The 72,089-nt window shown below is 43.4% G+C and overlaps 1 protein-coding gene across 1 annotated transcript; it reads left to right on the top strand.

Annotated features, from left to right (window-relative positions):
- The first annotated feature begins 13,230 nt into the window (after window positions 1-13,230).
- Window positions 13,231-51,639, top strand: LOC126152586 (dehydrogenase/reductase SDR family member 11-like). Its single transcript, XM_049916016.1, has 6 exons — window positions 13,231-13,416; window positions 21,231-21,393; window positions 26,408-26,537; window positions 32,851-32,980; window positions 38,743-38,889; window positions 51,598-51,639. The coding sequence occupies exons 1-6, from the start codon at window positions 13,231-13,233 to the stop codon at window positions 51,637-51,639; spliced, it is 798 nt and encodes a 265-aa protein (XP_049771973.1).
- Window positions 51,640-72,089: the final 20,450 nt, after the last annotated feature.

Raw genomic sequence — 72,089 nt, forward strand, 5'->3', positions numbered from 1 at the left:
TTGCCTTTGGCTGACAGGACGATATCGTCTGCAACGCCTCTCCCGTGCAAGCTGGTGCTGGCTCCGTAATGGTGTGGACTGTATTTACGTGGAATGCACTGTGTCTTCTGGTTCAACTGAACTGATAATTGACCGAAAATGGTTACGTTCAGTCACTAGGGAACCATTTGGAGCCATTCATGGACTTCATGATATGCATTAGAGTCCGCAGCTCGTGGTCGTGTGGTAGCGTTCTCGCTTCCCACGCTCGTGTTTCCGGGTTCGATTCCCGGCGAGGTCAGGGATTTTCTCTGCCTCGTGATGACTGGGAGTTGTGTGCTGTCCTTAGGTTAGTTAGGTTTAAGTAGTTCTAAGTTCTAGGGGACTGATGACCACAGATGTTAAGTCCCATAGTGCTCAGAGCCATTTGAACCATTTATGCATCAGAATGCTCCATGTCACCGGGCCACAATTGTTCGCAACTGGTTTGGAGAGTGTTCTGGACAATTCGAGCGAATAATTTAGTCTTCCAGATCGTCCGACATGAATCTTATCCAACATTTGTGGAGTATAATGGAGAGATCAGTTCGTACTCAGAAGCCTGCACCGGTAACACTTTCTCATTTACGGACGGCTACAGAGGCAGTATTTCTGCAGGGGTATTCCAGCCACCAGTTGAGTCCATGCTACGACAAGTTTCTGCACTACAATGGACAGAAGGAGGTGCAACACGACACTAGGAAGTGTCATATGACTTTTGTCACATCACTATATGTAGTCCGTTTAAATATGTTTTTGCTCAAAAATTCGAACTGTACCTTCTAAAGCGAACTATAACGTATTCTCAAAAATGATTAACTAAGGACGCTTCGTGATATTCACTACAGCGTAACTGAGTTTCAAATATGAAACAGCATTTAGTCAAATAGCATACTCATTTATCCGCATCGATGCAATGAACACTCTCTCACTCGGCATTTGCCAAACGTTCTTTTTCACTTTTACACTTCAGTTTATTGCACCACCATTTACTTCGACCAGATCAATGCTTTTTCCTGCGTATAACCACCTAAAATATCTTAACTTATTAATTAAAAAAGTTGAAGGAGATATCAAGCATGGAGATCCAAGTTCCGTGGATATGTAGCAGGTCAGAAAATCCCAAAACTCTTTCCTAATTCGTGTGATCAGTATTATCAGTTCTCATACTTTGAAACATGAATCTTCAAGAACGTATGAGTCGATTCTTTGCTCCTTGATTTACTTCTCTTCGTAAGGTGAGAGTAACAGCATGTCCACCGATTCGTTCACAGAAAGAATAAATTCTACATCGGTACTGTATTTTTACTGCGCGGCTCTCTCTCTAGGCAAGTATTATTGGACATAATCTCCCACACTGTACTAATTGTTTGGCGCTGAATCGCCTGAACATCATTAAGACAATTTCTGTGCACACGAAAGCCTCGCTCAGCTCCACTCGCCCTGTCACATTCCCCCTGTTTGCGATTCATTCTGGTAGTTTCGTTCTCCTTGCTACAACCATCACCAAAAGAACCTTGAATGTTCCCTAGGTAAGGTGGCCTGAGTGCATCAGTGACACAGACAGCCTTACTATAGCCACAACCATGATGGAGGAGCATCACTGTAGAGGGCAATCAAATGCGTGGCTCTTGAAATGTTACAGCAGTGTCTTGAGTAGTATGGATGAGTGACTAATCTATCCTTATAATGTGCTAGTACTTCAAAAGCTGAAATCAAGGGAAACTGCAGTCATTCACGTTCCCCCAGCGCATTTAGCTGTACTGTATGGCTTAACGATGATGCCATTCTCCTGGGTACAATAATCCGGAGGTAAAATGGTTCCCCAATTGGCTCTCTGTGCGGGGACACATGGAGGATGTCGTCGTCACTTAAAACAAAACTAGCATTCTGTGGTTCGTACTGTGGAATGTTAGAGCCCTTAATTCATTAGGTAGTGTACAGAATTTAAAAAAACGGGTAGTTTGATATGTAGCGGAAATTAGTAAAACTAGGTGCCAGGGAGAGCAAGACGTATGGTCAGGCTAGTACAGGATTATAATGAATTAGAAAGCAGGAAAGCCGGTAAGTTTTTATGAACAGCATAGAAACCATAATCATCGCCAAGATAGACTGAAGCCAACAGCCTCCCAGCAGTACAAGCTTATATGCCAACTAGTTTCACATGAGGATGAGAGTGAAAGAATGTATGATGAGGCAGAGAAAATTATTCGGACAGTTAGTGGAGAGTAAAATTTATTTTTGATGCAGAAGTGGAAATCGATAGTAGGAAAAATAGCTGGAGAATGTGGATTGGTGGGAAGGAATGACAGGGTCAGCCATCTAGTAGAATTTGGCACAGACCATCATTCAGTTGTATCTAACAGTTTATGAACCATGAAAGAAGATTGTACACTCCTGGAAATGGAAAAAAGAACACATTGACACCGGTGTGTCAGACCCACCATACTTGCACCGAACACTGCGAGAGGGCTGTACAAGCAATGATCTCACGCACGGCACAGCGGACACACCAGGAACCGCGGTGTTGGCCGTCGAATGGCGCTAGCTGCGCAGCATTTGTGCACCGCCGCCGTCAGTGTCAGCCAGTTTGCCGTGGCATACGGAGCTCCATCGCAGTCTTTAACACTGGTAGCATGCCGCGACAGCGTGGACGTGAACCGTATGTGCAGTTGACGGACTTTGAGCGAGGGCGTATAGTGGGCATGCGGGAGGCCGGGTGGACGTACCGCCGAATTGCTCAACACGTGGGGCGTGAGGTCTCCACAGTACATCGATGTTGTCGCCAGTGGTTGGCGGAAGGTGCACGTGCCCGTCGACCTGGGACCGGACCGCAGCGACGCACGGATGCACGCCAAGACCGTAGGATCCTACGCAGTGCCGTAGGGGACCGCACCGCCACTTCCCAGCAAATTAGGGACACTGTTGCTCCTGGGGTATCGGCGAGGACCATTCGCAACCGTCTCCATGAAGCTGGGCTACGGTCCCGCACACCGTTAGGCCGTCTTCCGCTCACGCCCCAACATCGTGCAGCCCGCCTCCAGTGGTGTCGCGACAGGCGTGAATGGAGGGACGAATGGAGACGTGTCGTCTTCAGCGATGAGAGTCGCTTCTGCCTTGGTGCCGATGATGGTTGTATGCGTGTTTGGCGCCGTGCAGGTGAGCGCCACAATCAGGACTGCATACGACCGAGGCACACAGGGCCAACACCCAGCATCATGGTGTGGGGAGCGATCTCCTACACTGGCCGTACACCACTGGTGATCGTCGAGGGGACACTGAATAGTTCACGGTACATCCAAACCGTCATCGAACCCATCGTTCTACCATTCCTAGACCGGCAAGGGAACTTGCTGTTCCAACAGGACAATGCACGTCCGCATGTATCCCGTGCCACCCAACGTGCTCTAGAAGGTGTAAGTCAACTACCCTGGCCAGCAAGATCTCCGGATCTGTCCCCCATTGAGCATGTTTGGGACTGGATGAAGCGTTGTCTCACGCGGTCTGCACGTCCAGCACGAACGCTGGTCCAACTGAGGCGCCAGGTGGAAATGGCATGGCAAGCCGTTCCACAGGACTACATCCAGCATCTCTACGATCGTCTCCATGGGAGAATAGCAGCCTGCATTGCTGCGAAAGGTGGATATACACTGTACTAGTGCCGACATTGTGCATGCTCTGTTGCCTGTGTCTATGTGCCTGTGGTTCTGTCAGTGTGATCATGTGATGTATCTGACCCCAGGAATGTGTCAATAAAGTTTCCCCTTCCTGGGACAATGAATTCACGGTGTTCTTATTTCAATTTCCAGGAGTGTATATATGGAAGAGACCTGAAAAAAACGAGGTACCACAAAGGATTGTCCCAATGAGTCTGACACTGGCAGATGTGTTCTGCATGTACAGACTAACAAATGATTACAATTTTAGAAAAATTGGGTGATTTATTCAGAAGAAAAAGATACACGAATCCAACAAGTCAATAACATGTTGGTCCGTCTCTGCCCCTTATGCAAGCAGTTATTCGGCTGAAAATTGATTGATGTTGTTGTTGTTGTGGTCTTCAGTCCTGAGACTGGTTTGATGCAGCTCTCCATGCTACTCTATCCTGTGCAAGCTTCTTCATCTCCCAGTACCTACTGCAACCTACATCCTTCTGAATCTGCTTAGTGTATTGATCTCTTGGTCTCCCTCTACTATTTTTACCCTCCACGCTGCCCTCCAATGCTAAATTTGTGATCCCTCGATGCCTCAGAACATGTCCTACCAACCGATCCCTTCTTCTAGTCAAGTTGTGCCACAAAGTTCTCTTCTCCCCAATCCTATTCAATACCTCCTCATTAGTTACGTGATCTACCCACCTTATCTTCAGCATTCTTCTGTAGCACCACATTTCGAAAGCTTCTATTCTCTTCTTGTCCAAACTAGTTATCGTCCATGTCTCACTTCCATACATGGCTACACTCCATACAAATACTTTCAGAAACGACTTCCTGACACCTAAATCTATATTCGATGTTAACAAATTTCTCTTCTTGAGAAACGCTTTCCTTGCCATTGCCAGTCTACATTTTATATCCTCTCTACTTCGACCATCATCGGTTATTTTACTCCCTAAATAGCAAAACTCCTTTACTACTTTAAGTGTCTCATTTCCTAATCTAATTCCCTCAGCATCACCCGACTTAATTTGACTACATTCCATTATCCTCGTTTTGCTTTTGTTGATGTTCATCTTATATCCTCCTTTCAAGACACTGTCCATTCCGTTCAACTGCTCTTCCAAGTCCTTTGCTGTCTCTGACAGAATTACAATGTCATCGGCGAACCTCAAAGTTTTTACTTCTTCTCCATGAATTTTAATTCCTACTCCGAATTTTTCTTTTGTTTCCTTTACTGCTTGCTCAATATACAGATTGAATAACATCGGGGAGAGGCTACAACCCTGTCTCACTCCTTTCCCAACCACTGCTGCCCTTTCATGCCCCTCGACTCTTATAACTGCCATCTGGTTTCTGTACAAATTGTAAATAGCCTTTCGCTCCCTGTACTTTACCCCTGCCACCTTCAGAATTTGAAAGAGAGTATTCCAGTCAACATTGTCAAAAGCTTTCTCTAAGTCTACAAATGCTAGAAACGTAGGTTTGCCTTTTCTTAATCTTTCTTCCAATATAAGTCGTAAGGTCAGTATTGCCTCACGTGTTCCAACATTTCTACGGAATCCAAATTGATCTTCCCCGAGGTCGGCTTCTACCAGTTTTTCCATTCGTCTGTAAAGAATTCGCGTTAGTATTTTGCAGCTGTGACTTATTAAACTGATAGTTCGGTAACTTTCACATCTGTCAACACCTGCTTTCTTTGGGATTGGAATTATTATATTCTTCTTAAAGTCTGAGGGTATTTCGCCTGTCTCATACATCGTGCTCACCAGATGGTAGAGTTTTGTCATGCCTGGCTCTCCTGAGGCCATCAGTAGTTCTAATGGAATGTTGTCTACTCCCGGGGCCTTGTTTTGACTCAGGTCTTTCAGTGCTCTGTCAAACTCTTCACGCAGTATCTTATCTCCCATTTCATCTTCATCTACATCCTCTTCCATTTCCATAATATTGTCCTCAAGTACATCGCCCTTGTATAGACCCTCTATATACTCCTTCCACCTTTCTGCCTTCCCTTATTTGCTTAGAACTGGGTTTCCATCTGAGCTCTTGATATTCATACAAGTGGTTCTCTTCTCTCCAAAGGTCTCTTTAATTTTCCTGTAGGCAGTATCTATCTTACCCCTAGTGAGACAAGCCTCTACATCCTTACATTTGTCCTCTAGCCATCCCTGCTTAGCCATTTTGCACTTCTTGTCGATTTCATTTTTGAGACGTTTGTATTCCTTTTTGCCTGCTTCATTTACTGCATTTTTATATTTTCTCCTTTCATCAATTAAATTCAATATTTCTTCTGTTACCCAAGGATTTCTATTAGCCCGCGTCTTTTTACCTACTTGATCGTCTGCTGCCTTCACCACTTCATCCCTCAGAGCTAGCCATTCTTCTTCTACTGTATTTCTTTCCCCCATTCCTGTCAATTGTTCCCTAATGCTCTCCCTGAAACTCTCTACAACCTCTGGTTCTTTCAGTTTATCCAGGTCCCATCTCCTTAAATTCCCACCTTTTTGCAGTTTCTTCAGTTTCAATCTGCAGTTCATAACCAATAGGTTGTGGTCAGAATCTACATCTGCCCCAGGAAATGTCTTACAATTTAAAACCTGGTTCCTAAATCTCTGTCTTACCATTATATAATCTATCTGAAACCTGTCAGTATCTCCAGGCTTCTTCCATGTATACAGCCTCCTTTCATGATTCTTGAACCAAGTGTTAGCTATGATTAAGTTATGCTCTGTGCAAAATTCTACAAGGCTGCTTCCTCTTTCATTCCTTCCTCCCAATCCATATTCACCTACTATGTTTCCTTCTCTCCCTTTTCCTACTGACGAATTCCAGTCACCCATCACTATTAAATTTTCGTCTCCCTTCACTACCTGAATAATTTCTTTTATCTCGTCATACATTTCATCTATTTCTTCATCATCTGCAGAGCTAGTTGGCATATAAACTTGTACTACTGTAGTAGGCATGGGCTTTGTGTCTATCTTGGCCACAATAATGCGTTCACTATGCTGTTTGTAGTAGCTAACCCGCACTCCTATTTTTTTATATTTATTTTATATTTTTATATTTATTGATTGATAAATTTGTTGAATGTCTTCCCAGGGTTTTTGTGCCGAATTCTGTGCAACTGACACGTTAGAGCGTCAAAATCACGAGCTGGTTGGAGGGCCCTGCCCATAACAGCCCCAACGTTTTCAATTGGGAAGAGATTCGGCCTCCTTTCTGGCTAAATCAGGGTTTGGCAAGCACGACGAAAAACAGTAGAAACTCTTGCCTTTGTCTTGGTGAAATATAGTCGCAGGATGGCTTGCCATGAAGGGCGTAGAATATCTACAACGCACCGTTGCAGCGCAACGGTGCGTTGGATGACAACCACAGGGGTCTTGGCTGTGAGAATGAACGGCACCCCAGACTAGTACTGGTTGTCAGGCCGTGCGGCAGGCGTCTGTTAGATTGGCATCCCAGGGCTGTCCAGGGTGCCTCCAGACAGGTCTTCGCTGGTCATCGCGTCTCAGTTCGAAGCAGACTTATCACTAAACACAGTTCTACTACCGTCAATGAGATTCCAGTGCCCGATTACCACAGAAGATGTGTCCAGAGGCACCACAGATCAGAAGAATAATGAGGTGATGAAGAACAGTCACCTTGCGATGAGCCCGCATCTCGTGGTCGTGTGGTAGCGTTCTCGCTTCCCACGCCCGGGTTCCCGGGTTCGATTCCCGGCGGGGACAGGGATTTTCTCTGCCTCGTGATGGCTGGGTGTTGTGTGCTGTCCTTAGGTTAGTTAGGTTTAAGTAGTTCTAAGTTCTAGGGGACTGATGACCATAGATGTTAAGTCCCATAGTGCTCGGAGCCATTTTGAACCTTGCGATGAGCGAGACATTTGAGAGAGCAGACGTTGCGAACAACGCGTGTCTATGGTGTCTCGATCGATTCTACAAGAAGCTTTTGCTGACGGTTTCCAAAAGCCTTACAACTGTTGTCAGGAGTGTATCGCAGTTAATGGTGACCACTTTGGCGAACGGGAAAGGCATTTGAATTGTAACTCTTGCTTCCTTTATTTTCCGAGACCATTCTCCGAACTTTGCAGACGCACCTACAATATTAGATAGTGGACAACGTTCCAACGAGTGTTTTTATCCGCACTATATACATGCATAAACCAACTAAAAATGCTAGAGGAGCTTAACAGTTGTGTATCCTCAGAATGGACCTGTTTTCCAACACTGTACTACGCAGGTAAACGTTTTCGTGTATCTCTAACTATTCCAAATTTTATAGTTTAACCGGAAAATTCGTACTTCCTGTTCTTATAGACTTGCTTATCTTCAACCATATAAAGCATCACCACGTCTTTATCAATAACTACTTGACAGAAAACTTATGAATATGGCACTGTTTTAACAAAGGGAAAATTGAATTTTCGTTATTCACTCACAGAACATTTCAATTCATTCCAATGACATTGCATAATGACTCCCATGACAAGCCGGCCGCTGTGACCGAGCGGTTCTACGTGCTTCAGTCCGCTACTGTCGCAGGTTCGAATCCTACCTGGGGCATGGATGTGTGTGATGTCCTTAGGTAAGATAGGTTTAAGTAGTTCTAAGTTCTAGGGGACTGATGACCTCAGATGTTAAGTCCCATAGTGCTCAGAGCCATTTGAACCATTTGAACTCCCATGAACACTATCGAAATAGTTTGCACACTCTGCAGGAGAGAACATATCTCTTCCGCTGTAATGACACAATTCACCTGGTCATATACAACAGACGGTTACGATGAAAATGCAGCTATTGACAGAGTTCCAGTGTGGGTTGTTATTACAGTATGGCAGAGAAACGTGGTAGATACTCTAATGCATCATTGCGGAACCGATTTACGCTGTAAAAAGATTACTTCCAGTTTTGGCCGTCATGTGCAAATTCGGCGCTGTGGTTGCCAGAAAGACGTATAGAAATTTTCCATATGTAATGGATTAGGGATGGGTCGTGGACAGAAAAGGTCAAACAAGTGACAAATGCATAATGTTGATGTTATTATTAACCATATTAACCACCACTTACACAGTTTCTTCAGTGTGAGTACCTGAGAAGTCGACGAGAGGCTGTGCATCGCCAGATGTGCACCTGGAGGCCAAAATTGCAACTAATTTTTGTTAGCTTACATAGGTTTCGCAATAACGCACAAGAATATCTGCTAAGTTTCGCTGCTATAATTATAGCCCGCACTGGACCTCTGTAAGTAGCTGCTCTTTAAGTATAGTCACTCGATACCAGTTAACCACTCTGTATTACCCGCTACTTGTGACTAGTCACAGTGTAACACCTACGGTGATAAATCGGAGAAATCAGGTTTTAACGTTGCCGAGGGATGGAAGTTGTGAATTGCGATTTTAAACCGTGACAAATCGCAGCTAAAAATCGCAGTTACGGAAAAGCAGCACTCAAAGAAATCATTTATAGCGGAAAAATCACAGTTTAGACCATACGCACAATAGACAAAAGATAAAAGTGCGCACGTACCGCAGCCAGGAAAACTGGCGCGGAGGTACGACGCGGGCTGACGTGAGTCACAGTCCCGCGGACCCGCTGGGAGCGGAGATGGCGTGATGAAGTAGCAACTCGAGGCCGCGAACGGATAAAGAGGGACGGTACGCGGCTGGTGCCGTCAATTGTCATCAGGGACCTACCGAGACGAGTGGCCCCCCAGGCGATCAAAACAGACCTGACTGCCCAGGGGTACATCGTCAAGGCGGTCCAACAGATGGGAAACATAGGCAGCAAATGGCCCCTGTATCAGGTCACACTGCCAGACGTCCCACAGAACAAAATGGACATTAAGACGATCCTGGCGGTCCCTGTGACCACTGAACCACTGCGCCGCAAAAACAAGACGGTGCAGTGCTTCAGATGTCAGGGACTCAACCACATTGCGGCACACTGCTCAATGGCAGTGAGGTGCAGAAAATGCGCCGAGGCCCATGATACACGATCGTGCAACATAAAACACACGGACCCGCAAATAAGGTGCGCGCTGTGTGGCAAAAATCACACAGCGGGTTACCAAGGTTGCGAGGTCCATAAAAGACACACACAGCAGGCAAAGGGCGCAAAGGCCGCCCCCCACACACGAAAAGAAAACACCACAAACCCATCCAGACACACAAGAAACCAAAACATAACACACACAGACAAGGCCTGGGTAAAACCAAGGCCAGACACACCAAGGGCAACATATGCGGAAGTGGTTTCTCCCCCGAGGAACCACGAAAGCATTGCCCAACCACCACAACATCAGACACCAACACAAGAACAACACCGGGAAATACACAGCAACAACGACCAGGTCCACCTTGACGGAGAGGGCCCTAGGAAACCCCAGACGCACTTCCCCCCCATGGATCAGTTGTTAGGTGTAATGGTGCAGACCATGAACCTCGTCATGGAAATGATGAAGGAATTCAGGGAAGCCCAAAAGCAAAACACACAGATCCTCGCTGCCCTTCAGGCAACAGTCCAGCAGTCGCTCCCCTCTGCGACTTCCTCAGTAGTATCAAAACCCCATCATGGATAGACGACCAAACATCCAAGGCCTGACAATGTGCGTCTTTAACGCAGACGGCATTGTTAATCAAGAGGTCGAGTTCAGAGAACTCATGAAGGAGTTCTCCATCGACATATGCATGATGGGGGAAACCCACCTAAAACCGGGAATAAAAGCGACAGTCCCCAACTATGTTAGCTATCGCAAAGACAGGCCAACCCAAGGCGGAGGGGTGGCCATATACATAAAAAGAGGGATCCCCCACCACCAGGTATTCGTACCAGCTACCAACAAAATTGAAGCAGTGGCGGTGGAAGTAACCACTGCCACTGGACCCCTAACAATTGTTGCAGTCTACCGACCCCCACATGACCAGATAGATGAGGGAGACATAGCTGCTCTAGGGCAAATTGAAGGCAAACTCGTAATAGGGGGAGACTTCAATGCCAAACACCCTGACTGGAATTCTAGAGTAACATCCAGAGCAGGCGCCAAACTGCAACAACTAGCGCGCACCCACCACTTCGAAACATGGGGTCCAGTCGAGCCCACACATTTTCCGAAAAACGGAAGCAGGCCCGATGTGTTAGACATAGCTCTCACTAGGAGGATCGCAGGGTTTGTGACCGCAAGGACAATCAACAGAATGTCCTCCGACCACAACCCAGTGATTCTGGAGGTCGATGTGGGAGAATGGGTAGCACTCCCACGGTACCAGACGTCGTACAAACGTACAGACTGGGAGCGATACCAAGAAACTGTCGCCTCTGATATCGCTCGCGCTCCGCCACCTACTGCCGAAACAGTAGAACAAGCGCTACAAGACCTAACAGGCAGTATCTTACAGGCAGCGGAAGAAGCCACCCCTCCACAAAGGGATGGCCCACCACCGCAAATACAGCTCCCGGAACACTTGCTAGCTCAAATTCGACATAAGAACAGAGTAGCAAAAGAGTGGAAGACCACCAGAAATCAGGCCACCAGGAGGCTGCTCAATCGTCTACAGAGAGAACTGAAGGTAGCGCTCAATGAGCACAGAAACCAGCAATGGCAAAACCGCCTCACAGCTCTCAAAGTAGACGACCACACACTATGGCAAGCGACAAAACAGTTTACAAAACGACGCGCTAGGATGCCGCCACTGCATGGCGAGCGGGGACTGGTCTACAGCCATGCTGGAAAGGCCACCGCCCTCGCCGACTCCTTCGAGAAGCAGTTCCAAGCGGCAGAACCCCAGGACGACGAGCATGAAAGAGTGGTCCGTCGTCAACTGGCTGTCTTCCTCAATGCCGAGGAGGACCCAGAGGACGAACCCATACTTTTTGCCTCCGAGGACGTGGCAAGAGTAATCAGGTCTCTCCCTACAAAAAAGGCGCCAGGGCACGACAGTGTCACAAATCAGTTAGTCAAAAAACTCCCACCCACAGCGATCACACACCTCGCGAACGTCCTCAACGAGATTACTCGATCCCGTGTTTTCCCAGCTTGCTGGAAACATGCGGAGGTGGTCGCGATACACAAACCAGGGAAAGACCCTCTATTCCCGCAGCACTACAGGCCGATTAGCCTCTTGCCAACTCTCAGCAAGATCTATGAGCGCCTCCTGCTAAGACCCATACAAGAACATATTACCAGAGAGCAAATTCTGCCGGATTTCCAATTTGGCTTCCGACAGAACCACTCTGCCCCACAACAGGTCATGAGAATGGTTGAAGCAGCAACAGAGGGCTTCAACCACAGAGGCTACTGCGGGATAGTGCTACTGGACGTAGCCAAAGCCTTTGATTCAGTATGGCATAGAGGGCTACTCTACAAGTTGTACACACAAGGGTTTCCCGGGAGCATAGTTCAGCTGATCAAGAGCTACCTCACGAATAGGACTTTCTCCGTCAAAGTAGAAACTGCCACCTCCACCAGAAGGCGTATTCGTGCTGGGGTGCCACAGGGATCGGTCCTGGGGCCCGTATTGTACAGTTTGTACACTGCGGACACACCAACGGCCCCCCTGGTGCACACCGCACAGTACGCTGACGATACAGCCTTCTACACGAGAAACGCGAACAAGGACCTGGTCATCCGAAGGTTACAAAGGGTTTTAGATAACACAGAAACTTGGGCCCGTCGCTGGCGCATCACCATTAACTCTGAGAAGACGCAGGCAATGCTGATTACCCGCAGGCTCGGAAGGCGCGATCCTCCTCAACGTCCCCCCCTACACCTTCACCTAAATGGAACCCAACTCCCCTGGCGCAGAACCGCCAAGTACCTTGGCGTAACCTTGGACTCTCGTCTTACGTGGAAACCCCACATAGACGAAGTCCATAGGAAGGTCTGCGCCAGAATGTCCATCCTATATCCTATCCTGAACTCAACAAGCTCCCTTCCCTGCCCACTAGCATTAAATGTGTATCAGGCCCTGATCCGGCCAGTAATGGAGTATGCGTGCCCTGTCTGGGGATACGCGGCGAAGCAGCACCTGGACAAACTCCAGAGGCTGCAGAACCGCGCCCTCAGAAGGGCACTGCGCTTACCTCTTGGATTCCCTACAGACGACTTGCACGCCGCAGCCGAAATCCCACTCCTGAGAGAGCGTTTCCAGGATCTGGCAAGGGCCTTCTATGAGGGTTCTTCCAGATCCAGAAACGCACTCATCCACTCCCTAGGTCGGTATGACATGTCCCGCGATAAGCACAAGCGCCCTATGACGATCTTCGACGACTAAGTCGAAGAGAAAATCCCTACACCAAATCCATCATCCTGTTCCTCCCCATATAACAACAAACTTCTCGCCCACCTCAGGCAAGTACCAGACACACTCACAACAATCATCACAAATCACAGACACCAAAAACTACAGAAAAATCACACACACACTTTCACAGGGGAGTAAAAGCCTAAAGGCTACAGACTCCCCCTCACACTTCCCCAAAGAGGGGAAAGCAAAAGATGAGAGAGAGAGAGTGGTGCCGTCAGTACTGTGGAGTAGAGTGCAGAAGAGCAGAGTGGCGCGATGAGACTCTGCCGCCCCAAGAGCAACAGAGGACAACAGAGCGCCGCGATGGGCATCGAGAGGTACGCGGGACGCGTCGCCATGGTGACGGGCGCCAGCTCCGGCATAGGAGCGGCCATCACGCAGGCGCTGCTCAGGAAGGGACTCAACGTCGTAGGGCTAGCCAGGAGGGTCGACAGGGTCAAGGTAGGCACCCAAGTGCATCTCGCGTTCTACAAGTACGCGACGGCGCTGAAATAGATACCGTTTGCGGCTTGTCCTTCGCTCCAATTATTTGGACGTCCAACTAAACGCAGCCGGCCACTGTGGCCGAGTGGTTCTAGGCAGTTCAGTCTGGAACCAAGCGACCGCTACGGTCGCAGGTTCGAATCCTGCCTCGGGCATGGATGTGTGTGATGTCCTTAGGTTAGTTAGGTTTAAGTAGTTCTAAGTTCTAGGGGACTCATGACCTCGATGTTAAGCTCAGAACCATTTGAACCATTTTTGAACTAAAATGCAGAGTGTAAAGCAGGGCCAATCACGGTGTGCCAAACTTCATGGGGTCCGGGTGTGCGGAACGCGTGCAGGCCACGGTCGGCTGCTCTCGGTGTTGCTCTTTCCTTCCCGGAAGTACTGGGTACAGTGCTGGCATTTCATTTAGTAGCGCGATGTTGTACTTTTCGGTCGGCACATCTCGCTTCAGCTCGGCAGAATCATCGTGTCAGCACTGTTTACCCTTTGCTGTTTGTTCATGGTATGAAGCACGTTCACAGGTCCAGTGAATGTCTGCACAAAAAGAGGCAGTCTAGTGATCTACCGTCACAAGCTTTTAAAAATGAATGGGAATGACAGAAATATGGATGAGAGTTTTCAACACCTATTATGTAGCTGCATTAACGACGGGTACTGTAGAATCGCCTGAAATGATATTACAATATCATACTAAACTAAACTCCTTCCGAACAGGTCCTGGAAGGCCCAACGCTACCGACCGGCCGCCGTGTCATCATCCTAAGCCCACAGGCGTCACTGTATGCCGATATGGAGGGGCATGTAGTCAGCACACCGCTCTCCCGGCCGTACGTCAGTTTAAGAGACCGGAGCTGCTACTTCTCAATCAGGTAGCTCCTCAGTTTGCCTCAAAAGGGCTGAGGGCATCCCGCTTGCCAAGAGCGCTCGGCAGACCGGATGGTCACCCATCCAAGTGCTAGCCCAGCCCGACAGCGCCTAACTTCGGTGATCTGACGGGAACCCGTGTTACAACTGCGGTAAGGCCGTTGGCATGTTACAATACCATGCAAAAAGAATTTAGAGACTTGGTTGACAATAAAAGAGTAAGAAATTACAATGAGTGACATATGGGATTCAATGTTCGGTACATCAAGAAGCACGTGCTGAATTTGCAGACATGCAGCACGTGAAGAAATTGGTGGGGCGAGCAGTAAAATTTCGTAAGTTGCACACATATTTCCACTGTCAGTTGCAGTCCGCAGCTCGTGGTCGTGCGGTAGCGTTCTCGCTTCCCACGCCCGGGTTCCCGGGTTCGATTCCCGGCGGGGTCAGGGATTTTCTCTGCCTCATGATGACTGGGTGTTGCGTGATGTCCTTAGGTTAGTTAGGGGACTGATGACCATAGATGTTAAGTCCCATAGTGCTCAGAGCCATTTTTTTTTGTCAGTTGCAACAGTTTTCGGTAGAAATGAGTGAAGAGTATGAAGACTTTACGCATTACTGCGTGGTACGTTGCTTTAGTCAAGGGGCATGCCTGGACCCATTTTTTGACTTACAACTCGCTATTGTCAAACTTACGAAGGAAAAACAGTGCAGGAACCAAAAGGCCCGCATCTCGTGGTCGTGCGGTAGCGTTCTCGCTTCCCACTCTCGGGTTCCCGGGTCCGATTCCCGGCGGGGTCAGGGATTTTCTCTGCCTCGTGATGGCTGGGTGTTGTGTGCTGTCCTTAGGTTAGTTAGGTTTAAGTAGTTCTAAGTTCTAGGGGACTTATGTCCACAGCAGTTGAGTCCCATAGTGCTCAGAGCCATTTGAACCATTTGAACCAAAAATTATAACATCCAGAATGGATTACAAACTTCGTATTTAAAGTGAACATGACTGCACACTGCCCGCAGTAAGAATTTGAAACGTGAGAAACATCTCCTTCCTGGTTTGATGATGGTGCATTTAAAAAGTAAATCGCGTTATAGGAGGAACACATTCTAACAAAAAAACACCGCCCACATCTCTGAGATCACTGGCATTAAAAGAAACGCAATGTTTGAGGAATTCATTGTGGCTCTTAAATGATTACAACGATAGTTTCCTAAAGGTTTCCAGGACAATACAAGTCTTTCATCTGTTTTCGAGCTGCTTTCCAGATTGTTTGCCATTTCAGTTAAGAGCGAACCTGTAGATGTGCAGATGTAACTGATTAGCTTGCAAGGTAATTTCCGTTTTAATGACAATTCCTTTTGCTTTAAAACTGTGCACGACGTCCACAGTGCTTTACTCAAGTACAGTTTCCAAGTCTCCATAATGAGGTTGTATCAGTGCGCTACCGTATTTCAGTTGACATATATGTGTGTGAAAGACCTTTGGTCGATTATGAAGCTAAATAAGTCAGAATTACGTGGTACCTTGAATAGGAAAAATCTTTTAAATTGTCTGCGTCTGTCTGTATGCTGACATTTTGTTACAGATAAAAACTGTATTATGTTTTCACCGCGACAAAAATAATTATTTAAAAGTGAAAATTTGTTCTGTTTCTGATATATATTGTTGAGAAATGTGCAATATAAAACCAAGTCGTACTGCAGTATGATTGCACTGCCATTTAAAAGCGGCGCGTTCGCAGCTTCCCTCTCTCCCCCATCCGAGCGCTCAGACAGAGTGCCATGGTGGTGGGGGAAGGTTTACAGCAATGCTGAGCGCTACGTTACTCGTATCAGGGCACGGCCCGTGAGCCGAAATCTTGGCCGACCCTGGAGTAAATGGTAATTGTTTACGACATAGCACAACAGTACAGAGCAACTTTAATAACTTTCTGATGTCTTGATTACACTTTTTATTGTTTCCGAAATCGCCTTACGCATTTCGACATTCCGTCATTTTCAAAGACTAGTAAATACAACGCAAAACTGATATCAAGAGATATGAAAAGATGTCACAATTCATCATGGATTAGAGACATGGTATAATGAGCAGATATGGCTCTCTAGCTTACCATTGTTATTGAAATCATATGAAACTATTCATTAGATGCATTGTATCTCGTCAACATATTCAACCACGAGACAACTACGAAGGGACGAATTGGAAGCCAAGTGGACCAAACCGATAGGCGGCGCTCGATGGGTGGTACATGCTGCATTTGTTTCTGTACAACCACATTTTCATCGTTCAAAAATGGTTCAAATGGCTCTGAGCACTATGGGACTTAACATCTGAGGTCATCAGTCTCCTAGAACTTAGAACTACTTAAACCCAACTAACCTAAGGACGACACACACATCCATGCCCGAGGCAGGATTCGAACCTGCGACCGTAGCGGTCGCCATTTTCATCGTCACACCGTATAAAACAATTTCACCAGTAAACATTTCATGGAAATCACTTTACAACGTTTTGCAAAAATGTGTTTCTCTACAAAACAGTGTCTAAAATAATACACTGGAAGCGCCCGCTGAGTGGCGCTAGGGTACGGACGCCAGCTCTCAATTAACAAACAGTTTTTGACTACTGAGAGCGTATAAATTACAATAAAAATTCATAAATACCATTTTATAAGACTTTACTAAGTCTGGAAGTACCAGCTGAGGCATGTGACGTTCACTTATGAAGAATAGGTGGCGCCCATGTACTGCTATTTCGACCAATGGAACCAAATGCGTATACATACAGGAATTTCAAACAAGTTGGGAAGGCACACTCTTGGAACTCTTACATCACTTCCATAAATATTATATGGTAACCATCGCTGACCGGTGTGGCCGAGCGGTTCTAGGCGGTTCAGTCTGGAACCGCGCGACCGCTACGTCCGCAGGTTCGAATCCTGCCTCGGGCATGGATGTGTGTGATGTCCTTAGGTTAGTTAGGATTAAGTAGTTCTAAGTTCTAGGGGACTGATGATCTCAGATGTTAAGTCTCATAGTGCTCAGAGCCATTTGAACCATTTGGTAACCATCCCAGATTGCCTTACCTAAATGAAACTCGGTAACCGCGAAACATCAGTGTAGCTAAAGCATAATTGTAAACACAATCATGTCGAAACCAGTGCAGTATTACTGCTGATGGTTCATTGGCAATTGTACTACCATACATAACTTGTTCCCCTTTAATTACGTTACATGTGACAATTTTTCCTAGAATCAAAGATAACTCCTACAGAAATACGTATCGCAAACATAAGCTGTAACTGTAGATACTGCAATAAAAAAAACTTAAAATTATAGGGTTTGGCAGGGTCTGGGAAGGGAATGCGTGTAGAATTGGCACACGTAAAATAACGACCATAAGGAAGTTTTCTGTGAATAGCAAACGTTGTAAAATGCCATGGCGCAATTAAAGAAGGGGTGATGGTTAAAGGATAAAGAAGAATAATCTTGACATATTGAAAAATCCTTTTGATGCCGGCTTTGATTTGTATTTTGAAGCTTTTAAAAATGACGGACTGTCGAAACACGTAAGACGATTTCGGAATTGATAATTGTGGTCAACAGATCAGTCTCATAGCATTTCGTGTAAACTGCTGGTGTAGAGGAAGCCGAGAAAAACATTTTGACATAGTTCATGTGTAGTCTATCAAGTCGGAAAAATACGAAAGTGTGCTGGAAAGTAATGTATCAGAATTTTTTGCTCAGTTCTGAATATCGGTTGAGGTGTTGTACGTCATTCATAATACTCGATCGACATTCCCGCTTCGCTACACAAGTTGCAATCCTCTATCGCTGGAGAGCTCCGAATTGTAGCGTATAACATTGCAAAGGTTTTCAAGCTCTTCACATTGTAATGTGTAACGTAACTAAGTCGGTGCGAGAAAAATAGTGATTTGCAATCTAGTTTCTGACCACAGTAAACTGAAATCACGAATTCGAAGAGTTCTCCTACACATGGAGAATCCTATCCTTCAGCATTACATTGCCAGACCACACACGAGCGCTGTGACATCTCTAGCACCCACGACTTGGCGCCATTCGATTTTGATCTATTTGAAAAACTTGAAGAATACCTTCGAGCACGCGCTTTGATAATGATGCTGCAGTGCAACCAGAGGTGAAGTAGTGACTCCTTCAAAATAATCAAACATTCCCCAGTGACGATTTCATCCAACTCGTCTTTCGTTGGATGAAACGCGTTCGTTGTCAGAGTGACTAAGCGGAGAAATGAATATATCACGAAGAATTAGCAGGTAGAATATGAATAAAGTTTCTTTCGTTTAAAAAACTTTAAAAGTTTTCGTATAAAACATTCGGAGGCATTAATTTTTGGCACGCCCTCGTACCTCACATTGGTCTACAAAAGCCAGCTAAGTTACAATACATGTTCGCTATGTGAGTTTTTCCGTATTCCTTCCCTCTCTCCGTGGAAACTATAGTCCTAGAGAAAAAATGAATAGGACGTGTTTTTTAGGAAATTTATTGTAGTACTTTTCCGCTAGAGGCTGCGATTTTCGAGTTATTCTAGATACACGGTTCCAACTACTCAGGATAAACGTATATAAGCGACCCCCCCCCCCGCCCACACAAACACACACACACACACACACACACACACACACTCACTCACTCCGCCCCTTCACGTATTTACGATTTTTAATATGTTGTTCATGGCACTCCCTCCGACCACTGTACAAAAACTTGCGACCGAATGAATTATTTCTCATATTCGTTTTTGGTGTTCATTGTCTGAGCTATTATTAAGCCATGGGCTTAATGGCCATTTCGTTAACTTTATGATTTTAAGTTTCCCGTGAGGATTATGGAAGAAATAAAACTTTCGTGAATGTTATCCACAGACTACTTACACTTACAATTTGATCTGAACTTAAGCTTCACAGGCACACTAGTTTCGTTGTAAAATTCACACAAAGATAAATTTTAGAATTCCTACGCGCACGACTAAGCCGGTGGCGTAATAGGCCAGTCAGTGAAAACCACAAATGGCCGAATATGGGAATTAATTCGTGTGGTCGCAAATTTTTATACCCTGATAGGAGGGAGTGTCATGAACAACATACTGAAAATCCTGACCGGTGGAAGCGACTGTGGTGGTGGGGTTTCGTTTGAAGGACACTTATGTATGTTTATCTTGAGTAACTCTAAACTCGCGGCCTTTAGCGAAAACGTGTCCTATTACAAAATTATATTACTTTAAATTCCTTACGAAAAGGTCCTATTAATTTTTCTCTACAGCTAAAATATGCGCGGAGAGACGAGAGATTGAAAATCCCTCGCGGTGCTCATGCGTTGTAGCTTAGAGGTTCTTGTAAGCCGGTTTGAAGTGGACGACAAATGTCCTGTATGACAATGCTCGTATCGGCGGCCTGTACACCACAGTGGCACGTTTACATTCTGTAGACCCAATTATGTACCGAACCCCGCTAAACAAAATGGGTGTATACCGAATATACGATCACAGAATTGCGAATTCATTGGGGACATGCTAGAAAACAGAACTCAGTACGACGATCTTAATTTAGCGGGGAACATTCAGAAGCAATTTTCACATCGTTGATCACTAACCAGTGTGCTTTTATATGGAGACTCATCGCACATGTGTGACTGCCTCGATGAATATTTGATTAGTAAAGTTCAGAACAGTGACCTGAACGGCTAATGCTTCACGGAAAGGGGGATGTAACAACGTGTGTGTCCCAGACAAGTATAATAGGATCTCAGATCTCAATATTCATGCGAGATATGAGCAACAATATTAATATTCTTCTCTGACGAAGCTACTATCCGCAGGAAAGTATCCTGAATTTTAATAAGGAAATGTGGTTCATCCTTGAAGAACCACAATTTTTATGGTGTTAGTTCCCAGAAATGTTTAGAAAAACTTTCTCCATCTTAGTAGGTTTACTTATTCTCTGATAAATTAAGTGTAAAAAACTTAAGCCTTGTAATACGTAACAGTTTTTGGGCTTAAACTATTTACATTAATAAAAGTACCGATAGAAATATTAATAGTTAAAATAAATATATATACCTTAGTACTGTATATTGACGTTCACGTGGCTGTCTAGTATTTGCAGCACAGCTATAACTACTGCCTTCCAGTATGTCATCTGCATTTCAGTAAGAGTTTATTAACGTTTCGTTACGTAATTTGCTTCTCTTACAACGCATCCGGCTGCACTATTACCTCTCCATAAAGCTCCGCCCCCTTCAGCTTCGCGACATTTGTCGCCAAGTCATTCAGAATTTCGTTTCATTCTACTTGGTACTTACAAATTTACGCTTTCCTACACTACTACCAGTATTTTTAGTTTCTCCCCTTTTTCTGTGACGTGTTTCTCATTTTGGCCAAGGCTCAAAGAGCTACAGTTATTTCCCGTCGCTGTGAAACATCTTTTCTAAATTTTCTTATCACTTCAGAGTTATATATATGGTGATTCAATTCTATATTCGAGCATGCCAAAAATTTAATATTCGATTCAATATCTGTATCTATTTCATCCCTAATAAGCTTTCACTTTTGTACGACTTTGAATTTTGCAGACTAGTAACTATTTACTTAATAATGTAGATCCATATGGCTTGTAGCTTTTTAATAACGTGGTTCATATAACCATCGAACTCCCGTCCTTGTCCCTCCGCTTGTATTCTTCCATAACATTCTTATTCCACTCTACTCTTCCATAACAGCTGTGTTTTTCTTCCCTTTCACGTATTTGACTAATGAGATTTCGCACACATTTTCTGACTCTCACATACAAGGGGCTGTGATGTGCAGTGGTGGACTGATTTTGGTTCTGGAATCGTGTTTTCTTTTTTTTTTAAGCGCTTAATTTACGCTTTCATTTCAGGCCCTCGCGTTGAAGGACGCCCCTGGCAAGCTTCACGCTATTCAGTGTGACGTCAGCAATGAGGAAAGCATCCTGGCGGCATTCAAATGGGTTAAAGAGAACTTGAAAGGTGTCGATATCTTGATTAACAACGCTGGTGTTGGCAATGACGCTGATCTGATTTGTAAGTATCCAAAATCATTCCTATAATGTAATGTTACTTAAAATCCGTCTTGATTGCAAATTTTTTTATTATTATTCATATGACCGGTTTCGGTTCATTCAGAACCATCTTCAGATCTGTAAATTATCTTCAGATCTGTAAATTATTTTTACAGATCTGAAGATGGTTCTGAATGAACCGAAACCGGTCATATGAATAATTTAAAAAAATTTGCAATTCCTATAATGCATTCCCGTAAATACGTAGTACTGCTCTAAGTATTTAAGTATCAGTCATCGAGGGCTATTACAATCGTAGATCTGTGACCTGTTATCACAGCTGCACCAAAATTTCACTGTTATATTTGATTTCAAAAGGCACTATCGCTAACTAAGTAAACAGAGTCTATTTATTTATTCATCCAGGGATCATCTCGCAACAATATAAGAGTTGCCATCACAATACAACGAAAACGTAAAGCTAAAAATGTAAATGTCGTGTGACTAGGGACTCCCGTCGGGTAGACCGTTCGTCGAGTACCAGTCTTTCGATTTGACGCCACTTCGGCAACTAGCTCGTCGGTGGGGATGAAATGATGATGATGATGAGAACAACACAATACCCAGCCCATGAGTGGAGATAATCTCCGACCCAGCCGGGAATCGAATCAGGGCCCGTAGGATTGATATTCTTTCGCGCTGACCACTTCGCTACCGAGGGCGGATAACGTAAACCTAAAAGTAAACATATAACATCTATGTTTTTACAAGAAAGGGAGAGGGGGTGGCCGTCGTCTTGTTGAAGAAACCATTTCGGCATTTGCCTGCAACGATTTAGGAACACCACAGAAAACATGGATCAAGCTAGCCGGACGGAGCAACCTCAGTCATCCCGAGTTAGAGGGCAGTTTCTTAACAACTACAGGGTGGTCCAGTGATAGTGACCGGGCCAAATATCTCACGAAATGAGCATCAAACGAAAAAACTACAAAAAACGAAACTCGTCTAGCTTGAAGGGGGAAACCAGATGGCGCTATAGTTGGCCCGCTAGATGGCGCTGCCATAGGTCGAACGGATATCAACTGCGTTTTTTTAAATAGGAACCCCCATTTTTTATTACATATTCGTGTAGTGCGTAGAGAAATATGAATGTTTTATTTGGACCACTTTTTCGCTTTGTGATAGATGGCCCTGTAATAGTCACAAACGTATGATTACGTGGTATCACGTAACATTCCGCCAGTGCGGACGGTATTTGCGTCGTGATACATTACCCGTGTTAAAATGGACCGTTTACCAATTGCGGAAAGGTTGATATCGTGTTGATGTACGGCTATTGTGATCAGAATGCCCAACGGGCGTGTGCTATGTATGCTGCTTGGTATCCTGGACGACATCAAGTTCGGACCGTTCGCCGGATAGTTACATTATTTAAGGAAACAGGAAGTGTTGAGCCACATGTGAAACGTCAGCCACGACCTGCAACAAGTGGTGATTCCCAGGTAGGTGTTTTAGCTGCTGTCACGGCTAATCCGCACATCAGTAGCAGACAAATTGGAGGAGAATCGGGAATCTCAGAAACGTCGGTGTTGAGAGGAATGTCGTTACACATACTGCCAAATGCATTGAGGTTGACGGACATCATTTTGTGCATTTATTGCATTAATTTGGTATTTATAGATAATCTCGCTGTTAACAGCATGCTTTCTCAGAAATGATAAGTTCACAAAGATACATGTATCACATTGGAACAACCGAAATAAAATGTTCAAACGTACCTACGTTCTGTATTTTAATTTAAAACACCTACCTGTTACCAACTGCTCGTCTAAAACTATGAGCCATATGTTTGTGACTATTACAGCGCCATCTATCACAAAACGAAAAAAGTGGTCCAACTAAAACATTCATATTTCTTTACGTACTACACCAATATGTAATAAAAAATGGGGGTTCCTATTTAAAAGAACGCAGTTGATATCCGTTTCACCTATGGCAGCGCCATCTAGCGGGCCAACTATAGCGCCGGTATTTGAAACTTATTTCGTGAGATATTTGTCCCGGTCACTATCAATGGACCACTCTGTATACTGCCTCTTCTGTTGATCACTATAATTTTCTTTTGATCGTGCACAGTTTGCACCAGATAACTTATAATATAAAGCATCGTTTATCACTTAAAACACTACAGACACTACCTGGTGACTCTTGGACCACGAACATGCTGCTATACCCCTTTCAGTCCACACAGTATGCTCAGAAAACTGGCAAAAATTCCAGAAAACACGGTATATTTCCCGAACTCATCCCAGAGATCCTAAATCTTTGTTTCAGTTACAAGTTAGAAATATACAAGTGCGGATATTCACTGTATAATATATATTTGAAATACGCGGGAATGTACACAGTTCGTTACGAGCGTGATTTCAGCATGTAAATTGTGAAAAGTTACATTTATAAGTACTGTCGACGTCAACTCGTACAGCTGAATCTCAGTTGTACTGTGATGTTTGGGAGAGTCGAATATGTTATTTCAGAAGGAGTCATCAAGTCATTTACCTCAGAACGTGAATCAGAGTGACTATATGATAATTTGAAATTGAGTCCCTCTGAAGTTTTGCTAACTACCAGGAGATGTCAGCACCAATTCCGATCTCCGCCGGCCGGCCGGCTGCACACATCTGTGACATACGCAGTGGTGGAACGTGCAGACACTCTCATTCGAGGTGACGACGGTTCACAAACACGTCACTGTTCAGCTTGTAGTCTCTGTTGGTACTGCTGACACACTCGTCCACCAGTTGGGGTACTCGAAGGTATTGTGTTGGCAGAAGAGCCAACACCGTGTTGCTAGAGGAGGCCGAAATGCACGCGCTTAGCTCACGCGGGCTGGCGTGAGGTCTGGAAAATGACAAGGAATTATAGTAGCCAAAAATAGTACATAGCTTCTGGAATACTTAACTTTAATCCATAATTGGAGAACATCGCTCTTGTTTATACATTATCTAATCTCAATATAAACTGGTCATGGCGCCTTGCTAGGTCGTAGCAAATGACGTAGCTGAAGGCTATGCTAACTATCGTCTCGGCAAATGAGAGCGTATTTGTCAGTGTAGCTTCGCTAGCAAAGTCGACTGTACAACTGGGGCGCGTGCTAGAAAGTGTCTCTAGACCTGCCGTGTGGCGGCGCTCGGTCTGCAATCACTGACAGTGGCCACACGCGGGTCCGACGTATACCAACGGACCGCGGCCGATTTAAAGGCTACCACCTAGCAAGTGTGGTGTCTGGCGGTGACACCACAAAAGGTGTCTTCCCGCTGGTTTCCTCATTGCCTAACAGAAGACCATAAAGAGCAACGAACGACCTTCTATGCGGAATTGTTTGTGCGTTACGAGGTTGATCGTAGCACTTTTTGTCAAACATCGTCACAGCCGACGACACATTGGTTCATCACTTCGAACCGGAAACAAAACGGCAATCCACGGAGTGGTGCCATACCATCTCTCCCCCGAAGAAAAAGTTCAAAGCCCACCATCAACCGGTAAAGTCACGGCGACGGCCTTCTGGGAGTCTCAAAGGGTTATCCTCTTCGGCGTCTTCTCTAATGGTGCAACGTTCTACTGTGCTACGCTCAGGAAATTGAAGAAATGACTTCAGCGTGTACGTCACCAAAAAAATGCAAACTAACTTCCCCTTATCCATGGCAACCAAAGGCCTCACACAAGATTATGCAACCGAGAGGAGCTGTAAGTAGGCTGTTTAGGTTTTATGTTGGTAGCGCCACGTAGCACTCTGTATGAAAATCAATGACTGTGCTGCGTGCAGTCTGTGGCTGGTTCGATTCATTGTTGGAATATTCGCTTGTGTAGTGTTGGGCAATTGGATGTGAACAGCGCGTAGCGTTGCGCAGTTGGAGGTGAGCCGTCAGCAGTGGTGGATATGGGGAGAGAGATGGCAGAGTTTCGAGAGCGGACGATGTAGACGTGTGTCCGTCAGAAAAAGGAAAGTTGTAAGATTGTATGTGATGAACTGACATTTGAACACTATTAAGGTAAATACATTGTTTGTTCTTCATCAAAACCTTTCATTTGCTAACTATACCTATCAGTAGTTAGTGCTTTCAGTAGTTAGAATCTTTTATTTAGCTGACAGTATTGGCACTCGCTGTAATGCAATAGTTTGATTAACGAAGATTTTTGTGACGTTAGTGATTCATGAGAGGTATAGGTTATTGTTAGTCAGGGCCGTTCTTTTGTAGGCATAATTGAAAGTCAGATTGCGTTGCGCTAAAAAACAAAAAAAAATATTGTGTGTCAGTTTAGTGTTGATCAGAATAAGTAAAGATAGAAATGTCTGAGTACGTTCAGTTTTGCTCAGCTGTTTGAAAATCAAATAACGTAGAAGTTTTCCAGCACTGTCATTTATAAAATTGTTCTAAGGGGGTGTTTCAGAGCTCGCAAAACTTCATTGGACTGTTCTTCGTCATCCACCCTACTACCTCGATCTTGCACCTTCCGACTTCCATCTGTGGCACAATCGACTCCTCACTCCGCGGGAAGCAATATGTGGATGATGGCGATTACTGATGCAGTAAGACGCTGGTTCCCACCTCCACTAGTAGAATGGTAACATGCAGGAAAACAGTCCCTTCCAGTTAGGTGGCGTAAGACCGTCTCAATAAACGGGGATAATGTTTAAAAATAGGATTTTGTAGCCAAAAGAGTGACGGGTAGTATGATGTATTGGAATCCTGAATAAACCCATCCCGCTTTCTGAAGAAAAGTGTTGAACTATTCACTGAACGCCACTGAACTATTCACTGAACTCGCGAGCAGACAGTTGTAAACCTGACCAATGGCCATCCTTGATCAGTGGCGCTGCGAGTGCCAGGAAGATTCTTTAACCTGGTCACAAACTGTGACCTCTTCTAAGTCAAAGTACCGTCGCTTTTGAAGTGGTTTCTCTACGACATTTTAGTGTAGCTTTGTAGTTGCTTTATAAACACTCAGCACTCACTAACTACATTTTTTAACAGCTGGTAAAACAGAAGACTGGAAGCGCATTCTGGACGTAAACGTGCTTGGCTTGAGCATCTGTACCAGGGAGGCCGTGCAGGACATGCTGAACAGGGGCGTCGACGACGGCGTCATTATTCACATCAGCAGGTAGGCAGCTACGTCTAACAGTGCAGGATGTTTACCTTATTGGTCTCATTGTGGTCTACATACAGCCGCGCGGGGTAGCCGCGCGGTCTTAGGCGTATTGTCACGGACCGCGCGGCTCACCTCCGTCGGAGGTTCCAGTCCTCCCTCGGGCATTGGTGTGTGTGTGTGTGTTGTCCTTAGCGTAAGTTGGTTAGATTAAGTACTGCGTAAGCTTAGGGACCGATGACCTCAGACGTTTGGTCGCATAGGCTCTTACCAAACATTTCCATTTCTACATACAGTGTGTCTCGTTCGTCATCCCCTTACAGGCAGGGGTTAGACATATGATTTCTGCGACATTCTCACATTTATGTCTATTGTTTCCTAGGTCGACCAGTCGCTTTCCTTCCTTACAGGTAGTAATTCAGACTTTGGGTAGTCTGACACTTCTCATTCTGTTTACAAGCTAATTTCAACCCATCACCTCTGTATTCAATTATTTCCTCATTAACAGAAATCGCAAACACCTCAATTCGAACGTTTTCATTTTTAACCATATCTCTTCCTGAGCAGGCCTTCACTTTTCTCAAGAATCTCATATTGGCAGCTTGTATTTTGCTGTCGTGTTTCTTTTTCTTTAACAGTCGCTTCTTTCGACAGTAAAGGTATTGTCACAGTAAAAAAATAATAATTTTTTGTGTTTTTCGTGTTTTGTAGTTCCGGTTATTGTCCGACATATCGCTTGAAATTTGTGTTTCATCTACATCATGATCATAAACATAAAGCGAGTCACAGCACGCATGTTTAAAACGTGTCACCGATTCAGTTATTTAGTTGTTAATTACTACCATAGACCACACCACTGTGTATTTATATTTAAAGGCCATAACTTTGGCGTTGTTAATGAAATTTTAAGACAGTATTGTGTGCATATTTGGTGTAGGCATTGTACTGCTAACTGGAGGTCACCTTCACATTTTGTATTTTTACATCGTCATCTGTAAATACTCATCCACTTACATTAGTGTGTTAATGTAAGTTAATTGCTGGACAGTTATGAGATTTCCAACTTTCAAGAATATTGTCAACATGCTATAAACGACTGGATGAGAGAGAACACCATTGCCTCACACTTTGGTTGGTTTTTATCTCATCTGTTATGTTATTTTATCACTGTAATTGTTTCACGATATAAGCTTTACATTGCCCTTAGAGGGTGTTTTGGATAGTCACTGTCACTCATTATTGTTCGTAATTTATTTTGATCAACTGATTCGAAATCATTCTCGAAAATCTATAAAAGCATGTCGGTTTCAACGTGAAATTATTATTTTGTTTTTATATGATTGTTTCATTTTTTAAAATACGTTGTTTTATTGACAGCCATGTGGCAAAATTTACCGAATACTTTAGCAGTATCATGCATTTTCCTCTGCAGCACTAAATTAGGTGGAATCTAAGATACTTTTTTATCATGTTTTAAGCCCTTAACTGCTCCGACCTGTCCCTTCTTCTCATTTCCTTACAAATGATGGAATATTTAAGTATACATTGTACAAGCATGCACCTTTAACAAACAATCAACTAAATCGTACATCTCTGACTAAAAAAGATATATTTGATGAAAAGAAGAGACATCTTTTAACTAAGATTCGTCTTGTAACAATGAACCGGCTGGCATTTAAGAAGTAACCAGTGAGACGTAGTGTACAAACGCATCCTATGTGCACCGTAACGAAAGGGGATCTAGGGAGAAGCCAGACAAACGTGTGCTTTCTGAAGAGGCGCTGCAGCCTTTCCGATAGTTTCAAGGGCAACAGTCTGGATGATTGAGATATCTGCTCTGAAACACTAACAAACATAGTCTCAGTACGTTTCTACTGCGGCACGTTTGAAAGCAAAGGGAACCACAGTCGTTACATTTTCCGCGTACGTGGAACTGTACTGCTTCATGAAGTCTCCAGTCTTTAATTAAAATATTCCGGAGGTAAAATAGTACTTCCACTCAGCAGTGGTCGAGGACTACAAGCAGGATGTCGAAAACAGGTGACAAACTAGTGTCTACAGGCGGGGAGTGAAACATTAGATCCCTTCATCGCCTTTCTTTTCTATTTTTCTGTCTTGTGACACGTTTGATGCGGCCGCCACAATTCCTCAACCTCACCCACGCCATCTCTTCATCTAAAGAGTGGCATTTGCACACTACGTCTTCATTTATTTGTTGGATATATCCCAATCTCTGTTTTCCTCTACTGTTTTTACCTTCTACAGCTCCCTTTAATACCATGGAAGTTATTCCATGGTCTGACCACATGTCCTGCCGTTCTTTTGGCCAGTTTTTTTCCATGTGTTCCTTCTCCACCGATATTCTTGGCACGCGGAGTGGCCGCGCGGTTTAGGGCGCCGTGTTACGGATTGTGCGGCCCCTCACGCTGGAGATTCGAGCCCTCCCTCTGGCATGGGTGTGTGGTGTTCTTAGTATAAGTTTTGGTATGTCCATCCCTTTAGCAGGAGGTCTCTCGAACGACGGCCGTTTACTATCGTGAGAAATAAATAAAAACACCTACATCCGTCCTTATGATTTTATTTTATTTTGTCGCTACTGAAGCGTTGAAACTGATTGCGACAAAATAAACTACAATCATAAGGACGGCTGTATGTGTTTTTATTTATTTGTCACGTTAGCATAAGTTAGTTTAAGTAGTGTGTACGTCTAGGGACCAATGACCTTAGCAGTGTGGTCCCTTAGAAATACACACACACTTCAACCTTCTACATTCTTCTGCAGCATCACATCTCTGCCACATCGATTCTCTTCTGTTCCGGTTTTCCTATAGTCCATGATTCACTACAACACAATGCTGTGCTCTAAACGCACATTGTCAGATATTTCTTTCTCAAATTAAGGTCTCTGTTTAATACTAGTAGATTTCTTTTGGTCAAGAAGGCCCTCTTTGCCTGTGCTAGTTTGCTTTTTATGTTCTCCATGATTCGTCCTTTATGGGTTATTTTGCTTCCGAGGTAGCAGAATTACTTAACATTCTCTACTTTGTGATCACCGATTTTGATATTAAGTTTCTCGCTGTTCTTCTTTCTGCTACTTCTCTTTACTTCCGTCTGTCTTCGGTTTGTTCTCAATCCAAATTCTGTACTCATTAGAGTGTTCATTCTGTTCAAAAGATCTTGTAATTCTTCACCTTCACTCAAGGGAGTAATGCCGTCAGCGACTCTTATCACTGATAAGGTACGCCAGAGAATTTAAAGGATGAACTTGATAGCTTGAACTTTAGTGAAATAAATTATAAAGAAAATCAAAGCAACGAAAATTTAATTCCGATGGAGAATTTGAATTCTATAGAACCAAAAGAAAGAGAGGAAGAATGGACGGTGAACATGAACTGGGAGGGGGAAAGTAACGAAAAGGGAAGCCAGTTATTACAGTTTTTCACAGAACATAATTTCATCATTGTTAATATTTATTTTAAGAATTATCAAAAATAACTGTATACCCAGTAAGGACCGGATGACACCGGAATGTTTCAAACAGATTATGTCACGATAATACTCTCACTTGAAAACTAGATTTTAAATTGCAAAACATATTCAAGGGCACATCTGAACTCTAACCAGATTTATTGGTGATTAATGCAGATTAAAGCTAAACAAAACTACAGATCTCTAGGAAATTAAGGAGATAAGACTTAGATAAATTGACAGAACCAGATGCTGTTGAGAGTGTCGAAAGAATCCTTAGAAACGATTGATTGAAAAGGGAAAATTAATACGACAGGAGGCGAATGAGTACGTATCACAGATAAAATAGTGTGAGCTGTACTGGACAAAGAGGCAATAAGAGAAGGCCACGTAGAAATCTTTATTTAACACTCGAAATGTTGAAATTAACTGACAAAAGGAAGACATCCAAAAATGCAACAAATGATCCAACTAAAAGTGGATACAGATGCCTAAAAAAGGAAATTAGCAGAAAGTGCAAAATGTCTTTGCAAGAATGGCTAGACTAATAGAAAGAAAATCAAATTAAACAGATCTTCGGAGAAAAGGGAAGCACCTATATGAATATGAAGACGACAAGGTAATACTAAGCAAATAAGGGAAAGATGTGTAACTGTTACTACATTTAGCCCATTCTGCGACAACACGGTCAGTAGCTTCATGGAAAAATGTTTGTTGTTGTTTCTGGAACCATGAATGTACCCAAGCGTGCACCTCTTCCACCGAAGCAAATCGACGGCTACGAATGCCTTTATTCCGGGCTCCAAAAATATGGAACACATATGGGAAGAGATCGAGACAGTATGCGGGATGTGTAAATGGCTTAGCAGCGAAACTTATGCAGTGTAGTTGAAAGAACAAGCACGTCAGCTCAGAGAAAGAACCACAATTTAAAGATAGCAGTATGTGGACACACTGCAAAAATTAAACTGCAACATCAAGTCCAAACGCCCAGGATGTTGATGGACAACATCATTCTGTTGCTGGATAATGCCCGTCACCATGTTGCCAAGCTTGTTTCAACTACGCTGCAGAAGATTTGCTGGAAAGCCCTTAAATATCCTCTATACAGTACCTATCTCTCCCCATGCGATTTCCATGACTTTAGAGCCCCTAAGAAAGTCGCTTTGGTACCATCATGGTTCCGTAGGCAACGACAAACATTTTTCTATGAAGGCACTGACTGTGTTGTCTCACGGTGAGATATATGTATTAACAGTTATTCCGATTAGTTTGGAAATACACTCCTGGAAATTGAAATAAGAACACCGTGAATTCATTGTCCCAGGAAGGGGAAACTTTATTGACGCATTCCTGGGGTCAGATACATCACATGATCACACTGACAGAACCACAGGCACATAGACACAGGCAACAGAGCATGCACAATGTCGGCACTAGTACAGTGTATATCCACCTTTCGCAGCAATGCAGGCTGCTATTCTCCCATGGAGACGATCGTAGAGATGCTGGATGTAGTCCTGTGGAACGGCTTGCCATGCCATTTCCACCTGGCGCCTCAGTTGGACCAGCGTTCGTGCTGGACGTACAGACCGCGTGAGACGACGCTTCATCCAGTCCCAAACATGCTCAATGGGGGACAGATCCGGAGATCTTGCTGGCCAGGGTAGTTGACTTACACCTTCTAGAGCACGTTGGGTGGCACGGGATACATGCGGACGTGCATTGTCCTGTTGGAACAGCAAGTTCCCTTGCCGGTCTAGGAATGGTAGAACGATGGGTTCGATGACGGTTTGGATGTACCGTGCACTATTCAGTGTCCCCTCGACGATCACCAGTGGTGTACGGCCAGTGTAGGAGATCGCTCCCCACACCATGATGCCGGGTGTTGGCCCTGTGTGCCTCGGTCGTATGCAGTCCTGATTGTGGCGCTCACCTGCACGGCGCCAAACACGCATACGACCATCATTGGCACCAAGGCAGAAGCAACTCTCATCGCTGAAGACGACACGTCTCCATTCGTCCCTCCATTCACGCCTGTCGCGACACCACTGGAGGCGGGCTGCACGATGCTGGGGCGTGAGCGGAAGACGGCCTAACGGTGTGCGGGACCGTAGCCCAGCTTCATGGAGACGGTTGCGAATGATCCTCGCCGATACCCCAGGAGCAACAGTGTCCCTAATTTGCTGGGAAGTGGCGGTGCGGTCCCCTACGGCACTGCGTAGGATCCTACGGTCTTGGCGTGCATCTGTGCGTCGCTGCGGTCCGGTCCCAGGTCGACGGGCACGTGCACCTTCCGCCCACCACTGGCGACAACATCGATGTACTGTGGAGACCTCACGCCCCACGTGTTGAGCAATTCGGCGGTACGTCCACCCGGCCTCCCGCATGCCCACTATACGCCCTCGCTCAAAGTCCGTCAACTGCACATACGGTTCACGTCCACGCTGTCGCGGCATGCTACTAGTGTTAAAGACTGCGATGGAGTTCCGTATGCCACGGCAAACTGGCTGACACTGACGGCGGCGGTGCACAAATGCTGTGCAGCTAGCGCCATTCGACGGCCAACACCGCGGTTCCTGGTGTGTCCGCTGTGCCGTGCGTGTGATCATTGCTTGTACAGCCCTCTCGCAGTGTCCGGAGCAAGTATGGTGGGTCTGACACACCGGTGTCAATGTGTTCTTTTTTCCATTTCCAGGAGTGTAATAAGCAGTCTCTTTACTTTTTCTTCCCATCCGGCACTTTTGACTGCCCTTATATATGAGGGATAAGACCCGAGGTTTTTCGGCACCCTGCAATGGCTGTGTAGTGCTGCCACAGAAAATATGAAGGCTGCCTGCAGCATTTTGTCTGTCCACAGTGATCTGGGCCACATGTCGCCTCCCGCCGGCAACATCGCAATGTACACTGCGAGCAAGCACATGGTCAAGACGCTGCTCGACGGACTGCGGAAGGACCTCGCTAAGAAGAAAAGCAAGATACGCGTTGGGGTGAGTCATCATTGACACACTGCGATACTGAACATTTGTCGTAATTGTTGTGTAATGTAGCTACATTTCTTCCACAAAAAAAGAGTATGAGGCTAGGAAATTACGCTGTAACCTGTAGAATTGTTCTGCAGCACCAAGCAATGTGGTTGATACACTCATTGCAAGCACATTCAATGATAGTACCTCAATGTGCCATATTTATTTCCTTCTGTACAGCGTCTCTTTGTGCGAAGGTTACTGGATATGTTTCTGACTTGTCATGTGGAATGGTTGTCAAACACCACCAGACGTTTTTGACAACCCCATGTGAGACCGAAAAATACTTCACAATTTTGTAGGAGCACTTCCTTTAAAGCCGGTTTTTGTTGCTATGAAAACATGTCCAAAGCGTGAATTCTTTAACCTATCTCCGCCCTAATTTGTTCCTGTTCGTCAGCCAGATGACTACTTATATTTACTCTTCATTCTTTTCTGTCAACAAGCCCATGAAATTAAGCACTATAAATTAATCACACTTAGCTCTGGTCCTTCATTAAACTGTGCGGCGTTAGCGATTTGTGAGATATCGAAATTCAGGTCTTCATTATTTACAAATGACATTGCCAGGTGAGCTTCACCTTTATTTAACTTAAAAGTTGGAATGTATCAACTAGCTCATAGGAATAATAAATCAAGAAGTCAGTACTCTCCACCATATCAACACTACAAAGAGGAATTTAATTATTCCTCTTCATAGCGCTCCATCTCAGCGCCATTAAATTTCAAAGTCAACAGTACCTCAGTTTTAATAGCGCCGCATGGTTTTCCTGCCGCTCCAAAAACTTTCACGACCGACACAAGCATTCCAACCACTCCTTCTTTACTTGCAAAAGCGTCAAAATACTCTTGAACTACCGCAGAGATTTAAAGACTACTATCTCTTCGGATTTCTGAATCAACAGCACCTAATCTTGCGTGTACAGTAGCACTGATATAACATATAGTTCACATACGAACATCTCCGTCAAACAAATCTTCAACAACGATTCTATAATCAAAATCCTTGTTATCAGAAGAACTTGCACCTTGCACTTGCATCGAAGATAAACACTGAAACTGTTTCAACTGCCTGTCAAGACACGACATGTCACATAAACGCTGTGCCTCGCACCACTCTTTATGTGTGTCTAAAAGAAAAGTAGCAACATCATCTACCCTTAAAGGCAGTTTGCGTTCGGATTTCCTATGGAATAAGAATTTTTAATCCTGTCTCTTTCGTTATCTGGCACGTACGTACATTCAATTGTTGTCCATTGTTGAGCTACGTCCCACGGGCGCATTGAAGACAGCATCATCTTCTAACTTATTTTTCGGAGCCCAGATATCACATAAGTGCCAACCAAATGTTCTATCATTCGACTCCTGTCCTACTGCACTTTGTTCTGATTCATTAAACATCATTACGTACTTCGAGGTTAAACATGGCATCTCCATTTCGCACTTACTTTTCTTCCTCTTTAAATCAATTTTCTTCGTCTTTTTACTTTAAAATAAACCTTCAGATATCAAAATCAGTTGTCTCTAGTCGATCCCATACTGAGAAACTATTTACTTTCACTACTCATATGGGATGCAACGGTTCCAAAGTCCAACATCACATACTGGTTCTCATTACTTTCTGCGCCACCTGAGTTTAGCTGACTACCGATGTTACACAAAAGATGCATGGGCTTACTGCCATCTTGCCTTTGTTAAAAGTTCTTACTGCCACTGTCATGTCCATGCAAACATTCTACCTATTTCAAAAATCTGACATAATTGTCATAATTATCTCAGAGTGTTGACATTAACTTGCAGTAGATGTAGAAAGGTAATATTATCTTGAAACCAGCCTCAAAGACCTGTGTCCAGCATACGATTCGTCTCGATTACATAATTACTGTAACTAGTATGCTGCTCTTGTATAATGTTAGCGCTTATACTAGATAACTTTTTACACACGTTTTCACTGAGTGTTGCTTGCTTTGCCTCTGGCTGTTCAGTGAAGGTGTGACAAGCATTTTCATTCAGTTCCAACTTCCGCTTGAAGTTTATCTTGGATCCTTCTGCATATGTTTTATAAAATTTATCACTGAACTAACTCATGAATTGAAATTAGATGTAATAACATTAAATTCTGAATTTACAAGTTCCTCGTGTTGTACTCTGCAGTTCGCAAACTGTTTTCAGTGTCGTGCTTCCCTTCCGATTTCAACGTAGAGATTTCAACTGAATCGTGATTTCATGAAGTGGCATCGTAATTTTTCAATTATCATCATTGAAAGCATCCACTTCTAATCTATAATTGCTAAGGACATCCATTAATGACAATATCAAAACATTACCCATCTGGTTTCACATCAGGAGACAGTCGCTCCACAATTCATTCTGCCATTATGGGAGTGTCAGTAGTACAAGTAGTAGCTGATTCACTCAGCTCGAGTGCAGTTAGTTCTAACATGAAATACCGGTCCCACACTAGGCAACTCTGCAGCAGTATTTTCATCATCTTGAATACATACCGGAATACCCCATTACGGCCGTCTCTGCCTATGTACAACAAAGAATATACATAGAAAGATAGTGAGTATGGCCCTACTTACCAGAGCAGTGGAAAATCATGATGTAGTGGAGTGGAATAAGCTTTGTTCATGAGCTAATCCCATCTAAGTCTGTAGTTATTTCGATCATTCAAAATATAGCTCTTGTGCACCAATCAAAGAAACTTTCTACGTGATTGTACACGGTCTTACTTTTCAACATCAGATAAACTACAAATTCAGCATACTGTGCTACTGATGTTGGACCACCTTCAGCGATGTGATATGTTCTCAGCCAATCCCCATCATGATATACCTCAAATGATGGGATCCTTCTCCTAATTGAAACTTCAGTCATGTCTCTCTTCGTAACAACTATAATTAACATACTCTCGTTAGCTCCAACGGTAACTAACGGTTATACTCACACGGAGCAACTATTGCGAGAATTTTCGCATGCATATTTCTTATTCAAACAGTATTACGCCTGACGGGGATATTTAGTGTCTCCCGATTTCAGCAAAAGGGACGAACGGCCAAAGGGTGTCTTTCCACTCAAACTGCGTCTTGTGTTTTAGTTTCGCTACAGGTACCAGCCTTCTGTAACAATCGAGACGCCACTTTTGCCTCTCACCAGGACAGTTTAGCGTCCTTGCTCCTAACGCTGGCGTTCCTCATCTCTCTGCATAACAATGGCCAGCCATGCTTGCCTTATACTTTTCTGAATTCTGACCTTCTACTCCACTAAAAATTCGTTAGCAATCAAACAAAATGTTGGGTTTAGATGCATATTACATCACTAAACTGCAAATTTCCTGCAGCGTACTATACAATCTATTATACAATAATTTACGCTTTCCCCCAGCTTAATAGATTACATAATATTATGTTCTGAAATGAGTGTGGATAGCGAATTGTTACTGCCACGTCTCAAGTCAGTAAGAATATCGCCCATACGAATTCGAGTACCGTCCAACGCACAGCTCTCTTCAAAGTTTCAGTGTACCAGCGGGAATTGGCGCAGCCAAGGAAAGCTCTCTGCAACGAAACATAGGTATTATATCAAATATTGTTAAGAAATTGTGGTAGAAGTGTAGGAGTGCGTAGTCAATGTTTTGAGTGGAGAACTATATGTATTTGAAACATAGACCATAAACAAAATAATCGATGACCTTGAAACGTGGTGATATAGAAGGTTACACAAAATGAGATGAGCCAACAATTGAAAATGTAGAAGCATGAAATACAGAGCTGTTGCGTCTATAAATGTGGAACCAGCAAAATCTCTGTCATAGGATTTCGTCTGACTATGCTTCCTGACCGGAATACCTCTTCAAGTCCCTCCCTGACGGTGTAACACCCTTGAAAATCAATGAACTGTAGCATTAGCATTTAATTCTCATAAACATTAGTTTTTCTGATGATAAATACTCATTATTTGCAGAAGGCCGTTACTGATCACACTATATGTCCTGATCACCAAATGCTGTAACTGTGTTTGTCAGGAATACCTCAGCTATACTGCAATTTCGTACATCTCTGATTTACATTTGAAGTCGAGACTTCATAACAATCTGTTTTGGAGGCCAAACTAAATAACAACACCTTATTGAAGAAAGATGAAGACGTGTTTACATTTGGATCAGTAATACAAACTATAATACCATCCTTACATCAATCATTGTTCTGGCATTCAACACTTCGGTTCATAGAAGGGTACCTTGTTGGTATTTATCTTTCACTATGCGTCTCCAGCAGCACATTCTACAGAAATTTTACATGTACAGTGGACAAACTGAGGAGAGAACTGGATATACTTAGAATGTTTAAAGCTGACGAGAGGATGAAAAATGTTTAAAACATTCAGTTACAGTGAACTTAAACGTGGAAGTGGAAAGGAAACGCTGATTGACAAAAAAGTACTTTATTTAATTTAGATTACCGAAGATGTTGGATCGAGAAGACATATAGCAACCAGTAGAGTAGTTCAGTAACTAGAAGAGACTGAGTCAAACAATTAGGAGCGATAACTTAAAAACAGTACCTGAAGGTGAACTCATTATTTTCTCAGGCAAGTGCAAACAGGGTGTCTCAAACCTCTTGGGTCAAATTGAAGCAGGTGATATTGGGTCCATAACCAATAAGATAGGGAACCAATGGTCGGAAATGCATATTTATGGTGTTGTAGACATTCACAGCGTACAATGTATAACAGCAACGTTGCTCATAATAATTGTTCAAAGTGACGACCGCCAATCCCGACTCATGCATGGAAATGGCACTTGACGTTCTGCTGCGCTCTCTCAAAGATCGTTGGTGTCTGTTGTACCAGGGGATAGACAACTCGGCCCGTGGTAAGCAGGTCGTCACTGTTTCTACGGGCGTTTCATCCACCAAAATCTTGACGTAACCCCAGAGGAAAAATTCTAGAGGTGTGAGATCCGGCGATCTGTCTGGCCATGGGACAGCACCCCCGCTTCCGATCCAAAAATGACGGAACGTGTTGTTCAGGTGATCGCGGACATTATCATCGAAATGGGCTGGTGCATCGTCGTGTTGGAACGACATCCTTTCGCGGACACTAAGTACAGTCTGCGAGAAATGTGGCAGTACACCTCTCAGGAACTTGAGGTAAAGTGGACCAGTCTAACGGGGAGGCACAAATAAGGTACTATTGGATGATCTTGGACAATACCTGCACATACGTTGACAGAGGATCGTTGCTGCCGGTCACCTTTGTGAGTGACGTTGGGATTGTTCTCACTCTGGATATGGCTGTTGTGGCTGAATGAACCTCGTCCGTGAACAACAGAAACTGTATGAAGTTCGGCACTACAGCAATGCGGTGGATAATCCTTTGACATAAGCGGATTGGTACTCAGATTCCATTGGTCCCAGTGTTTGCACACATTATTTATGATAAGGGGTGTAATACCTATTTCACTAGTTCAAATGGTTCAAATGGCTCTGAGCACTATGGGACTTAACGTCTATGGTCATCAGTCCCCTAGAACTTAGAACTACTTAAACCTAACTAACCTAAGGACATCACACACATCCATGCCCGAGGCAGGATTCGAACCTGCGACCATAGCGGTCACGCGGCTCCAGACTGTAGCGTCTAGAACCGCTCGGCCATCCCAGCCGGCTCTTATCATGGAGATATGCATCTTACATATTAACGCTCTTGCTTTATGACAACAGGAAATTTCTCCGGGACCTGTCAAAACGGAGTTTGCCTCAAACTTCAAACAATTCAATCCGGAGATGTTGAAGCTGATACCCCTCCATGAGTCGGAGGACGTAGCGGAGATCGTCGTCTGCATGCTCTCTCAGGATCCGCGAGTCCAGGTAAGCCCGCACTGATTAATTCTAAAATTTCATCAGAGCTTGCAATGTGTTCCATTTTATATGCTCTGCATTTCCCAAATATCGTGATCTAATCTTTTTTCCTTATTTCTATCATTTTGAATTCAACATCATTTGTTCGAAATACATCGTTTAAAATGAACTTTCTGGATTACCGACAAATGATTCAGCGTACTGACCAGTACTTTTTCACACCTGTACGCAGGCTTCCGCACTCTCTTCCACAGCTGACTGTAGTATCTAGTGGCAAATCAAACGTACAAACCAGTAAAGAATCATTTTAAATAGCCAGTCTTTGAACCAGTTTGGTCTGTACTCTGTTTTTTCCTGACCTCTGCAAATCTTCCCGGTTACACCCAACGTCTTCTCAATGTGTTTTCCATATGCTAGTCTCTGTCTGTCCTGCATATTTATCCCTGTACTTGCTGCTCCCAGCACGAAGTTAACCGTGTAAGTTCCCCACTATGAAATTTAGTCAAAATTTACCTCCCACTCTATAAAAGGTCTACGTATAACCAGAACTATGTACCCAGAAGATGTTATCCAAATGTTACTCGAATGCTAACCTCTGATGTTTAAACATCTTTCTCGAGATGATGGCCTCCTTCTTAATGAGCAGCTACAATTACGTAATAAAAGCTTCGTCAACGGTATAAAACCGTTACTTGATCTTTGATTTCATGTTCCCTCATGCAGTTACCGAAATCTTTCTTCAAAGTTGATTCATAACTGTTTGTTCATTAAATGGTTTATGTTAACCACATTTCATGTTATACCGTTTTTCTATTCGCTAAGTTATTCAGCTCCTTTTGTAATTCTGTAATGGCGTTTTCAGCTTTTAAACTGTACTTCTAAACTCCCATATAGACAAATTGTTACCATAGCTGATGCTATCAGATAAAATATTGCCTCTTACTTCATGTATTACATGTATCACCTGTCTATATTTGGAATGTTAAGTAGCCGGTTTGTATTTGCAACTACTAGATGGTACTTTTGGTATAACGTTTACCTGCCCGCAATTGCTAACGCGGGCGCCTCAGCCCGATGCTACCACAGCTTGACATGTGGTGCAGCCCTTAGTGACTTCCCTCTATGTTTTCTACTTTAATATTTTGTGACTAAAGCGGTATAGCGGTATCGCTTCATATTTATTTTACATGTGACATGCCAGTTTTAAATGTTTTATTTCTGATGAAGGCATTCTTAGAAGTTGCCGAAACCTAGGTCAAAAAGACTTAATTTTCTCCATTGAGGGCTGCACTGTTTTAATTTTACCTTGTAACGGTCGCTGAAAACGCAGTCGTGTTTAAAGCTCTAGATCTCTATTTTTTAAATAAAATTGCTAAACAATATTCAAACCGTTGCATACCATGTGGTCCAATATGATAATGCGTAGTGTAAACCTTTAAACAGTGGGATGGAGAGAGTACATACTCCTATGAAATGATATACACAAACAACTACAGGAACACCGTCAAATCGATACTCAAATTCCATACTTGGGCAAGCATGTCCATCGAACTGATTTCATGGCAGTATGGATCAGCTTCTTCACCTCTTCCAGGTTCTGTGAGAGTGGTGGTAGATAAGCGTTGTCTTTAACGAAACCCCTCAGGAGAAAGTGGCATGTGGACGAGTTCGAATGGAGCAGAATGAGTAGCACCCAGAAAACGGGTCTGTTGTATCGTGCCATAGTGGTTCATGTGAGGCACATTGCTAAGACAATGATTGAAATTACTCATGTTGAGAGACGAGAAGGAGTAATCTGTTTCATTAGGTAAAAATTTTTCTATAGTCAAAATCACATAAATACTTTTTTTTATTTTTGACAAGCGGTTTCGACAGGCTTTGCTGTCATCTACTGCTCGCCAGAAATGTTCGTTGCAAAACTTCTACTTTGTGAATTGGAACCTCATGTCAAGCTGCCATATTAGTTGATAAAATGTAGCATATTAATGAAAGATTTGTCAGAAGCAAAAAGTTTACAATCAGAAAGCACCTTGTGCACATTGCCATGTCTGTATATGTAGCGTTTTGCTAAGACAGTGATGTGTATGTGAGGCAATGGATAGAAGAGGGGTCGTACACAGTGACAAGTGGACAACGGACCATACAGTATGACCACAGCACAGGGTGACCGACATCTAATCCGCCTAACCGTAGACAGAACAGATTCATCCCCAGTGTCGGCACAATGTTGGAACGCTGTAACGGGTGTGGACACGTTTGCAACAAACTTTCGACGCCGTTGCTTGGTTCTGGACAAGTGGTTCCTGTGCTTAGGACTGCAATAGGACGCGTACCTGTTAGACGCTACCGTTCTGAATGCAACTGTGCAGACTGCATTGTTGAGAGGCACAGCAAGCAGACGGCATACGTCATGACTTGGGCAACCATCGGCTATAGCATGTGATTTCAACTCCGATGTACTCAGGACAACCTCAACAGCAATCGTTTCATCACGAAGATTTTAGATCCCGAGACACTGAACCTCCTACAGGATGCTCCAAATGCCATATTTCAACTGGACAACATCCAGCCACACATGGAAGGAACGTGCAAGCCTTTTTCGATTAACGACGAGAACCACTGCTTCTCTGGCCTTCACATTTTCCTGACATCTCGCTCATCGAACATGTTTGAGATACGGTCTGTCAGTAGCTTTTCGTCCTGCTGCAACCACCGCCGATTCTTTGTGGACGTGCCTACAAATCGCCTGGCAATGTGTTCTAGAGCACCGTATACAGGTCATGTTTGATCCCCTGCTATGACGCCTAGGGGTTTGCAGCACATGGTTGCTTAATTTTTTACTGAATTCTGGCGGTCAGAGTACATGTACCGTTCCGTAATCCTAATAATTTGTGCATTGCCGTATCCCTAATCTATGGAACAAATTTCGTTGTAATGACCTGTGTTCTTCTTCATGGAATGGAGTGTGGGTAAACGGTAAACAAAGATTAAACTACAAGAAAAAATAGAAATGACCCCTAAGAACACGCAAGCACGCGCACAAACACACACAGACACACACAAATGCGCGCACGCACACACACACACACACACACACACACACACACACACACACACACACAAGCACAGACAAAACTTCGAAAACCGCGTTTGTTGTCGGATTGAAAACGTAATACAAAAACGAAACAAAAAATAGGGGAATAAATTAAAAGAATACTGCACAGATTTAGCTGATCACTAAAATAAAAATCGTGAGCCAGCCACTCTGAAACACACTAAAATCTTCAACCTAAAAGCTTAGGCTGGAGTCCAGACACTTGATATATCTTTAAAACCTTCACAATACTTGGTATCAGCTAAAGCAGAGAGCTGATCCCCACCTAAATTCTTCTCTGCAGTCTCATCACAATATAAAATGCATTCAGTGAAAATGTGGTGCATAGTGATTTTACAACACGAGAACAACAGATTGGTGCGTTCCCTTGCCGGAGTCTGAAGTCATGTGTTAAAAGGACAGTGCTCTTCTCGGAGACGGGTCAGGGACATGTCACCCCGCCATAGTGACTGGCCTGAAGTATGCCACGGAGTGGTAGTTGGCTTCACAAACCGAAGTCTCTCACTGCCAGACTCTCTTCCTCTCCCCCCCACCCCCTCCCCAACCGCCTGGACCTCTGACATAACAGCGAAGTGACAGCCTGTTGTGTCACATCATTTTCCCTACATGCTTCCTTGGCGGCTTGATCTACCTGTTCTTTTCCCCGAATTTCCACAGGCCCCTGAACCCATTAGAATGATACCTGCCTCCCGCGTCACTGAACGAAGTACAGTTGGTCATGTGTTAGATGCACCAGCTTCTCAGCTCTGCGCATGTGCTGCTGTGATCGTAGGACACTAAGAGCATCGGAGCAGAAGACGCAACATCTGCTCGAGTGCCTTCAGTATCTAACGGAGCTTGCGTAATCACCTGGAAGTTGCAATCAGGGAACACAACCGGATAGCCAAGGGAAATCCCTTGTTTCGAACTACCAGTATATGCAACTCTAAAACTGTGTTGTCTATCTAATGTGTTAAAAAAGAAAGCAGAGGCTAAAAACTCAGATGTGGAGTGTTACAGTTTTCTTAAAAAGTAATGTATATCTATTATTAATGGTAAACTGTACCACTGTTGATGCCATCATTTATAATTTTCCCTGCTATACATATTTATCGTCATGTTATGAATTTGACACAATATACTTAGGAAACCATTTTCTTAGAAAACTAAGTGTGATTTGCAAAAAGAAAGAGAATGAGTAAAACTATTCTTACAATTAGATTTAATTACTCAAATGTGAAAAACTAAAAGTTTTTAAAAGAAAGGAAGCGTACATTTTACCACCCAATGCCAGAAGGTGACGAGTTCTCAGTATTGGGAAGAAGAAACAAGTAGATTAAAATTTCTTCTCTCATCTCCAATATTTCTAAAACATGAACCGAGACGAAACACAAAAGATAGACTAATTTACTGATCCCCTGTTCTGAAAAATAACTTTTTAGAGATACCTTATCAATGTACAGTAAGTAAAGTTGAGGCACATCTGAAACGTCCCCTTAGAAAAATTAATGAATTACTGTGCTGATAGTCGTGCGGTAGCGTTCTCGCTTCCCGCGCCCGGGTTCCCGGGTTCGATTCCCGGCGGGGTCAGGGATTTTCTCTCCCTCGTGATGACTGGGTGTTGTGTGATGTCCTTAGGTTAGTTAGGTTTAAGTAGTTCTAAGTTCTAGGGGACTGATGACCATAGATGTTAAGTCCCATAGTGCTCAGAGCCATTTGAACCATTTTGAACTGTGCTGATAAACCTCTTACGTTATTTTATTTTCAAACAGCTGAGCAAAACTGAACGAACTCACTCAGACATTACTTTCTTTACTTATTCTGATCAACACTAAACTGACACAATATTTTTAGCGCAACGCAGTCTGACTTTCAAAAATCAATACAAAAGAATGTCCCTGACTATCAATAACCTATACCTTTCATGAATCACTTACCTCACAAAAATCTTCGTTACTCGAACTACTGTAACACAGCGAGCGCCGCTACTGCCAGCTAAATAAAAGATTCTAACTACTGAAGTCACTAACTACTGATAGACGTAGTTAGCAAATGAAAGATTTTGATAGAGAACAAACAATGTATTTACCTTAACAGTGTTCAAAAGTCATTATATATATATATATATATATATATATATATATATATATATATGACATCCAGTCTTACAAATTTACTGTGTCTGATGGAGACACGTCCAGATCATCCGCTTTCAAAACTCTCCCATCTCTCTCCCCACATCCACCACTGCTGGCGGCTCACCTCCAACTGCGCAGCAGTGTTGCCAACTCTAAAAAACCCGAGTCGCTAGATTCAATATCAAAAGTCGCTAGAAAGTCGCTAAAACTGATTTTACTAGGGGTGTACTGAAAATTTCGTTCTGTGAATGGTGTAATATGCCAGTGTGCCAGTGGGGGGGGGGGGGGGGGTAATATAATATTAATAAAAATTGTCTGATACGTAATTGCTATATTGTCTTCATTAAATGACGCATCGCTTGCAACAACATACATATAAAATACGCTAACGTTTAATTAAACATGTTATCATAATTGAAGCAACACATAAAGTGGTGTTTCAATCGCAGTAGTGAAATATACTAGAAATATACAACTATATTTGTAACAAAAGAAAGCAAGAACTCAAATTAGGTTACAAAACATCTACATACCGGTATGTGAGCTATTCATCGTCGTCACTCAGAAGATCGAATAACTCTTCTGTTTCATGCTCTGACAGAACTGTAGTTGATGTAGAGGGTTGAACGTCACTCAAAAGATGATGTTGCAGTTCGACTGGTTTTGTCACAAGAGAGGAACTTTTTTTCCTTCCATTAAGCTCCAATACGTCTGACGGTATGTCAAAAGATGCACAATCTTTATATTGTTTCTTCAGCTGGTCTCCCAATATGATCAAAGCATTAATTGTATTTAACGATAATCTGTTACGTTGTTTAGTTTTTATAATGTTCATAGAACTGAATATTCTTTCCACTTCTGCATTTGAATACGGTAGGCAGAGAACAGTCAGTGCTAACTGTAAAATCAAAGAAAAAGGATTCTCCCCTGCGTCATTTTTATACTGCGAAACCTCACTCCAAAATCGAACAGTGTTAGTAGTGTTATTCCACCTAATGAAGTTGATATTATGCCATTCTTGCAGCATACCGTCTATGAAATCCCCACTAAAACCCAATTCTTTGGCTACATCCGCTACAGCATTATTTTTATTCACTTTTTAGTATTTCTTCAACATTTAGCATTGACTTTTTTTCAGGATCGTAACGTTACTTGGCAGTCTTTGTTGAATTTCTTTTATGAGTTTCATACTAAACTGAATGCATCTCTTCTTCAAGTAAACTTATTTTCTTCAGACAAACTTGACTCAGATAATTTCTGTTCAAACATAAAGCCAAGGTTCGGATTTGAGTACATACATTCGCTTGGAACTGGTATTGTCAACAAATCAACAGTTGAAAAAACTATGTTTTGTCCGAGTGACTGCATGAGAAATACAAATGTATCTAGTAATTTAGTGGGGTCATTGTCTTCTCCTTCAAAAGCTTCTATTGCTATTTGTACGTCTTTTAAAGCATGTTTAAGGTAAAACGTCTAAAGATGATTTGAGTCGTCACAATACATCTTGTACAAAAGATCGGCAGTTTAACAATTGTCTTGAACCATGGCAAGTGAAAAATGTAGTTTTAGTTCTTCCCACTGCTCCAGAATTCTTCGTATTGCTGGTTCAATTGAAAGCCAACGTGTTGCACAGACCTTCAAAATTTTTAGTTGCTGTTTTCCACAATTTATTATTTATTATCTCATAAACCTTTTTATATTCCTCTTGTCTTTTGGGTGAAATGGAGAACCAATTGTAGGTTTCCCGTACAAGAAACACTATGTTTCTAGGTATGGTATTCACTGAGGCGTGCGAAACTGCAAGCTGCAGAGAGTGACAAATGCAACGGATCAATACCAAATGCTTCAAACCATATTCTCTCTTGAGTTGTTCGAAAAGCCCATTGTTTATTCCAACCATTGCAGAAGCATTATCTGTGCCAATTCCTACCATATTAGCGATTGGAAGTTTGAAATCTTTCGAAGAATTCACAAGAACCGCAGCCAGATTCCTTGCATCTGCAGTTTCTACTACAGCGAGTTTGAGAAATGCTGATCTAATGGTTTGGTTGTTTACACTATAGTACCGTATAACGATACCTAGCATTTTAGATATTGATACATCTGTGGATTCGTCTATTAGTACACAGTATTTTTGGTTACCTATATCTTCAACCAATAATTGTGTAAAATATGGAGCCAAAACTTCAGTTATAATGTTAGTGCACTTTGTACGCTGTAATTGCACGTTTTTAGCGCCCCCGTCACCGGGAAACACCTTCTTGCACAGTATTCCTAAATGATCTACAGCTAAAACAGAAGAATGTACAGCAATAAATAAAGAAAGGGCGCCTTCCGCTCTGCTTTCTATTGTAACTGTAGTTTTCGGAATAATTTTCACAGGTAAGGTGGTTTGTGTCTTTTTAAATAATTTTTTTGTTTATGCTTAATAGTTTTCGAATGCTTTCTAATATCACACAATTTAGCATAAAACTCTGTTGCACATACTTGACATCTTGCCTTGGATAAGTCTCCAATGACTGGTTTCAGCCACGCATTGAATTCAGGTTCTGCTTCCCACGCATCCCGATATTTTTGAGCGCACTGCTTCTTCTTCTGCGGTTAATCCATTTGTAAGCCACCACAACATCAGTTTCACCAATTTATAATCACTGAAAATACATTAAAACTCAGGCGACCTAGAGGTCATGAAACAATCTACTCATTCGGTAACTCGATATCAGTCCTATTATTCATTGCTTAAAACTTAATAATGTCTGAGATACCCCCACCGAATTATTGCTTTACCACTGTGCATGTGGCAATAATTTGACTGCGAGTTAACATTTCGAAAAATTAGAGGTTGCGGGGCAGGAATGTATTTTATTATACTTAATATTACGTATCGAAAAATAAAGGGAGTCCAAAAGTTCAAGAATTGTAGATCGATACGCTATCGACAACAACAGGCTAGTGTGTAATGAATAACGAATTGTTCTATAGTCAAGGTTTTCTTTCTCTGTAGGCAATTCCCACATTCAGGTTTACTAAATGCTAAACAATGCTACATGATCTGCTAAGAACTTAATTTAACTTAGTAAATCTAGAACAAAGTTAGTATAGTACCCATTCTATAGTTAAAATCTTAGTTTTGTTAATGAAAATACTGACCCAAAATAGTTTTGATTTGTACTTCAAAAGTCGTCAGTACTTCAAAAGTCGACAGATAAGTCGCTAAATAATTTTTGTCGCTAAAAATTTTTTTTTTGTCGCTAAGACGAAGGCAAAAGTCGCCATTTCTAGCGACAAAGTCGCTAAATTGGCAACACTGCTGCGCAGCGCTACGCGCTGTTAACAGCCAAATGCCCAACACTACAATAGCAAATTCCAACAATGCAAACCAGCCACAGACTGCACACAGCACAGTCAGTGATTTTCATACAGAGCGCTACGTGACGTTACCAACATAAAAACCTAAACAGCCTACTTACACATCTTTGCTTCAAATCCAAGAGTGTGACAGCAGCACACCTATACACTGCAGTTATTCAGTACGCCTACACTCACCCATACACAAAGTAATTCTTACTAGAAAATCGAGAACAATGGTAAATTCTCACAAGAAATTGCTGCTATGATATCACTATTAACCCTGATTATTAAAAAAATTGACACAAAAATGTTTCAATTTCACACACTAAATAACACAAATGCCTCCGTCCGTGGGGTATCCACTAGTATGTCCGTACTCACCTGTCACCAACAGAATAGTTAGTGTTCTATCAGCACAAAGCTGTTAACCGCTTCCGCTATCGTGTGTGTGTGGAGGGGGGAAGGTGGAGGGGGAGGGGGAAGGGGGAGGGTGTGTTAGCCACCAAAGACGGGAAAGGTGCTTACCTGCCAACGTAACTCTATCTTAACATGCTATGTGCCATCTTTTATGACAGCTAAACAACTCTGCCTTTCTACTTACACTAAGCTATTGACAAAACTGCAGCTGCAGACAATCAGCTACTGGCCGCTCTTACAAAAATTTACGTTCCCTTGCTTTGTGGAACAAGAGTATGAGATTGATTGCGTTTCACAAGTAGAAGTAATAAATAAAGAAAAGAAGCGACACACTTCCTTTCGAGAGGACCATGGCATAAGAAAATTAACAGAAAGATATATGTCAGGTGGATTTGGTAGATCTATGTTAAAGCACGCCAAGGGCAACAGCTACAATAAAACCATTGACTTGTTGCTATTTGTCCGTGCTGAAGAATTCCACAATTATCGAAGCCTTAGTAGTTTCTGCGTTATTCTAGAATGATGATCTCTACTTATCATTCAGTTTAGCACCAATTGAATCACTATTGATTAGTATCCTTGTTGGGTTTAAAGGTTTTTAAAAATTTTGAAACATTTTGTCGAAATCTCATGTTCTTCAATGATATTTACTTCCTTTATTCTTTATCTTGAAACGAGAACATCATAGCTTGAACTTATTTGTAGTCGCTGTACAGGAAGATGACAGCTATAGTGAAGAATAAGACTCATAATTACAAATTGTTCCAATGCTTTAGTTTTGAATGTTTCGGCGTTTCCCCCTAGATATAAGACGAATGATAGTACTGAAAATCCACTTCCTCCAATTGGGAACCTCTTTGCCCCAGTTTGCTATGATTTAGCCCAAAAGAACCAAGTGATACAACAGCCCGCCCAGCCCTCTTGGGCAGCAAATCAATGATGGAAAACAAAAGCTCTGCATATCATCGTTCACCTCGACTTAACAGAGGGACTGCAATCCAACACTCTTTGGCGGCAGTTCCGAATGAAGATTCCCATTGAGACCGTCTGGTTTGTTGCGATCTCTTCCATTAGCAAACGCACATGGGCGCTCATATGTTAATTCTTAGGGGGTAGCTAGACCTGGAGTTATGGAGTATTTTTAATATTTTGGAAGGCGAATGGAGACTTTTACTTAGCCATGAAATAGTTCCAGCTTCGACCCAGTTAAAAACCTACGTAACACCGACATTTAAATCATTTTTTAAAGAAAATCTCTGACTGTACCATATTTTCCCCTTTCTCTGAGACCTAGGAGGGGAGACAGAAGGGTTTGAGCCCGCATGGGCGCCCTTGCAGAGCCCCGAATTATTGCCAAAAGTGACAGGCAAATTCCTTCTAGATTCTCAGAATTCATTATGAGGATATTCCTTCAAATGTTTTAGTCACTTCAAAAGATGTTGACGGACCGGATTCGCGTTCTTGCAACGTCACAATTGTATGTTTGTTTTTATCCTGTCAAGAGTTGTGACATCGATAGTAGTCGCTATTTCCTCTTCTTATATTAATGTTTTTAGTTTCCCGTAGCTTCAGAAGCGTTCCAGACACAAGAGATACTAAATGCCGTATCGGTTTATACACAGGCTGAACATTAATAAAACTGAAAAATTGCAGGGACTGGAAATGGAGGAAAATTGTTCGTATGACCCTGTATCCGGAAATGGACGGTGTGCGTGCAACAACAACAAATCGTCCCGGAACGCACTACAGAGCTGCATCGCATCCACGTCACAGCAGATGTCCAGATTTGTCTCCATGGGATATAATGCACGCGCTCACGCGTCGCAACATGGATTGCCGTACTCTTCCTCACGTTCCGACCTTTCCCCGAATAGTGTCACAGGCGTTGTGAACGCGCTGTTGAAAGGTATACATACCAGGAACTGATTTAACATACACAACGCTATTCAGATGCCCCAGCGATTAAAAAAATCCTGGAGATTTAAGTCCGATTATCTAGCAGGCCGAGTTACAGGGCCTCAGCGTCCTATCCAATGTCCGTGGAAGATGTTTTTGACGTGTTGGCGAACTTTAATGCGCAAGTGGGGTAGTGCTCTGTCATACAGAAACCACATAAACTGCCGTGTTACCAAAAGCACATTCTCAAACAACGTAATCAGCGTATTCCGCAGGAAGTCTAGGTACGTTCCTCCTCCGATGGCTTGTGGAGTAATAACCGAGCCAAGTATGTGGTCGCCAAGAATCCCTGCACCCTCCACATCGATGCTGAACCGATATTGATGAGACCCCTCAATCACAGTCTGCAGCCCACAAATGACGATTATACAGACTGGGTTTTGGGTTGTTCGGGGGAGGAGACCAGACAGCGAGGTCATCGGTCTCATCGGATTAGGAAAGGACGGGGAAGGAAGTCGGCCGTGCCCTTTCAAAGGAATCATCCCGGCATTTGCTTGGAGCGATTTAGGGAAATCACGGAAAACCTAGATCAGGATGACCGGACGCGGGCTTCAACCGTTGTCCTCCCGGATGCGAGTCCAGTGTGCTAACCACCGCGCCACTTTGCTCGGTATACAGACTGGTGATGCCAGTTGTGGTAAAGTTCGCTTCGTCGGTATAGAGAACTCCTGACAGGAATTCAATAATTTTCATGTTCTGGTGCCAAAATCGTCCGCAGAATCCTTCCCATAGAGGAAAATACGCTAGTGATATTCCTTGCACTCGTCGCAGTTGATGGTGTCAGTAGCGGTTGTCATGCAGGATACACATAATCGTACTTTGGCTTACTCCGTGTTGGCGCCGGTCGTTGTGGCCGAGCGGTTCTAGGCACTACAGTCTGGCACCGCGCGACCGCCACGGTCGCAGGTTCGAATCCTGCTTCGGGCATGGATGTATGTGATGTCCTTAGGTTAGTTAGGTTTAAGTAATTCTAAGTTCTAGGGGACTGATGACCTCAGATGTTAAGTCCCATGGTGCTCATAGCCATTTGAACCATTTGAACACCATGTTAGCGGGCACTTGCCTGGTTCTTGTGCTAGGATATCCTGTAAAACCTCGTTTTCTAAATATGATGTACGCACAGTCCGGCGCCTTCCTGCACGTTCGTCTATCTCGAAGGACTCATGACCACACAAACGCCCAAAAAGTGCTTAAAATGTTATGTGATGTGGTTGGTGTCTGTGAAGGTACGTGTTTTAGTACAGCTGTGCAGCCTCTCGACCGTTTCTGTCTGCTTGGCCGTCCACAGACACCATCTCGGCTAGTTCCAGAAATGAATACCTGACCATCCCGCTGCTTAAATACGATGCCTCAGTCACACAGTCTGCAACACTCAAGGAACACACGGCACGTACTCACAGGAACTTTCATTTGTCAGCGCCACCTACAATGGTAATGATGCATTTCTGGACACATGTTCATAGGACCTTCTTCACTCCGTTTCCAGTCAGGAATACGTCCCTGCAATTTGTCTGTTTCATTAACATTGACCTTGTATAAATAAACGCACACTCTCGATCAAGAAACTGCGTTGAAGCAAGCCTGGGGAAAACGAACAGAAGATTATGTTCAGATCCTTTGCTCATTACGGCCTATAAGCTTGGGGACCCAGGTTAAAATGCAGCATGGTTGTTGCAAGATACATATCTAACATTCTTGCATTTTTACATGTACAATTTTTCTTTTTATGCTAACTATTACATAAAAATACTGTTGTTGCAGGTTCATGATGTCATCATGCACCCTACGAGCAGTGCTCACTGAAGCTGCTACCAGTTTCCTGAATAGCGTCAAACACTTCCTTAACTTACACGGGATTCTCATCACTGGGTGACAGTGTTGCTGTGTGGATAATTTATTAGTTGCATATCAAACCAGAACTTTAGTCTGGGTTATTTATATTCCAACTCCATGACTGAAAACTGTTAGATTGTTCGGGAGTCAACATTCATGAAGGCATAACTGAGAATATTCAAACGACGCAGCTGAGCTTACCTGCAACCTCCATCAACACCAAATGTATGCATTTTTCATTCTATGTAATGTGTAATTGCCGAGTTTTACCTAAAATAAACAAATAAAAATAAAAAAGTATGTATTTCAATTGTGAAACAGAATAATCAGAATCTCATAATCCTCTTCACATATTATTAGAAATTTTGACATTCTAAAATAAGTTAGAAAATAACAGGTGGAAACTAATTGTTTAAAACTTTGTACATAGCTGCTAAGGTTCAGTGACCGTGTCAGAATTATATTGTAGCAAACAAGCCCTCGGTCACAAATATTAAGTCAAAGTTTTGACTTAATATTTGCGTCCGAGGGCTTATTTGTTACAATCTAATTGTTTAAGTTCCCAACTAACAATATGGTGCAAATCTTATACATATATAGGACTTTCTCCTATTACCAAATTACATTATCTGAATGTTGCACGTGAAAGTACTGTAATACTTTCAACATGTGTTTTACTATAGTTACTTGTAGAAGGAGCTTTCCTGTACAGTGGTAAATGGAGAGAGACCTTCTCGAAGCAATTACAGTAGAACACACGGAAAAAGTAAACTTTCCAGACCATATGGCACTTCGTTACGTATTCATCCCTAGAAATGCCATTTACAATGTAAATCTTCACAGAGTGTCCGTGCACGAGTTTTCTGTTTCTTTCAACTGTGGCAGCTGTCATCCTTTCTAAAGTGAAAAAAATGCATGGCACTTAGCAGTTCAGTGAGTGAAAGAAAACACTGTTCCTACATTTTTCATCAAGACAACGGACAACTAACGAAACTCTCGACTCCTGGTTTTGGATGCACCTACGCACGTTGCGGCCTTTGGTAAGCCACACACACACAAAAGAAAGGAAAATATCCCTGTCTCAGGCAGACTGTCCTTGTTCTAGTCCGACAGGCGGTGCTTTAAACACGCTCCTGAGTTTTATATAAGTCACGTTATTGATACATCTACACTGCAGCATAATCAAGATGTTTCTATCATTATGTTCACGACAAATGACTCAGACACCATGCGCCAACTTCGAAGAAAAGCATCACTAAACAGCACAGTTCGTTTAGATGGACGAGACAAGCAGAAACGCTCAAAGCCTATCTCAAAGATTAAGAAGCTATAATTCAGTTACATAACTACAAATACAAAGCATAGAATACACATTAATTCATCAAAACAAATGCCACAGTTGTTTCTTTCTAGTGTCTTCATGATAGAAATTAACGCTACTTATACACTCCATTTAGTACATTTATTGGAAGAATTTAACTTCATCAATGAAATTTGGACTATAGAATAATAAGTTTTGAATTTATAACTGGAAGAATAGCGATCTTCTATCGTAATTTAACAAAAAAAAAAAAATATCAGTCTATATAGCAAATGGGGTTTACTTTTCTGGTAACCGGTTTCACTCATAGACAGATCATCATGATACCATTTTGTACTTGGGGCCATCAGTACTAAATAAAACCAATAGTGGCAATTCTTCCCTCTAAAACCTCTATCTAGTGCTCTAACGCTACAGATACAGCAATAAGGAATAGCGCAGTAGGCAGTACAGTTGAACAGGAATGGACATCTCTAAATAGGGCCATCACAGAAGTTGGAAAGGAAAACATAGGTACAAAGAAGGTAGCTGCGAAGAAACCATGGGTAACAGAAGAAATACTTCAGTTGATGGATGAAAGGAGGAAGTACCAACATGTTCCGGGAAAATCAGGAATACAGAAATACAAGTCGCTGAGGAATGAAATAAATAGGAAGTGCAGGGAAGCTAAGACGAAATGGCTGCAAGAAAAATGTAAAGACATCGAAAATGATATGATTGTCGGAAGGACAGACTCAGCATACAGGAAAGTCAAAACAACCTTTGGTGACATTAAAAGCAACGGTGGTAACATTAATAGTGCAACGGGAATTCCACTGTTAAATGTAGAGGAGAGAGCATATAGGTGGAAAGAATACATTGAAAGCCCGTATGAGGGTGCAGATTTGTCTGATGTGATAGAAGAAGAAACAGGAGTCGATTTAGAAGAGATAGGGGATCCACTATTAGAATCGGAATTTAACAGAGGTTTGGAGGACTTACGGTCAAATAAGGCAGAAGGGATAGATAACATTCCATCAGAATTTCTAAAATCATTGGGGGAAGTGGCAACAAAACGACTATTCACGTTGGTGTGTAGAATATATGAGTCTGGCGATATACCATCTGACTTTCGGAAAAGCATCATCCACACAATTCCGAAGACGGCAAGAGCTGACAAGTGCGAGAATTATCGCACAATCAGCTTAACAGCTCATGCATCGAAGCTGCTTACAAGAATAATATACAGAAGAATGGAAAATAAAATTGAGAATGCGCTAGGTGACGATCAGTTTGGCTTTAGGAAAAGTAAAGGGACGAGAGAGGCAATTCTGACGTTACGGCTAGTAATGGAAGCAAGGCTAAAGAGAAATCAAGACACTTTCATAGGATTTGTCGACCTGGAAAAAGCGTTCGACAATATAAAATGGTGCAAGCTGATCGAGATTCTGAAAAAAGTAGGGGTAAGCTATAGGGAGAGACGGGTCATATACTATATGTACAACAACCAAGAGGGAACAATAAGAGTCGACGATCAAGAACGAAGTGCTCGTATTAAGAAGGGTGTAAGAGAAGGCTGCAGCCTTTCACCCCTACTCTTCAATCTGTGCATCGAGGAAGCAATGATGGAAATAAAAGAAATGTTCAGGAGTGAAATTAAAATACAAGGTGAAAGGATATCAATGATACGATTCACTGATGACATTGCTATCCTGAGTGAAAGTGAAGAAGAATTAAATGATCTGCTGAACGGAATGAACAGTCTAATGAGTACACAGTATGGTTTGAGAGTAAATCGGAGAAAGACGAAGGCAATGAGAAGTAGTAGAAATGAGAACAGCGAGAAACTTAACATCAGGATTGATGGTCACGAAGTCAATGAAGTTAAGGAATTCTGCTACATAGGCAAAAAAAAATCAATGACGGACGGAGCAAGGAGGACATCAAAAGCAGACTCGCTATGGCAAAAAAGGCATTTCTGGTCAAGAGAAATCTACTAATATCAAATACCGGCCTTAATTTGAGGAAGAAATTTCTGAGGATGTACGTCTGGAGTACAGCATTGTATGGTAGTGAAACATGGACTGTGGGAAAACCGGATCAGAAGAGAATCGAAACATTTGAGATGTGGTGCTATAGACGAATGTTGAAAATTAGGTGGACTGATAAGGTAAAGAATGAGGAGGTTCTACGCAGAATCGGAGAGGAAAGGAATATGTGGGAAACACTGATAAGGAGAAGGGACAGGATGATAGGACATCTGCTAAGACATGAGGGCAAAATCTCTAGAGGAAGACAGAGGTTGGAATACGTCACGCAAATAATTGAGGACGTAGGTTGCAAGTGCTACTCTGAGATGAAGAGGTTAGCACAGGAAAGGAATTCGTGGCGGGCCGCATCAAACCAGTCAGTAGACTGATGACCAAAAAAAAAAAAAACAACCTCCATAAAATTCTTCGTGTGACAGCGATCTTAGTCAGCGGTCTGATGACGTAACGAACCGTCTGTTGCGTGGACACAAACAAATACTTCGGCGTGCTGAGCTTGTTTGAGGCCGTAACTCCTTTCCGCAACGTTAAAGCCTCTGATGACGTCTCCACGTTGAATGACGAAAGTTCACATTTTTCATTGTGGCCAATTGTCACTTTTCACGCCATAGAGATATCTTGCCTAAATCTTTTTGCAGTTCGGTTTGATGACTTACTTGTAGATGACAGCCTCATCTACAAACCATCTGAGAGAGCTATGCGGATTCTCTCCTAAGTCGTGTGTGTGGACCAAGAACTGCAGAGGTCGTACAACGCCTCTGCTTTTTTGCTTTTGTCTTACTCGATGACTTAACATCAGTTACCACGAACTGTGACCTTTCTAACAGGAAATTATGAATCCACTCACACAACTGAGACGATACTCCATTGGCGCACAATTTGACGAGAACACGCTTGTGAGCAATGGTGTCAAAAAGCCTTCTGGAAATCCAAACATATAGAATCAACTTGAAATCCCATGTCGAAAGCAATCAGCACCTCGTGAAAATAAATGGTTGTGTTCCGCAAAAGCCGTGTTAGTTATTCTTCAATAAATCGTTTCCTTCGAGGTAATTCATAATGTTTGAAAACAGTATATGTATATATCGCACTGCAAATTGACGGTGATACGCGTCTGTAATTCAGTCGATTACTCACATTTCCTTTCTTGAGTATTGCTTTATCTTGCACAGCTTTCCAGTCTTTGGGTACGGATCTTCCTACGAGCGAGCGTTTGTATATGATTGTTAAGTAAGGAGATAGTGTATCAGCATGCTCTGAAAGGAAATTGGAGCGTACAATCTGAACTGGAGGACCTGCCTTTATCAAGTGATTTTTGCTCCTTTGCCACACCGAGGATACCTTCTTCTAAGTAACTCATGTTGACAGTTGTTCTTGATTTAAATTCTGGACTGTTCACTTTGTCTTATTTTTTGAAGTAATGATGGAAAACCGTGTTTCGTAATTCTGCTTTAGTGGCATCACCATTGTTATTGTGCAGTGAAGGAATTGATTGCATCTTGCTTCTGATGTACCTTACATAAGATTTTCAGCCACATTTCTAGCCAGAATTTCGTTGTGGAAACTATTAAAAACATCACGCATTGAAGTTCGCGCTAAATTTCGAGCCTCTGTAAAACTTCGCTCATCATCGTGATTTTGCATTCCTTTAATTTGGCATGTTTTTTCGGTGCTTCTGCCAACAGTGCTCTAAACTGTTTAGTCTAATATGGGTATTAGTACCACCTCTCATTAATTTATTTGGTACGTATCCTTCCACTCCCGTTGATACTGTTTCTTTGAATTTAAATCACATCTGATCTGCGCTTACATAATCATATTTGAAGGAGTGGAGACTTTCTTTTAGGACGATATCAAGCGAATATTTATCTGTTTTTTAAACAAGTTGTTGTTGTTGTTGTGGTCTTCAGTCCTGAGACAGGTTTGATGCAGCTCTCCATGCAACTCTATCCTGTGCAAGCTTCTTCATCTCACAGTACTTATGCAACCTACATCCTTCTGAATCTGCTTGGTGTATTCATCTCTTTGTCTCCCTCTACGATTTTTACCATCCACGCTGCTCTCCAATACTAAATTGGTGATCCCTGGATGCCTCAGAACATGTCCTACCAACCGATCCCTTATTCTAGTCAAGTTGTGCCACAAACTACTTTTCTCCCCAATCCTATTCAATACCTCCTCATTAGTTATGTGATCTACCCATCAAATCTTCAGCATTCTTCTGTAGCACCACATTTCGAAAGCTTCTATTCTCTTCTTGTCTAAACCATTTATCGTCCATGTTTCACTTCCATACAAACACTTTCAAAAACGACTTCCTGACACTTAAATCTATACTCGATGTTAACAAATTTCTCTTCTTCAGAAAGGCTTTCCTTGCCATTGCCAGTCTACATTTTATATCTTCTCTACTTCGACCATCATCAGTTATTTTGCTCCCCAAATAGCAAAACTCCTTTACTACTTGCTATTTGAAGTCTCTCATTTCCTAATATAATTTCCTCAGCATCACCCGACTTAATTCGACTACATTCCATTATCCTCGTTTTGCTTTTGTTGATGTTCATCTTATATCCTCCCTTCAAGACACTATCCATTCCGTTCAACTGCTCTTCCAAGTCCTTTGCTGTCTCTGACAGAATTACAATGTCATCGGCTAACCTCAAAGTTTTTATATCTTCTCCATAGATTTTAATTCCTACTCCAAATTTTTCTTTTGTTTGCTTCACTGCTTGCTCAATGTACAGGTTGAATAACATCGGGGAGAGGCTATAACCCTGTCTCACTCCCTTCCCAACCACTGTTTCCCTTTCATGTCCCTCGACTCTTATAACTACAATCTGGTTTCTGTACAAATTGTAAATAGCTTTTCGCTCCCTGTATTTTACCCCTGCCACATTCAGAATTCGAAAGGGAGTATTCCAGTCAACATTGTCAAAAGCTTTCACTAAGTCTACAAATGCTAGAAACGTAGGTTTGCCCTTCCTTAATCTAGCTTCTAAGATTAGTTGTAGGGTCAGTATTGCCTCACGTGTTCCAATATTTTTACGGAATCCAAACTGATCTTCCCCGAGGTCGGCTTCTACTAGTTTTTCCATTCGTCTGTAAGGAATTCGCGTAAGTATTTTGCAGCAGTGACTTATTAAACTGATAGTTCGGTAATTTTCACATCTGTCAACACCTGCTTTCTTTGGGATTGGAATTATTACATTCTTCTTGAAATCTGAGTGTATTTCGGCTGTCTCATACATCTTGCTCACCAGATGGTACAGTTTTGTCAGGACTGGCTCTCCCAAGGCTGTCAGTAGTTCTAAGGGAATGTTGTCTACTTCCGGGTCCTTGTTTCGACTCAGGTCTTTCAGTGCTCTGTCAAACTCTTCACGCAGATTCGTATGTCCCATTTCATCTTCATCTACATCCTCTTCCGTTTCCATAATATTGTCCTCAAGTACATCGCCCTTGTATAGACCCTCTATATACTCCTTCCACCTTTCTGCTTCCCCTTCCTTGCTTAGAACTGGGTTTCCATCTGAGCTCTTGATATTCATACAAGTGGTTCTCTTTTCTCCAAAGGTCTCTTTAATTTTCCTGTAGGCACTATCTATCTTACCCCCAGTGAGATCCGCCTCTACATCCTTACATTTGTCCTCTAGCGATGTCTGCTTAGCCATTTTGCACTTCCTGTCGATCTCATTTTTGAGACTTTTGTATTCCTTTTTGCCTGCTTAATTTACTGCATTTCTATATTTCCTCCTTTCATCAATTAAATTCAATATTGCTTCTGTTTTCCAAGGATTTCTACTAGCCCTCATCTTTTTACCTACTTGATCCTCTGCTGCCTTCACTACTTCATCCCTCAAAGCTACCCATTCTTCTTCTACTTATTTCTTTCCCCCATTCCTGTCAATTGTTCCCTTATGCTCTCCCTGAAACTCTGTACAACCTCTGGTTTAGTCAGTTTATTCAGGTCCCATCTCCTTAAATTCCCACATTTTTGCAGTTTCTTCAGTTTTAATCTACAGTTCATAACCAATAGATTATGGTCAGAGTCCACACCTGCCCCTGAAAATGTCTTACAATTTAAAATCTGGTTCCTAAATCTCTGTCTTACCATTATATAATCTATCTGAAACCTTTTAGTATCTCCAGGGTTCTTCCATGTATACAACTTTCTTCCATGATTCTTGAACCAAGTGTTAGCTATGATTAAGTTGTGCTCTGTGCAAAATTCTACCAGGCGGCTTCCTTTTTCATTTCTTACCCCCATTCCATGTGTGTTAGGTTTAAATGTGGTGGGTTTGAATGTTACAGTATTCAGTATCGGTACAACAACATCGCCGACCGTGGTGGCCGAGCGGTTCTATGCGCTTCACTTTGGAACCGCGCCACCGCTACGGTAGCAGGATCTAATCCTGCCTCGGGCATGGATCTGTGTGATGTCCTTAGGATAGTTAGGTTTAAGTAGTTCCAAGTTCTAGGGGATTGATGACCTCAGATGTTAAGTCCCATTGTGCTCAGAGCCATTTGAACCATTTGATTTGATAAATCCTATTTACTGATTTTCAAAGATTAGCATTGAGGGAGTAATGGAGGAATATACTACAACAGTTTACGCACTACTCCAGCAAGCGGCGCGAACAGAGGATTAAGCTTATCACAGTGCCCACAGAGGAATTTAATCAGTCATTTCTTCCAGGCTCAATACGCGAGTGGAACTGTAGGAGGTCCTAATAAACGGTACGATCTGAAGTACCCTCTACAAAGCACTTCAGAATGTTTTGTAGAATATCGAAGTAGGTGGTCATCAGTTGTCTTCGCACGTGGTCTTTGATTCGGAATTATTCGTCCCAAACCGTTTCGTCTACGTAGTGAAGATTACAGACTTATGTTTCATATCGCTGTCCAAAGACACGCTCTTTAAATGGGTTGTATTTCCAGGGATTTCAAATGTTGCATTACGGTAAATGAATTAAAGACCACACCACTATCAGGAACTCGCTATGTTTAATAATTCTTCCAGAAAATATGGCGTTTATGTAACGATTCACATTTCGTGATTGTGTTCGATTCTCAATATTTAATTTTGTTGACGTTCAACCGCCGTAACTTTTCTGCGTGACAGAGCTGACCCGTTTTCAAAAGCATTTAATTAGCTTAGAGATGTTTTTATTGTCTCAGAAATATTTACATATTTAGTGCACGGCTAGAGATGGCTCTGAATAATTGAGAGCAGCGGTAGGGGAAGTGGGCTGGGATGGTCACCACTAAGGAGACTCGCAGAGGAAAGCTGAGTTTCCTCCGGTCGGCAGTCCAGTGACGCCAGATACGAGAGGCGGCTGCGGCCATGGCTGGAGCACTGCTGGAGCGAACGGTTAGTTCTTCCTAGCGAGCTGGGCTGAATTCCTTGGCTTGACTCGCTACACGTAATTCCGATAAAAGAATAGTCCGAAGATCTGTGGAACATATAGCTAACTAACTAACTACCTCGAATGGCTGGAGTCAATTGTAACGAAATCTATAGAAGTTCGATGACGCGAAACGATATCAGTGAAGGGATGCTCAGAAAACCTCTGCTCCTATGATTATCTCTGAGCATTACCTGAGCAACAGCAGAAAGAATAGAAAATTACGAAATTTTGCTTATTTTACGTATGTATTGTAATGGGGCCAGATGTCTTCATTAACAGAGCAATCTGGAGAACGCGTTTGGCAGAGCGACATTTGAACACAGTCTCAAGGAAGTAGGTCGGGAAAGCAAGGCCAGCTTGCCGGAATTACGCTGTTGAACGATAACGTCACGGCGACCTCAAGAACTCGCCACACTATGCCATCTAAATATACAGATATACTCTGCAAACCACTGTGAAGTGCATGGCAGACGGTACATCCTATTGTAACAGTTATCAGGGTTATTCCCATTGCATCCACGTATGGTGCGAGGGAAGAATGAGTGTTTAAATGCCTCCGCGCGTGCTGTGATAAATCCACTCTTCTCACGATATGTAAGCAGCTGTAGTATATTCCTAGGTTCATCATTGAAAGCAGGTTCTTCAATTTTTTGTAAGAACGCTTTCTCGTGATTGTTTAAGTCTATCTTCAAGAGCTGGTACTTTAGTTTCTTCAGCATCTCTGTGAGACTCTCCTACGAATCAAACTAACCTGTGACCATTCATGCTGCCTCTCACTGTATACGTTCAATATCCGCTGTTAGTCCTATTTAGTACAGGTTGCACACACTGGAGTATTTTCTAGAATGAGCCGCACAAGTAATTTGTAGATGACCTCCTTCGTAGACTGCCTGCATTTCCCCAGTACTGTACCAGTAAACCTCAGTCTGCCACCTGCTTTGAGCGCGACTGAGCCCGTAAGACCAGTACCTTCCGCAAGTCTACAAACCGTTATACCCAGTTGACCAATTCCAGTTGTGGCTCATATAGTCATAGGATACTAAGGTTTCCCGTTTCGTGGACTCCAAATTGCTTAACATTTAAAACAAGTTGTCGATCTTGACACCAGTTTCAAACCTTATCAAGATCTAACTGAACATATGTACAGAATTTTTCAAGCTGTACTTGTAGACTTGAAGAAAAGCTCTCGGGTTTCCTGATGGGTGGCAGTATTATCGACGACTGACATACTCATCATCTTCTGGCGAAGTGTCGAGATTTTCAGGATGCCGTCCTACTTGTACTTGCAGTGTGCCCCTGCACGTGGCTCCGGGAGGCTGGGTGCAGAGAGGCCAAGGTGGGGGGTGAAGTCGGGATGATGGCGGTAGTGGGTGCGCCGTTAGCATCTGTCAGAGCATTCCGGTCCTGTTTCGCGACGAGGACGGTGGATGGCGCGCTCTCAACAAATTGCAGCTGTCACTGGATTCAGTGTCGCACTCAGTTTTTATCCTCCGTCTCTGTTTACAAGATTGTGATGAATCCTAATCTCAACCATGTTCACTTTCGGGAGTCGGGTCTTGTCGATGACCCGATCTCCTGTGCTTCTTCCTCCACGCTGCTAAAAATGTCGCGTTTCGGTATGGTCCTTGGGATAGGTGCAAATTTCAACCCTTTTGCGAGTGTAAAAGTTGTAGTTGCATCCAGTACCTTGTCCGTGAGACTGAGAAGGGAAACCTGCAAAGTTATCGACAAGTCCCGACTTCCGAAAGCGAACATGACTGCAGCAGAAAGGGAGGCTATCAGTGCGCTGAGGGATGACGCTGACTCGATGTTTCTTCCAGCGGACAAAGGAGATGCAATGGCGATGTTATGCACCGACGACCACCAGCATAAAATCAGCTCGATACTAAGACCTGGCCTACAGGAACTTCAAGAAACATCGAACCTCGACAATGAACAGAAAAACCGTGGCGCTGCTGAAGAACTCAGACCTACCAGAGGTAGTGAGGAAACGCCTGTATTTCAGAGCGCCAACGGCACCTCGTCTGTATGGAATGCCCAAGATACACAAAGAAGGGGTGCCTCTACGGCCAACATTGGACACCACCACTTCGCATAACTACGCACTGGCCAAATATCTGGCGACACTACCAACACCCCTAGTTGCATGCTGTTGTCATCTTACGAAGAGCTCGGGAGATTTCACGAGAATACTTAAGGACGTGCGATTATGAAGAGATGACCTTCTAGTGAGCTTCGACGTTACTTCGTTCTTTGCGAAAGTACCTCTGCAAGACTCTTTGGCTCTGCTGAATCAACATTTCGAGCATCAAATAGTAAATCTCTTTGAGCATGAACACGCACTGACGACCACCTACATCAAGGGCATAAGAGAGTTTTACGAACAGACAGATGGAGTGGCCGTGGATCCCCTATTGCTCCAGGGATCGAAAATCTATACATCGACCACTTTGAGGAGGTGGCTCTCCAAACTGTTCGCTAAGAGCTCAAGCGCGTTCACCGCTTAGTTGACGATACTTTTGTGGTTTGCAAGCTTGGCAGGCAGGCACCGGGTGAGTTTCTGGACCACCTTAGCAGTCTTCATTAGAACATCACCTTCACTATGGAAACCGAAAAGTCTCCAATTTCTGGATATATTAGTTAGGAAGAAGGCAGATGACACGCTAGGTCATTCAGTATATAGGAAGAGGACTCACACAGAGCTCTACCTGCATTTGATAAGCTGCCACTATCTATCCCAGTGGGAAACAGTACTGTCCACCTTGGTATACGCAGAATGCACGTCATCTTGAAGAAGGAAGCCCCTCAGACGAACGGCAACGCTTGTGGGAGGTATTTCGCAAAAATGGGTACAGCGAAGGGCAGGATAGGGGGGCTTTCAAGAGGAGATCGTCCCGGAAAATCGGGAAGAGGGGGAAGAAGACAAGAAATTCCCTTTCCTTCAGTATTTGGGACAGCTGTGAGGCAAAACTGTGAGGTTTCTCGAAAAATCGAACGTAAAAACCGTCTTCTGAACACGCCGAAGACGAAAGAGTGGCTTGGCTCTGTCAAAGACCCACTTAAACTCGACGTACTACGAATTTACACCATCGCATCCGAATGCGGTCAACAATACATTGGACAAACGTACCGATGCACGAGGTGCATTCAAGTTCTAAGGTCTCCGATTTTTTTTCTCCGGACTGGAAAGAGATAGAAACATGCGCATTGTTTTAAAATGAGGCCGCGTTCATTGTCAATACGTCCCAGAGATAGCAGCATCGTACGGCAGATGGAATTTTACCGCCAGCGGCAAGAATGAGAACTGTTTTAAATACTTAAAATGGCGACGTTTTCCTTACTTGAACAGCGTGCAATCATTCGTTTTCTGAATTTGCGTGGTGTGAAACCAATTGAAATTCATCGACAGTTGAAGGAGACATGTGGTGATGGAGTTACAGATGTGTCGAAAGTGCGTTCGTGGGTGCGACAGTTTAATGAAGGCAGAACATCGTGTGACAACAAACCGAAACAAACTCGGGCTCGCACAAGCCGGTCTGACTACATGATCGAGAAAGTGGAGAGAATTGTTTTGGAGGATCGCCGAATGACTGTTGAACAGATCGCCTCCAGAGTTGGCATTTCTGTGATTCTATGCACACAATCCTGCATGACGACCTGAAAATGCGAAAAGTGTCATCCAGGTGGGTGCCACGAATGCTGATGGACGACCACACGGCTGCCCGTGTGGCATGTTGCCGAGCAATGTTGACGCGCAACGACAGCATGAATTGGACTTTCTTTTCGTCGTTTGTGACAATGGATGAGACGTGGATGCCATTTTTCAATCCAGAAACAAAGCGCCAGCCAGCTCAATGGAAGCACACAGATTCACCGCCACCAAAAAAATGTCGAGTAACCGCCAGTGCTGAAAAAATGATGGTGTCCATGTTCTGGGACAGCGAGGACGTAATCCTTACCCATTGCGTTCCAAAGGGCACTACGGTAACAGGTGCATCCTACGAAAATGTTTTGAAGAACAAATTCCTTCCTGCACTGCAACAAAAACGTCCGGGAAGGGCTGCGCGTGTACTGTCTCACCAAGACAACGCACCCGCACATCGAGCTAACGTTTCGCAACAGTTTCTTCGTGATAACAACTTTGAAGTGATTCCTCATGCTCCCTACTCACCTGACCTGGCTCCTAGTGACTTTTGGCTTTTTCCAACAATGAAAGACACTCTCCGTGGCCGCACATTCACCAGCCGTGCTGCTAGTGCCTCAGCGATTTTCCAGTGGTCAAAACAGACTCCTAAAGAAGCCTTCGTCGCTGCCATGGAATCATGGCGTCAGCGTTGTGAAAAATGTGTACGTCTGCAGGGCGATTACGTCGAGAAGTAACGCCAGTTTCATCGATTTCGGGTGAGTAGTTAATTAGAAAAAAAATCGGAGGCCTTAGAACTTGAATGCACCTCGTATTCTAAACACTAGGAGGAATATATGAGGCATATGCGACTGGTACAGACGGAGAAATCTGTGACAGAAAATCACAGGAAGGCCACACATTTGACTTCGAGAAGCCGCCAGCTCTTGGGACATCGTCATAAAAGAGTCCATCGAAATTCTGATGCGCGAGAATCTTGTAAACAGAGACTTAGGATACCAGCTGAGCGCGGTATGGAATCCACCGACAGCAGCAATTAGTCGAGAGCGCGCCCACCAGGGTCCTCCTCATGAGACAGGGCCATAATGCTCTGACAGAGATGCGAACGGCGCGCCCGCTCCCCCACCACCGCGGCTTCGCCACACACCCCTCCCGCCTGCCACCCTTTACCCAGCCTCCCGGAGCCACGGGGAGGGGAGCACACCACATATATAGTTAGGACTGTTAAAATGTGAGTAAAAGATTTGGCAACGGACGGTAAATGAAAACCTCGCAATTCCAATTTAATTTCTTCGACTCCGTAGGGATTCCGACGAAAGTGTAAGATCAGTGTATAAATACAGACTTAGTTACACGTAGTCGGGATTTATCTGATTTTGGGAATGTGCAATTCCGCCGAACACCGTAAACTGCTATTTTTTATTGGCGTCACCTATGTTGGTGACGTAATTATTCGATAGTTGGAAAAATTCGGTTTCGCGACGAATAACTTTCAAAGAAATTATCTGCGTCACAGTTAAGTAAATGTTTTTTAATGTTGTCTATGGTGAGAATTTTGCTACGAGACTGTTAATCTGACTGTAATGACCTATTGACGTTGGAAGGGCTGTGACAGAAACAGCGCAACATATTTTTTCGGCTTGCTTGTGATCATAAAATTTGCTCATTATCAGCAAATTACTTGAAGGCAATAAGTCAGTTCCTTTTCTTAGGCTTCCGTATCTCAACAGGTGAAGACGGAACCATTACAGTGTCACTTTGTTGCCCATCTATCTGTCTATCCCCTATTAAGACCCTTTTTTTCTCCGGAACGGTTAGAGATATTAAATAGAATTTTATATCAAATAATGTGGTCCATGGCTCCTTTGAGATGTACAACATTTAAGCTTCTAAGCCAATTTATTTAAAATATAAGGCCATTTATGTCGTATATTTGATACTCGAAACTCAATCGTCAAGACCTGTAGGTGAACATAATTAACTTAATACGAACCCAAAGACTCCGAGTCCTACTCGCTCTTGTCCGGTTTCTTTTGTGTTGTGAGTTATTTGCAAATTTATCATTGATCTTTAACATTTAGTAAGGTGTGGAATGTACTTTCTAGAGAAAGCCGGCTGTTCGAGAGTTGTAAGGTCAGAAGCTTTCACGTTAATCTGGTAACGGAATAGAGGAAGTCACAAATGGGAATGTATGGAGGGGTTATCCAGTTGCGGGATTATGAGCTCACCAGGGAAAACCTCCGAAAACTTTCTCTGATAATACATCAAGCGGGACTGCAGACGGACACGTTTACTTGAATAGTGATGACAAAAGCAGGGGCTGTATTTGGATCTAACGTCATTTATTCTTTTTAAAACATGCTATCAGTTTCCACACCACATGATGTCGTCTTCAGTTGAGTTGTCGTCTGACCATGCCGGGCTTGTTATTGACACGAGAGATACGGAATCCAGTTAAATTTGACCCAGTGCATGCGATTCTGCTAATTGCACATGATAACGGTTGTGGATGGCAGGTTACGTTCGAGGCCTCAAGATGACAAGAAAAAGAATAAACGACGTTAGATCCAAATACAGCCGCATGTTTTGTCATCATTATTCAAGTACTCCGAAAACCTTGGTCGGGCTGGTGAGTTGGAACTTAATTACTTGGACTCAGTTCCTCGAATACTAGGTATCATATTAGGCAACAAACTTCCTCCAACAAACTCGATCAGCTTCCAGGTTTGCGACTTCTACATCTACATCTACATACATACTCCGCCATCCACCATACGGTGTGTGGCGGAGGGTACCTCGTACCACAACTAGCATCTTCTCTCCCTGTTCCACTCCCAAACAGAACGAGGGAAAAATGACTGCCTATATGCTTCTGTACGAGCCCTAATCTCTCTTATCTTATCTTTGTGGTCTTTCCGCGAAATATAAGTTGGCGGCAGTAAAATTGTACTGCAGTCAGCCTCAAATGCTGGTTCTCTAAATTTTCTCAGTAGCGATTCACGAAAAGAACGCCTCTTTTCCACCAGAGATTCCCACCCGAGTTCCTGAAGCATTTCCGTAACACTCGCATGATGATCAAACCTACCAGTAACAAATCTAGCAGGCAGCCTGTGAATTGCTTCTATGTCCTCCCTCAATCCGACCTGATAGGGATCCCAAACGCTCGAGAAGTACTCAAGAATAGGTCGTATTAGTGTTTTATAAGCGGTCTCCTTTACAGATGAACCACATCTTCCCAAAATTCTACCAATGAACCGAAGACGACTATCCGCCTTCCCCACAACTACCATTACATGCTTGTCCCACTTCATATCGCTCTGCGATCTTACGCCCAAATATTTAATCGACGTGACTGTGTCAAGCGCTACACTACTAATGGAGTATTCAAACATTACGGGATTCTTTTCCCTGTTTATCTTCATTAATTTACGTTTACCTATATTTGGAGTTAGCTGCCATTCCTTACACAAATCACAAATCCTGTCCAAGTCATCTTGTATCCTCCTACAGTCACTCAACGACGACACCTTCCCGTACACCACAGCATCATCAGCAAACAGCCGCACATTGCTATCCACCCACCGAGCGAGGTGGCGCAGTGGTTAGCACACTGGACTCGCATTCGGGAGGACGACGGTTCAATCCCGTCTCCGGCCATCCTGATTTAGGTTTTCCGTGATTTCCCTAAATCGTTTCAGGCAAATGCCGGGGTGGTTCCTTTGAAAGGGCACGGCCGATTTCCTTCCCAATCCTTCCCTAACCCGAGCTTGCGCTCCGTCTCTAATGACCTCGTTGTCGACGGGACGTTAAACACTAACCACCACCACCAGCTATCCACCCTATCCAAAAGCTCATTTATGTAGATCGAAAACAACAGCGGAGCTACCACACTTCTCTGGGGCACTCCAGATGATACCCTCACCTCTGATGAACACTCACCAACGAGGACAACGTACTGGGTTCTATTACTTAAGAAGTCTTCGAGCCACTCACATATTTGGGAACCAATCCCATATGCTCGTACTGAAATAGGAATGTCGGTCTGTATCTTGTAGTACCTTCTGCTGCACTACAATTTGAGCAGATATTTCACTTTTAATGCACATTGAGTTTGTCTTACTGTCGTTTATTTTATCCCTACAGCTATAGCCAGTCCATCCAGCCTGGTAGTCTGCAGCTGTAAACTTCAATGTGTTTCTGCCAGAAGAACAATGCCATCAACAAAATGCAGATATGTAAGCCTAGATGCTCATACCAAAGTATGGACATGCTGGTGTATTCCATAGTTTTTCTCTTTACGAAACCTTTCGCTACTAAGAAAAGGAACTCTGACAAAATACCGCCCTATGTGACACCCGTCTGAATGTTGCAGAAAGAGGGGGGGGGGGGGGGGGGTCCCATCCTCTGTTATTACACAGCAACTCGTGTTTTAACGATGAGACGGTCAGAAACTCCATAGACCTTAAAATATTTTACAGAAGTTCCTGGTGGCCGAAGTCTCCACGACGTTATCTTTCAACGAGATAACTGGAGACCACATGTTGCTTCTGCTGCCCTGACATAGCTCAGTACAGAGGGTCTTCGACTGTACCTCTGGCACTGACCAGCATGTTCTCCAGACCTCTCTCCCAGGACCAACCGTAAATATCTTGACATGGGTTCCCGAGAGAGCGGCATACCACCACGACTCAGCAAATACCGCAAATGAACTCTGGCACAGAGTTGAAGCAGCACGGAATGGCCGGCCAGTGTGACTGAGCGGTTCTAGGCGCTTCGGTCTGGAACCGCGCGACCGCTACGGTCGCAGGTTCGAATCCTGCCTCGGGCATGGATGTATGTGATGTCCTTAGGTTAGTTAGGTTTAAGTAGTTCTAAGTCCTAGGGGACTGATGACCTCAGATGTTAAGTCCCATAGTGCTCAGAGCCATCTGAATCATTTGAACGGAATGACGTAGCCGTATCTGACATCCAAGCTCAGTTCGACTCGATGCGCAAGTGGGGTAGCGCCATTTTTGCTGCTACAGGTGGTAGCTCTGTGTACTAAATTTCTCACCAATTAACCATGTGCTCCTCTTACTATTCTCCGTAAGCACATCAGTAAAAATTTCGCGATTTCCAATCCTTGAAGTTTTAATGTGCATTAGCAACGTTATACAGGGTAGGAATCAGTCTGAGACTGTTCGCTAACAAAGCCTGTCTACGTGGCAGTGTCACATGGAGTTGACAGTATATGCTACAGGCCTCGTGCACTCAGGGAGGCTGCAACCGCACCGCACTGATCTTCAGTATAAATTAACCATCAGAAATTATTGATTCAGTAGAAACTGTTTCTGATTGTGCACATTGGATTTTTAAAGCACTGAAAGTAATAGGTTATTTACATAAAATTTTGTGTATTTTCCGAACGTTTGAATAATTCAGTCTCTGCGTTTCATTCTGCTTAAAACACGGTTTACTTGTTACGAATGGGCACAAGAGTTTTATATACATGCTCTATTGCAGTCTGCTCTGCTGTGCGTAATTAAAAGCTTGCGTCACAATACATATTGGCGAGAGAGTTTATGAATGTTACACTGTTAATAAAACTCCCGTGAAGTCGTATGTTTAGCACGCCACTACCAAACCGATGGAGGCCGGTCAGCGAAACAGACGGAGAAACAATTCTTTCAGTGTTTGACAAGTAAGACCTGAGCTCGTTATCATATCGATATAGTTTCAAATTGAACAAGCACGCCTCTGCCTGACGAAGGCCAGCACAATTGGATACGTTTACTTTTACGTAAGGTTGGTTGGTTGATTTGGTGGAAGAGAACAAACAGCGGGGTCATCGGTCTCATCGGATTAGGGAAGGACTGGGAAGCAAGTCGGTCGTGCCCTTTTAAAGGTACCATCCCGGCATTTGCCTGAAGCGGTTTAGGGAAATCACGGAAAACCTAAATCAGGATGGCCGGACGCGGGATTGAGCCGTCGTCTTCCCGATTGCGAGTCCAGTGTGCTAGCCACTGTGCCGCATCGTTCGGCCTCTTACGTAAGTCGGCCGTCCTCTGGTGTGGTAAGGCATGCCAGTAGCTGGTTTACGATACTTGCCGTAGCTTTGTTAGAATACCGTTTAGCACTGTGGGCTATCGAAAAGGCGTCGATTTGCGTACGACGGAAAATGCGGTGCGTGAAACGAAAGAATTGCAGAATTACCGATATTGCCGACTCCGTGCGATTCGGACTCGTACATCTGAGATACAAACCTTAGTTCCATATTTCTGACAAACGGCTTTCAGGGGACTACAAAAACTTGATTACCGGTATTTCATACACATTGCCAGAAAAAAAAATGTGCATCTGGAAAGACGACGTCGATTTTCATCCAATGACAGGATATGCCACCTGGGGGATAGTAGATATACTGATAATGGTTTCAACATAGTCATCCAATAGATAGCGGGGAAAGGTGTCAAAATGTATTCTGTACTCTGTGTCACTAACGACTTGTTCTGATGAATGAATGAATTTGGAGGAATACCAAAACTGCATCGTCGGTATCAACGCGCGGTGAAAAGATAGGCGAGTAACGAAACTTTTCTGATATTCCGAGTCCAGTGAGGGTAACGAACTGAAGGAATACGAAAATTAGCGACTCAGCCCGAGTCTGGCATGACCAAGTGTGGGGAAGAAGTTATGCGACTAACGAAACGCAGAAGGCAATAACGAAACGGGCCTCTGAGTCTCGAGGAATACTCGTTGCTCAGTAACGAATACAAGCGATATGCAAAGTTCCCATGTACATATAACTGACATACAAACCTTAGTTCCAGGTTCCTCACAAACGGCTTTCAGGGGGCTACCAAAATTTTATTATCAGTATTTCATACACACTGCCAAATAAAAAAAAAATGTACATCTGAAAAAATGAAGTCGATTTTCATCCAGTGACAGAATATGCCACCTGGGGGACGGTTTCAAGTAGTTATCCAACAGATAGAATAGTGGCTTAGCTACCACAGCGTCATCTGTGTCTACGCTATAACACGAAATGCTCACAGCCAGAAGGCTCAGTGTGCCGCAAACATGTGAAGCAAGCAGGCAAACCATGTCATTGAGACGCGTTGCTGCTTCCTAGAGCCAACTGAGCGAGTTTTAAAGGCATCAAATTGTGGCCTTTCGAGTGGCGGGATGGTCCTTTTGGAGAACTGCACCACAAGTTGGACGTTCTGCGTCATTTGTGCAACGATGCTGGCATCAGTGATCATATGAACATTCTGACATCTGTAGACGAGACTCTGGACGTCCACGTAACACAGACACCTGCCAGTATCGTCGTATTGTAAAGGTAGCAGTAGCAGATCGTGCAGCTACCACAGAAAAGACATGTGGACTTGTAAGCGCAGCCGTCTCACTGTGAACTGTTGCGAACTGGTTATTAGCTGTGGGAGTACAGCCATACACACCTCCAGCCCACACCTCTAGCCCATCTTCCACTTACGCCACACCATCGACGCGCAAGGCTCTACTGGTGCCGGAAGAGAATCTCTTGGAAGATGGAATGGCGCACTGTGGTCTACAGCAATGAAAGAAGATTCTGCCGGCACGCAAGTGATGGTCGGTTGCGTGTAAGGAATAGATCTGGTGAGTACTGTCCCATAAAGTGCCTTTGTCCAAGACACACTGGCCCCACCTAAGACCCTGTGGTCTGGGTTACGGTAAGCTACAACACACGTTCATCTTTGGTGTTTCTAGAGGGGACGCTAATTAGCACTCAGTACATGCAGAATCTTGTTAGACTTTTTTTTTTAACAGGAAGGTAAGGTACAAGGTACTGTTCAAACAAGATAATGCTCCCCTACACACTGCCCGTGAAAATCAACGTGCTCTGCAAGATGTGCGGCAATTTTCCTGACCAGCATGATGTCCGGACTTGGCTCCAGTACTGAAGTATGATGGGCCGAGAAGTGTGACCTGTCAAACAAAAACTCTTACAGAACTACGCTGACAAGTCGATGAATCGTGGCCTGTCTTATCCCAGGACA

This window comes from Schistocerca cancellata, chromosome 2, assembly GCF_023864275.1.
Source record: "Schistocerca cancellata isolate TAMUIC-IGC-003103 chromosome 2, iqSchCanc2.1, whole genome shotgun sequence".
Lineage (NCBI taxonomy): Eukaryota > Metazoa > Arthropoda > Insecta > Orthoptera > Acrididae > Schistocerca > Schistocerca cancellata.

Bases quoted from the DNA above. Each gene is read 5' to 3' on its own strand.
- LOC126152586 (XM_049916016.1), top strand. From the start codon at position 13,231: ATGAGACTCTGCCGCCCCAAGAGCAACAGAGGACAACAGAGCGCCGCG. The intron at 21,394-26,407 runs GTAAGTATCCAA...ATTTTTTAACAG, and splicing joins CAATGACGCTGATCTGATTT to CTGGTAAAACAGAAGACTGG. The intron at 38,890-51,597 runs GTAAGCCCGCAC...CTGTTGTTGCAG, and splicing joins CTCAGGATCCGCGAGTCCAG to GTTCATGATGTCATCATGCA.